The sequence below is a fragment of the Coregonus lavaretus genome, assembly GCF_964263955.1.
Source record: "Coregonus lavaretus genome assembly, chromosome: 16".
Taxonomy (NCBI): domain Eukaryota; kingdom Metazoa; phylum Chordata; class Actinopteri; order Salmoniformes; family Salmonidae; genus Coregonus; species Coregonus lavaretus.
In genome coordinates this window covers 34,243,474-34,315,562 of record NC_140003.1, presented here as the reverse complement: position 1 = coordinate 34,315,562, position 72,089 = coordinate 34,243,474, and the positions used below count along the sequence as shown (strand labels likewise).

General features: G+C 43.5%; 2 protein-coding genes across 2 annotated transcripts; both read right to left on the bottom strand.

The window, feature by feature from the left end:
* Positions 1 to 31,257: 31,257 nt before the first annotated feature.
* Positions 31,258 to 42,058, bottom strand: LOC311143333 (immunoglobulin superfamily member 3-like). Its single transcript, XM_084179174.1, has 10 exons — positions 41,790 to 42,058; positions 38,226 to 38,600; positions 37,604 to 38,020; positions 36,947 to 37,357; positions 35,684 to 36,073; positions 34,334 to 34,708; positions 33,836 to 34,228; positions 32,795 to 33,220; positions 31,822 to 32,250; positions 31,258 to 31,720 (listed from the first exon to the last, which is right to left on the bottom strand). Exons 1-10 carry the CDS (start codon positions 41,851 to 41,853, stop codon positions 31,518 to 31,520), a joined length of 3,483 nt encoding a protein of 1,160 aa, XP_084035300.1. The 5' UTR covers positions 41,854 to 42,058; the 3' UTR covers positions 31,258 to 31,517.
* Positions 42,059 to 48,512: 6,454 nt separating this feature from the next.
* LOC311143488 (T-cell surface antigen CD2-like) lies at positions 48,513 to 50,613 on the bottom strand (the record flags this gene model as incomplete). Its single annotated transcript, XM_084179314.1, is given in 5 exon segments — positions 48,513 to 48,701; positions 48,850 to 48,982; positions 48,985 to 49,091; positions 49,229 to 49,516; positions 50,562 to 50,613. Coding segments are annotated over 5 exon segments (606 nt in total). The 3' UTR covers positions 48,513 to 48,675.
* Positions 50,614 to 72,089: the final 21,476 nt, after the last annotated feature.

Below are 72,089 nucleotides of genomic sequence, written 5' to 3'. Positions count from 1 at the left end.
ACAATACAAGCCTATACACGGAACAAGATCCCACCACCCATGATTGCCAATAGGCTGCCTAAGTATGACCCCCAATCAGAGACAACGAGCGACAGCTGCCTTTGATTGGGAATCACACCCGGCCAAACATAGAACTAACCAACCTAGAATGCAACATAGAAATACTAACATAGAATATCCACACCCTGACTCAACATACAAGAGTCCCATGAGTCAGGGCGTGACACTGTATGTATGAATAGTGTTCAAATAATATTTTTTGTTGTCTCTTGGTGTCTTTCCAATATATGACTATTTTTATTGTTATTTTTTATTTTGAATTTAATGTAATATCTTATGTTGTTTTTGTCTATAACGGTTCTATACTTTGTCATGTATTTGTATGTTTTATGTGGATGCCAGCTAGAGTAGCTGCTGCATGTGCAGTAGCTAATGGGGATCCTAATACAATTAAATTAAATTAACTACGACAAAGGAACCATATGATGTTGGTGAAATGGAATGGCTCATTCTTTAGGTTTAGTCTCAACACGTTCTCTCACACTGTCATGTGAGACATTCTCCTGCACAGCGTGAGCATGTACTCACTCTCCCGTCTCTGCTTCACCAGCTGTTAACCAACAGGCAGCAGAGTTACACTACACCATTAGGCGTACTGTGACAGCTACATTACATCAACAACATACAGGTAAATGCCAAAATAATGGAAACACTTGAGTAAATGAGGGATACAAAGTATATTGAAAGCAGGTGCTTCCACACAGGTGTGGTTCCTGAGTTAATTCATCAATTAACATCCCATCATGCTTAGGGTCATGTATAAAATGTCGTGATTTGTGTATTGCTGAAGAATCAGCAATACACAAATTGGCTTAATTATTTATTTACTAACTAAATAAATATTAACACAATACAAACACACACACACACACACACACACACATAGGTTATTGATTACTAACGTAATACAATGAAAACAGGTCCCTAGTGGACTGGACTAACAATAGCATGAATGCTTGGAAGGGGGAGACAGAGATTCAAACTATCATTGTTACTTTGGAAACTACGCTCACAGAAATACAAATGCTTAGAACCCTAATCACAGCTCATTCGGATTAGAAAGGCAACATGTATTTACGTGTAGCTGTCCTCGATAGTTGAGTTGATGATGTAGGACTCTGGTTTGCCCAGAAGAGATCCCAATGTCCTTGGTAGAGTTTCTGGTCGTAGTGGTGGTTAGAATTTAAACTTCAGCGTACCCTGTAGTTGGTTGAGTTGATCTGTTACAATAGATACTTCAGATGTACCAACGGTTGTCGGAGAGGGATTGTCCTTCCCAACTTGTGTCTTTAGTGAAAGTTCTCTAGACGACTATACATGCCAGCTGCAGACTGATATGATAAGGTCCAGTGCGTGGTCTTCTTCTTCTTGTGTAGAGGTTGAGAGTTTCAGAGTTTCACCATTTCAAACGTATGGACTACCATCTCACGTTTTCTGGTCTAACAATTTTGTAACGTTTCGCTCACGCTTCATGACTGCTGGTCTGTAGCATGTCAACCATTTTTGGAGAAAATGGTTTTGGTGGCAATCTGTCCCTGTAACACAGAGACATTCAGATTGCCACTACCAGGGACCAACAAGGAGTCGTTTGTTTCATTTAGGAAAGGCGAGAGGGATCATAAAACCCCCCACATCAATCAATCCTTTGTTCATAAAAATGACCACGGGAGAGAGAGATAGATATCTGTAGACTGTTGCTTCTCTGTATTCTGATCTTGGGCTTCTCACGTGGGACCATCACATGAGAGTCATGAAACCCTCATAGGATGACAATGTCTTCATCCACAGGGCACGAGTGGTCACTGAATGGTTTGATGAGCATGAAAACGATGTAAACCATATGCCATCTCAGTCACCAGATCTCAAGCCAATTAAACACTTATGAAATATTCAGGAGCGGCACCTGAGACAGCAATTCCCAGCACCATAAACAAAACACCAAATTATAGAATTTCTCCAATAGAGTTCCGGACACTTGTTGAATCTATGCCAAGGTGCATTGAAGCTGTTCTGGCTCGTGGTGGCCGAATGCGCTATAAAGACACTTTATGTTGGTGTTTCCTTTATTTTGGCAGTTACCTGTATATGTTACAGTATGTAATAACATATTAGAGATAAAATATGTAGATGTGTTATGCATGCATGTGCGCACTGAAGTTACCTCTGAAACTATACTATCAATGTTGAACAGTAATACCACAGCTGTAATTGAGATGATATTAGAGCGAGAATAGTCCTAACTGTTAGTGAGACAGCGCTAATATGGTTTTTAAAATAGCTACCACTGCAAGGAGGAAGTTGCTATGGCAGCACGGCAACCACGCTTGACAAAATGTGTATATTTAGAAAGTGTGAACCCAAATAGAAACCAACCATTACAATGTATTCCTGACAGAGAGTATGGGAACGTATTTAGGGATATAATGTGTGTGTATGCACTCTATGTGTCTGAGTTAGTGTGTGTGAGAGACAAATAATGACAGTGTGTGTAGTCTACAGTATATGTATGTGGAACTGTGTGTGAGTGAAAGATAATGACAGGGTGTGTGTGTGTGGGTGTGTGTGTGTGTGTGTGTGTGTGTGTGTCCATGCGTGAGCATCATATCAGGGGCTGGGGTAGTGAGAGATCCAGTGTTTGTCAGCTAATTAGAAACATGTGTTAGTGAGACGGGGGTTTAACGAGCAAGCGTCTCACACACACACATACATACACTCACACTGCGAGGATGATGGGAGTTGATGACTGTGGAGGAGCGTCTGTCTGGCAGAGCTGCATGGTGACAGAGAGGAGGGGTGACAGCAGCTAAACTATGCTAATGAAGACATCAGCTCACTACCTGAGTCTCGGGCAGCTGCCAAAACTCACACGTTACAGAAGAAGGCCGAGACACACACAGAGAACATAATGTCTGCTGCTTGGAGAGGGAGGTTGAGATAGTGTCGGAGTGAGAGGGCTTCAAGACTGTGTCTCTCAGCCAGGTACATGTGTGGAGGCAGAGTGGGAGGAAAATGACAGCCTCTCTCTTTGTGTGATGGTTTGATCTCATTTCATTTGTTTCTTGGCTTGTAGTTTTATTCGTTTACCGCGGGAGGTGACTTGAGGTCGCAGCAGTCAAGCACAGTGAGCCATTGAAAATCTGAAGAAGAAAAGTTCATTGCACATTTCACTCATCACTGCTGAAGTAAAGTTTTCTATCCATCATCAGTTATTATGGTAATTCTGAGGGCTCGTGGATACAGGAGGGAAAAAAGCATCACATTTCCTCTCTCTAGAATTTCTCGCAGGGCTAAAATGTGATGGTGTTGACTCACAAAGTCAGAAGCTCATGTGGCGAAACATGTTTTACAGAGATGCTTACTTTTCCTCACATGAAGAGAGAGTGGGGGGAGAAGGTGGACATACAAACTGACATGTAAAAGAAAGACCCACACAGAGAAACACACACATAGAAGAGAAGGTTGACATAGAGATAAAGTTGTACATAAAGAGAATAGACAACAATCAGGGAAAAACAAGCATACTAACATACAGATACTGACTGTAGAGAGATGGCAGGAGACGACACAGACAGATAGAGATGAATATGAGGAGGAGCACAGATAAAAGAACACAGATACACACAGACATGCTGTACACAAACATGTAGAAAGACACAGACAGGCATTGTGAGAAGTGGCTTGCTGTTTTTACCCATCCGCAATAAGAAAATAATGCACTATAGACATTAGACAGCACTGCCATTCTCTCGCCTCGCCTCGCCTCGCCTCGCCTCGCCTCGCCTCGCCTCGCCTCTCCTCTCCTCTCCTCTCCTCTCCTCTCCTCTCCTCTCCTCTCCTCTCCTCTCCTCTCCTCTCCTCTCCTCTCCTCTCCTCTCCTCTCCTCTCCTCTCCTCTCCTCTCCTCTCCTCTCCTCTTCTTCCCTCTCCTCGCCTCTCCTATCCTCTCTCTTCTTCCCTCTCCTCGCCTCGCCTCTTCTCTCTCTTGTTCCCTCGTCTCTCCTCTCCTCTCTCTTCTTCCCTCTCCTCGCCTCACCTCTCCTCGCCTCGCCTCTCCTCTCCTCTCTCTTCTTCACTCTCTCACAAAAGGTGAACAGCAGCAACAGGGTGCAGTGTGGGTAATGACACATCGACTGTGATATTTCTCTCCTCTCTGTCTGTCCCCTTCTTCTCTCGCAGGAGAATAAAACTTTAGGGCCAAACTGATGGACTGTCAGATGTGAGTTTAGTCTGTAAGAGGTGTTGGATGATGCATTGATAAATTAGGGTCCCCCAAAAGGTTTGGGCTGTATTGGCACTTGTGTTGGGAGATAAAACTGACTGAGCTAATGTTTTTGGGTCTGGATGACATTTTCCCTTCCTCTGATCCCGGAGCTAAGAGGTAGATGGAAGCCTAGTCAAAGCCAATATTGGATACGCCAAACAGCGTGCAAACAAACAGAACCAGCTTAACTGCTGCTCTCTCATTGCCATCAGAGTTCAGTCTGGAATCACCACATAGTTCTGCCAAACAGAAAATCCAGCAGTCCAACTGCCAAAAGTTAGAGCTGGTTGCAGAGTTGTGTTGCCTTGGCGATGTTTGTGTCACCCCGTTCCCCAGCGAGTTGTCATCTGTTCCCCATCATGAGAGGCACGTCTTAGTCCCAGTGCATTAGTAGCGTATGTCGCCTCGTCAGTTATTCATAAAGATGTAGAATCTTATTTTGATCATCCTGTTGCATGAGAACTTTCCTGCGATTAAGTGTATTTGCTGTATAAAAAGGCTTCTGAAGTTTGTCATTTTCATTTGGAAATTTCAGACTTGATTTTCCCTTACAAAAAAATTATTAACCCCTACAAAAATGTCCATTCATTTTAATCCACATAATAATTTTAATTTCCAGTTGCTGCAGGATTCTTTTCATGCAGTTGCAAACTGGCTCAAATTAAGATCCTACATCTGTACTGGTTGCATGTCGCTGTCTCTAGTATTTGTTTGATAGGGACGCCCAATAATTTATTAAAGAGACACTAAATAATTCTGCAGGGAACGATGACAGTTATGATAGTGTGTGTGTGTGTGTGTGTGTGTGTGTGTGTGTGTGTGTGTGTGTGTGTGTGTAAGTGTGGGCTCCCAGAGTGCTCTCTAACAGTCACATACAAGCATCAACAGCATGATGTTTATGCTGTTAAGCCTGTGAGACCAGACTGTGTTTGTCCTTAAAATCTAGATTCTGTGTCGTGTGTATGCAGAACGGGGACAGCAATAGACTTACTTATTTAGCAAAGTGGCCCGTGGAGAATAGAATAGAAAACACAAAAAGAAAAACCATTAGAAATGTGGACACTGTACTGCAAAGGGGGCTAACATTACTTACAGATATACAGTATGAATACATGAACACACCAAAACATGTCACCTGTCCAATGACTGGACAAAAGGAGGATTATAGAAGAGGATAAAGCAGAAGAGATTGTATCACTAGAGAGAAGTAGGAATGGGTGAGGGTTCACATCCATCTTCCTCGTGTTTGTGAAAAGAGAGAGCACAGCTTATCAAGTTTATCTGGTTTGAGACGTATTGTTTTATTCATGCAACTCCTGGCACAAACTAAATTGCATACTGCATGTACGATAAAGATCACAAGTCTAATTCTATTCCCACGCATGCAGCAATACAGGGCTTTATGAAATCCATATTCGTGTTTCTCTCTCAGTGGCAACGGACAGCGTCTTTCAAAAATTATTACAGAAGTGGCATCAACAAAAACCCAGCTCATGCACACGCACTCATGCAGGATGGCAGGATGGCAGGCAGGATGGCAGGCAGGCAGGATGGCAGGCAGGCAGGATGGCAGGCAGGATGGCAGGCAGGCAGGATTGCAGTCGGGCAGGATGACAGGCAAGCAGGCACACAAAAGCTAGCCTTCAGGCAGTGATGCAACAGCAAGGATGAGGAACTGAATACGTCTATTCACAAACAGTGGGTTGCCACAGACAGGAAATACTATACATTTACTATATTTTACTCTGACAGGTGTACGTTAATGAGTCAGTACCAGCTGACTTCAGGATTTAATACAATAGCCCTTCGCTACATTCGACTTGCCCTACTAAAATAGAATATTTAGCCCCATTGATGGACAGAGTTCCTAAGAGCTCCCTTGTCAGTGAAGAGAAAAGACTATTACTCCACATTGCACCATTTAGGATGTTTTTGTTTTGGGCTTTTCAGCTTTCTCTAGCAGCAGGCAGTGTCTCGGGGGATCAACGTCAGGACTGAGAGAGAGAGAGAGACAGACAGACTGTACAGTCCTGAGTGTAGGCTGTGTGTTAGAAAGATGGATTCCAGAAAGTAAAAGAGGGGGATGGAGAAAAAGTAATGAGAGAGAGAAGCTGAGCGAGAGACGGAGAGAGGCAGGGAATCACGGAAAATAAACAGGCTATAGATCAATAACAGTCGCTCAAACCTAACTCCTAGATTTAATGCTACACGCTACTCAAACTACTACTAATTGGTGTTGCTTGAAAGTGTGTGTGTGTATGTGTGTATCACAGAGTGAGAGGTTGATGCTCATATGCTCATAATTTCCTTTCCAAATGTAGGATTTTAATAGTGTGTTAAAACACTGCTTACACAGACAGAAGACCCAGACAGCCAGGCAGAAAGACCCCCCACCACACACATACACACCACAGTAACGCCACCTCTTAACTAGGCTACTATGTGTATGTGTAACTCTGTAACTGACAGTAGGGGTGTGTGGGTAAAATCACTGGGGAAGCCAAGCCAGAAAAAAAAGCCATATTACAACCTATGTGTTGTGATAATTGCATTGTTTGCTCTATAACCTGTGAGTTCATATGCCTTGTGACTGTGATATATAGGCCTAAGGCCGACACAATAAGAAGACACAGTTGCAGAATAAATTCAACCACACATTTGTTTCATCACAAAACCAGAGAGCAACCTCTGTCCGGTGAAGTCCACAAAGCATATTGCATGTAACAAACAGTTACATGACCTACAGCATGGTCAAGCACGTTCATGTTTCCGAACTTTTCAGACCACGAAACAACTATTGATTTAGAACCATGGATAATTACTGCAAGTCGCAGAGAAAACAGACAGGAGCTGCCTCCACTATTCCAGCACCATTTCAACTTCAACATTTCAACATCCTCAAATCGCCTATGCTTAGTTTAATACAATGACAACTAAAGGATACCAAAAACAATTTAGTCCAATCAATGTAAGCTAAATATGATGTGGCTGTCCATGGTACTGATTTATGTAGCTGCGTTTATCTAGCTACGTATTGAACTTCCATCCTCTCAGGCCAGGGGCACAATGTATGAATTTATGGTTGGATCAGAATCACCACTATAATCACTGGCCAGTACAGAGAATTATGTAAAACCACAAGTACAAATCTCCATCCATGGCTAATTTAGGAAAGGGACCATTTTAGCTAGCTAGCTTGTCACCGGAGGACAACAACAACACAATGAGATGCAACAATTAAAGTTTTTTTCTGTCAATGACGGTTGGTGTTTGATGTGATGTGATTGGTGTGAAGCCAAATCCAAACTGGCTACCCTTGACACTTTTTTTTGGACCATTCACTGTTGAGCTCACTCAGTTTAGATCAATGCTGATTGGCTATAAAAAAAAAAATATGATCAAGGGAGGCTAAAGCTGGTTTCTCTTGCATTCAATGCTACGGGCGGCAACAATATCATATTCTTTTTGTCTTTTTGACCAGACAGCATAGATGGGCTACACATACAGAGACAGAGGGACGCTGTTTCGCTCGGATGCTTTCTCCAGTGAAATACATTCAGCCTCTTGTGAATTGAAGGAAAATTAAGAATTATTTGTCCTTTTTTTCTTGTAATTCTTTTTGGGGAAGCCTGGCTTCCCTTGGCATCTATTAATACACGTCATTGGTCACTGAGTGTGTAGGCTAATTGGCAGGTTGAGAGGTTGAGAGGCCCATTACATCCAGGCGGAGCAGTCGGCGGTGCTTGTGGAAGCCGCTCAGCCGAGGTGGAGAAAATAGGACTCTGCTTTGTTTTTCAAGCTGCGCCGTTGTTGTTGACCAATCACAGTAGATAACGTACCCTGCGTGGTGATACGTCAGCACGTGGTACGTCCAACAGCAGGACCAGCTAACTTGCCCACTCTAGCTAGCTAGCTAGCTAACACTGTCAGTTTACACAGTCAAGTTTAACAATAACATTGTTTTCTAATCTATTTTTGGATTGATAATTTCTGTTGCATGTAAATACGTGCATGTAAATGCAGTGTTGATTAAATTGAGGCGTTTTGTATTTTTCCTCGAGTTGATGTAGGCTAGTATTGCTTTGGCCTGTTATGTTTTTATGTCAACCAAGTGTATTATTTTTGCAAGCTAATTATTTTTTCATATTTTTTCAATATTTGTATATTATGTAAATACAACTGGATCCAATTTTCATCATCACCTGCACTGTTAAATAAAAACAACCCATTTGCATGTGATCTACTGATTAATCTCCTCTATCTTCCACACAGGAGCAAAGGAAGAGAGTTTGATCAGACCTGACACTCAGTGAGTGAAGAGGGAGCAGAGGATTCTGGATAAACAAACACACAAACACACACATACACACACAATGACACGCAATTGACTGACGAACTCAGAAAAATGGTCTGTGCATTGTTTGCACAGTCAGCGCTGCCATAGCAACGCGAGTGGGCAGAAGTGTTGAAAGGGAGAGTTAGGAGTGCTTTTCTTTTGAAGAATCTCCCCTTGGTATTCTACTGCACTGTGGACTGATGGGGGGATTTAACAACATCCAGACACACACATACATACATTTACATTTACATTTTAGTCATTTAGCAGACGCTCTTATCCAGAGCGACTTACAGGAGCAATTAGGGTTAAGTGCCTTGCTCAAGGGCACATTTACGTCATTTCGCAGACGCTCTTAACCAGAGCGACCTACAAATTGGTGCATTCACCCTATAGCCAGTGGGATAACCACTTTACATTTTATTTATTTATTTATTTATTTATTTATTTTTGGGGGGGGGGGGGGGGGGGGTAGAAGGATTACTTTATCCTATCCCAGGTATTCCTTAAAGAGGTGGGGTTTCAAATGTCTCCGGAAGGTGGTGAGTGACTCCGCTGTCCTGGCGTCGTGAGGGAGCTTGTTCCACCATTGGGGTGCCAGAGCAGCGAACAGTTTTGACTGGGCTGAGCGGGAACTATGCTTCCGCAGAGGAAGGGGAGCCAGCAGGCCAGAGGTGGATGAACGCAATGCCCTCGTTTGGGTGTAGGGACTGATCAGAGCCCGAAGGTACGGAGGTGCCGTTCCCCTCACTGCTCCATAGGCAAGCACCATGGTCTTGTAACGGATGCGAGCTTCAACTGGAAGCCAGTGGAGTGTGCGGAGGAGGGGGGTGACGTGAGAGAACTTGGGAAGGTTGAACACCAGACGGGCTGCGGCATTCTGGATGAGTTGTAGGGGTTTAATGGCACAGGCAGGGAGGCCAGCCAACAGCGAGTTGCAGTAATCCAGACGGGAGATGACAAGTGCCTGGATTAGGACCTGTGCCGCTTCCTGTGTAAGGCAGGGTCGTACTCTCCGAATGTTGTAGAGCATGAACCTGCAGGAGCGGGTCACCGCCTTGATGTTAGCGGAGAACGGCAGGGTGTTGTCCAGGGTCACGCCAAGGCTCTTCGCACTCTGGGAGGAGGACACAACGGAGTTGTCAACCGTGATGGCGAGATCATTGAACGGGCAGTCCTTCCCCGGGAGGAAGAGCAGCTCCGTCTTGCCAGGGTTCAGCTTGAGGTGGTGATCCGTCATCCATACTGATATGTCTGCCAGACATGCAGAGATGCGATTCGCCACCTGGTTATCAGAAGGGGGAAAGGAGAAGATTAGTTGTGTATCGTCAGCGTAGCAATGATAGGAGAGGCCATGTGAGGATATGACAGAGCCAAGTGACTTGGTGTATAGGGAGAAAAGGAGAGGGCCTAGAACTGAGCCCTGGGGGACACCAGTGGTGAGAGCACGTGGTGCGGAGACAGCTTCTCGCCACGCCACTTGGTAGGAGCGACCGGTCAGGTAGGACGCAATCCAGGAGTGAGCCGCGCCGGAGATGCCCAGCTCGGAGAGGGTGGAGAGGAGGATCTGATGGTTCACAGTATCAAAGGCAGCAGACAGGTCTAGAAGGACAAGAGCAGAGGAGAGAGAGTTAGCTTTAGCAGTGCGGAGAGCCTCCGTGACACAGAGAAGAGCAGTCTCAGTTGAATGACCAGTCCTGAAACCTGACTGGTTTGGATCAAGAAGGTCATTCTGAGAGAGATAGCAAGAGAGTTGGCTAAAGACGGCACGCTCAATAGTTTTGGAAAGAAAAGAAAGAAGGGATACTGGTCTGTAGTTGTTGACATCAGTGGGATCGAGTGTTGGTTTTTTGAGAAGGGGTGCAACTCTCGCTCTCTTGAAGACGGAAGGGACATGGCCAGCGGTCAAGGATGAGTTGATCAGCGAGGTGAGGTAGGGGAGAAGGTCACCGGAGATGGTCTGGAGAAGAGAGGAGGGGATGGGGTCAAGCGGGCAGGTTGTTGGGCGGCCTGCAGTCACAAGTCGCAGGATTTTATCTGGAGAGAGAGGGGAGAAAGAAGTCAAAGCATAGGGTAGGGCAGTGTGAGTAGGACCAGCAGTGTCATTAGACTTAACAAACGAGGATCGGATGTCGTCAACCTTCTTTTCAAAGTGGTTGACGAAGTCATCCACAGAGAGAGAGGAGGGGGGGGGGGGAGGATTCAGCAGGGAGGAAAATGTGGCAAAGAGCTTCCTAGGGTTAGAGGCAGATGCTTGGAATTTAGAGTGGTAGAAAGTGGCCTTAGCAGCAGAAACAGTTGAAGAAAATGTAGAGAGGAGGGAGTGAAAAGATGCCAGGTCGGCAGGGAGTTTAGTTTTCTTCCATTTCCGCTCCGCTGCCCGGAGCTCTGTTCTGTGAGCTCGCAATGAGTCATCAAGCCACGGAGCTGGAGGGGAGGACCGAGCCGGCCGGGAGGATAGGGGACACAGAGAGTCAAAGGATGCAGAAAGGGAGGAGAGGAGGGTTGAGGAGGCAGAATCAGGAGATTGGAGGGAGAAGGATTGAGCAGAGGGAAGAGATGATAGGATGGAAGAGGAGAGAGTAGTGGGAGAGAGAGAGCGAAGGTTGCGGCGGCGCATTACCATCTGTGTAGGGGCAGAGTGAGTAGTGTTGGAGGAGAGCGAGAGAGAAAAGGAAACAAAGTAGTGGTCGGAGACATGGAGGGGAGTTGCAGTGAGATTAGTAGAAGAGCAGCATCTAGTAAAGATGAGGTCAAGCGTATTGCCTGCCTTGTGAGTAGGGGGGGACGGTGAGAGGGTGAGGTCAAAAGAGGAGAGGAGTGGAAAGAAGGAGGCAGAGAGAAATGAGTCAAATGTGGACGTAGGGAGGTTGAAATCCCCCAAAACGGTGAGGGGTGAGCCATCCTCAGGAAAGGAACTTATCAAGGCGTCAAGCTCATTGATGAACTCTCCAAGGGAACCTGGAGGGCGATAGATGACAAGGATATTAAGCTTAAATGGGCTAGTGACTGTGACAGCATGGAATTCAAATGAGGAGATAGACAGATGGGTTAGGGGAAAAATTGAGAATGTCCACTTGGGAGAGATGAGGATTCCTGTGCCACCACCCCTCTGACCAGATGCTCTCGGGGTATGCGAGAACACATGGTCAGACGAGGAGAGAGCAGTAGGAGTAGCATTTTTTCAGTGGTAATCCATGTTTCCGTCAGCGCCAGGAAGTCGAGGGACTGGAGGTTAGCATAGGCTGGGATGAAGTCAGCTTTGTTGGCAGCAGAACGGCAGTTCCAGAGGCTGCCTGAGACCTGGAACTCCAGGTGTGGGGTGCGTGCAGGGACCACCAGGTTAGAGAGGCAGCAGCCACGCGGTGTGAGGCGTTTGTGTAGCCTGTGCAGAGAGGAGAGAACAGGGATAGGCAGAGGCATAGTTGACAGGCTGTAGCAAATGGCTACAATAATGCAGAGGAGATCGGAATGAAATGAACTAAACATCTGGGAGAGGAGAGAGCAGGGCCTCCCTCACCAAAACTTCCACCTCAGAAACTATAATTGTTTCACTGAACCACCCGAACAAAAACTCTCCCAACTTCCACCTTTAGAAATCAGGATTGTTGTGAACCACAGCGGTTCAATGTTTCAAGGAATGGACTCAACCCACTTTATTCAGCTAGCTAACTATGACACCATAGCTAACTAGCATGCTAGCATCCAATAACACACAGTTTAGCACCAACACTTGGTCACAACAAACCACCAATAGTGTGTTAACACACTAAACGGATAATTTGTGTCCGTGTCTAGTTCCTTTCATAACGCAGCAATAATTAAACGTTGGCTAGCTAGCACAAATATATTGTATTTAGCTGCCACAGTACAGCACACAATGGCTACTGTGTTGACTCTGTTCGAAAAACGGCTAGCTAGCTAGCTTCGTGCTACACCCGGCACCGCCGAAAACAATGCTAACCTACAGTAACTACCCACAACAGCCCACGATGCCTAACTATGACACCATAGCTAACTAGCATGCTAGCATCCAATAACACACAGTTTAGCACCAATACTTGGTTACAACAAACTACCAATAGTGTGTTAACACACTAAACAGATAATTCGTGTCCGCTAGCAATGGCTACTGTGTTGACTTTGTTTGAAGAACGGCTAGCTAGCTAGCTTCGTGCTACACCCGGCACCGCCAATAGTGTGTTAACACACTAAACAGATAATTCGTGTCCGTGTCTAGTTCCTTTCATAACGCAGCAATAATTAAACGTTGGCTAGCTAGCACAAATATATTGTATTTAGCTGCCACAGTACAGCACACAATGGCTACTGTGTTGACTCTGTTCGAAAAACGGCTAGCTAGCTAGCTTCGTGCTACACCCGGCACCGCCGAAAAACAATGCTAACCTACAATAACTACCCACAACAGCCCACGATGCCTAACTATGACGCCATAGCTAACTAGCATGCTAGCATCCAATAACACACAGTTTAGCACCAATACTTGGTTACAACAAACTACCAATAGTGTGTTAACACACTAAACAGATAATTCGTGTCCGTGTCTAGTTCCTTTCATAACGCAGCAAAAATTAAACGTTGGCTAGCTAGCACATTAACATTGGAAACAACTCTCCACCGTTGCTAAACGTTACCAGTAGCTACCCGCTAGCTAGCTAGCCTCGTGCTTCGCCGGGCTCCGCCGTAAACAATACTTACCTACAATAATTACCTACGGAAACCTACAATAACTACCTAAATAACTACCTAAATAAACTACCTACAATACCTAACTACAACTACCTACCTACGATCTAAATACATGGTTTAAGCTTTACTCAACACCATATAAGAAGCCAAGCTTACCTCCTGCTAGAGAAAACACAACCTCTCCCGACCACACCGACCAGAGGGACCATACTGCAGAGCCAGAACATGTATCTGTAGGTTGAAGGTTGTGTGTTCTATTTAAGCAATAAGGCCAGAGGAGGTGTGCTATATGGCCAATATAACACGGCTAAGGGCTGTTCTTAAGCAAATCAAAATCCGATCAGAATTTATTGGTTAGCAGATGTTATTGCGAGTGTAGCGAAATGCTTGTGCTTCTAGTTCCAACAGTGCAGCAATATCTAGCAAGTAATATCTAACAGTTCCACAACAAAAACCTAATACACACAATCTAAATAAATAAATGGAATAATAATATACAAATATATGGATGAGCAATGTCATTATCAGAGTGGCATAGGCTTAGATGCAATAGATAGTATAGAATACAGTATATACATACAGTGGGGAAAAAAAGTATTTAGTCAGCCACCAATTGTGCAAGTTCTCCCACTTAAAAAGATGAGAGAGGCCTGTAATTTTCATCATAGGTACACGTCAACTATGAAAGAAAAAATGAGAAAAAAAATTCCAGAAAATCACATTATAGGATTTTTTATGAATTTATTTGCAAATTATGGTGGAAAATAAGTATTTGGTCAATAACAAAAGTTTTGTCAATACTTTGTTATATACCCTTTGTTGGCAATGACACAGGTCAAACGTTTTCTGGAAGTCTTCACAAGGTTTTCACACACTGTTGCTGGTATTTTGGCCCATTCCTCCATGCAGATCTCCTCTAGAGCAGTGATATTTTGGGGCTGTCGCTGGGCAACACGGACTTTCAACACCCTCCAAAGATTTTCTATGGGGTTGAGATCTGGAGACTGGCTAGGCCACTCCAGGACCTTGAAATGCTTCTTACGAAGCCACTCCTTCGTTGCCCGGGCGGTGTGTTTGGGATCATTGTCATGCTGAAAGACCCAGCCACGTTTCATCTTCAATGCCCTTGCTGATGGAAGGAGGTTTTCACTCAAAATCTCACGATACATGGCCCCATTCATTCTTTCCTTTACACGGATCAGTCGTCCTGGTCCCTTTGCAGAAAAACAGCCCCAAAGCATGATGTTTCCACCCCCATGCTTCACAGTAGGTATGGTGTTCTTTGGATGCAACTCAGCATTCTTTGTCCTCCAAACACGACGAGTTGAGTTTTTACCAAAAAGTTATATTTTGGTTTCATCTGACCATATGACATTCTCCCAATCCTCTTCTGGATCATCCAAATGCACTCTAGCAAACTTCAGACGGGCCTGGACATGTACTGGCTTAAGCAGGGGGACACGTCTGGCACTGCAGGATTTGAGTCCCTGGCGGCGTAGTGTGTTACTGATGGTAGGCTTTGTTACTTTGGTCCCAGCTCTCTGCAGGTCATTCACTAGGTCCCCCCGTGTGGTTCTGGGATTTTTGCTCACCGTTCTTGTGATCTATTTGACCCCACGGGGTGAGATCTTGCGTGGAGCCCCAGATCGAGGGAGATTATCAGTGGTCTTGTATGTCTTCCATTTCCTAATAATTGCTCCCACAGTTGATTTCTTCAAACCAAGCTGCTTACCTATTGCAGATTCAGTCTTCCCAGCCTGGTGCAGATCTACAATTTTGTTTCTGGTGTCCTTTGACAGCTCTTTGGTCTTGGCCATAGTGGAGTTTGGAGTGTGACTGTTTGAGGTTGTGGACAGGTGTCTTTTATACTGATAACAAGTTCAAACAAGTGCCATTAATACAGGTAACGAGTGGAGGACAGAGGAGCCTCTTAAAGAAGAAGTTACAGGTCTGTGATAGCCAGAAATCTTGCTTGTTTGTAGGTGACCAAATACTTATTTTCCACCATCATTTGCAAATAAATTCATTAAAAATCCTACAATGTGATTTTCTGGATTTTTTCTCTCTCAATTTGTCTGTCATAGTTGACATGTACCTATGATGAAAATTACAGGCCTCTCTCATCTTTTTAAGTGGGAGAACTTGCACAATTGGTGGCTGACTAAATACTTTTTTTCCCCACTGTATGAGATGAGTAATGCAAGATATGTAAACATTATTAAAGTGGCATTATTAAAGTGACTGGTGTTCCATTTATTAAAGTGGCCAGTGATTTTCAAGTCTGTATGTAGGCAGCATCCTCTCTGTGCTAGAGATGGCTGTTTAACAGTCTGATGGCCTTGAGATAGAAGCTGTTTTTCAGTCTCTCGGTCCCAGCTTTGATGCACCTGTACTGACCTCGCCTTCTGGATGATAGCGGGGTGAACAGGCAGTGGCTCGGGTGGTAGTTGTCCTTGATTATCTTTTTGGCCTTCCTGTGACATCGGCTGCTGTAGGTGTCCTGGAGGGCAGGTAGTTTGCCCCCGGTGATGCGTTGCGCAGACCGCACTAACCTCTGGAGAGCCCTGCGGTTGTGGGAGGTACTTATCTTGCAGAGGAACTTAAAACTTTCCACCTTCTCCACTGCTGTCCCGTCGATGTGGATAGGGGGAGTGCCTGGACGACACAATGCGGAGTGCCTGGACACAGCCCTTAGCCCTGGTATATTGGCCATATATCACAAACCCCTGAGGTGCCTTATTGCTATTATAAACTGGTTACCAACGTAATTAGAGCAGTAAAAATACATGTTTTGTCAAACACCTGGTACACGGTCTGATATATCACGGCTGTCAGCCAATCAGCATTCAGGGCTCGAACAACCCAGTTTATAACGTACATTCTCACCTCTCAACACTTGGTCCTCTGTAGCTCAGCTGGTAGAGCACGGCGCTTGTAACGCTAAGGTAGTGGGTTCGATCCCCGGGACCACCCATACACAAAAAAAAAAAATGTATGCACGCATGACTGTAAGTCGCTTTGGATAAAAGCGTCTGCTAAATGGCATATTATTATTATTATTATAACACTTGACAAGTATTCACAGCTTCTTATCATACATTTCTACTCTACATTGTCACATCTTTTCATAGGCTGTACACAGCTTTTTACCGTACCGTTTCCCCTTACACTCTCACCCCTTTTTTTTTTACAGGCTGTCCACAGCTGGTACACCCTCAGTTGATTTGCCAGGAACATCTCCTGTAATGTAGGAACCTGGTGTCCGAGTCCTTTTACTCAAAGGTGCGAGAGCAGTAAGTGATGGAGTCTATTCTCTCCCAAACTCCCCCACAGATGGGCTGTGTTAAACATTGATAGGCTGAATGCAGAGAGGAGAAAGAGAGAGAAAGACATAGAGAGAGATGAAGGTAGAAAGGAGTGAGAGCAGTCCCATGCTGATACTCTTCCTCTGTAGGTAATGTTCTGTACTGCTGGTATTCCACTGTGCAGGAGCAACATCTGCTAGAAGACTCAGGACTCTCAGAAACACACACAGCATCCCTCTCGGGGTAGTACATGCAATACCACAAACAATGTGTTGACAGCTCTTAGGTATAGTGCAGAATATTATTAAGATGCTCCTAATAATTTATTATTAAGTGATTGGTTTATTCACATATTAATCATAATAGTAGAATAGTGTTACTATTACAAACTACATTTATTATAAATGAATATAAAGACTGATTACACTAAAGCAACTATCTGAGCCACTGCACACAGTTTCCACTAGAGTGAGCTGTTTCACTGAGATCCAGTGTATACATAACCAGCCAGCCATAACCACAACTTTTGTCATGCCTCACATACATGCACAGCCCACTTCCCAATGGTGAGAGAGATGGAACATTCACTGATGAAAAGCTTGCAATAACGTATATTTGGTAATACACTACCGTGTGCGTGTGTGAATGTTTCCGTTCTCTTCATAGTGTGACTGCTGTGACCTACATAGATGACAGTCAGACTGCAGGACCAGAGATGACTAGGCCTTTCAGAGCTCAGCAGAACTCAGCAGGAACACAGATACTTCCTCTTTACAGGGTAGAGACGTACTTACTTCATGACAAGGAGAGAGGTGTTACAGTGGGGGAAAAAAGTATTTAGTCAGCCACCAATTGTGCAAGTTCTCCCACTTAAAAAGATGAGAGAGGCCTGTAATTTTCATCATAGGTACATGTCAACTATGACAGACAAAATGAGAAAATAAATTCCAGAAAATCACATTGTAGGATTTTTTATGAATTTATTTGCAAATTATGGTGGAAAATAAGTATTTGGTCAATAACAAAAGTTTCTCAATACTTTGTTATATACCCCTTGTTGGCAATGACACAGGTCAAACGTTTTCTGTAAGTCTTCACAAGGTTTTCACACACTGTTGCTGGTATTTTGGCCCATTCCTCCATGCAGATCTCCTCTAGAGCAGTGATGTTTTGGGGCTGTCGCTGGGCAACACAGACTTTCAACTCCCTCCAAAGATTTTCTATGGGGTTGAGATCTGGAGACTGGCTAGGCCACTCCAGGACCTTGAAATGCTTCTTACGAAGCCACTCCTTCGTTGCCCGGGAGGTGTGTTTGGGATCATTGTCATGCTAAAAGACCCAGCCACGTTTCATCTTCAATGCCCTTGCTGATGGAAGGAGGTTTTCACTCAAAATCTCACGATACATGGCCCCATTCATTCTTTCCTTTACACGGATCAGTCGTCCTGGTCCCTTTGCAGAAAAACAGCCCCAATGCATGAAGTTTCCACCCCCATGCTTCACAGTAGGTATGGTGTTCTTTGGATGCAACTCAGCATTCTTTGTCCTCCAAACACGATGAGTAGAGTTTTTACCAAAAAGTTATATTTTGGTTTCATCTGACCATATGACATTCTCCCAATCCTCTTCTGGATCATCCAAATGCACTCTAGCAAACTTCAGACGGGCCTGGACATGTACTGGCTTAAGCAGGGGGACACGTCTGGCAATGCAGGATTTGAGTCCCTGGCGGAGTAGTGTGTTACTGATGGTAGGCTTTGTTACTTTGGTCCCAGCTCTCTGCAGGTCATTCACTAGGTCCCCCCGTGTGGTTCTGGGATTTTTGTTCACCGTTCTTGTGATCATTTTGACCCCACGAGGTGAGATCTTGCGTGGAGCCCCAGATCGAGGGAGATTATCAGTGGTCTTGTATGTCTTCCATTTCCTAATAATTGCTCCCACAGTTGATTTCTTCAAACCAAGCTGCTTACCTATTGTAGATTCAGTCTTCCCAGCCTGGTGCAGGTCTACAATTTTGTTTCTGGTGTCCTTTGACAGCTCTTTGGTCTTGTCCATAGTGGATTTTGGAGTGTGACTGTTTGAGGTTGTGGACAGGTGTCTTTTATACTGATAACAAGTTCAAACAGGTGCCATTAATACAGGTAACGAGTGGAGGACAGAGGAGCCTCTTAAAGAAGAAGTTACAGGTCTGTGAGAGCCAGAAATCTTGCTTGTTTGTAGGTGACCAAATACTTATTTTCCACCATAATTTGCAAATAAATTCATTAAAAATCCTACAATGTGATTTTCTGGAATTTTTTTTCTCAATTTGTCTGTCATAGTTGACGTGTACCTATGATGAAAATGACAGGCCTCTCTCATCTTTTTAAGTGGGAGAACTTGCACAATTGATGGCTGACTAAATAGTTTTTTTCCCCACTGTATAACCCACCACACGAGACAGGGGGATGGAGAAAAAGTACTGAGAGACAGAAGCTGAGCGAGAGACGGAGAGCCCCACACTGACAGAGTTAGAAAACCGAGAAGGTCAATCATGTCACAATGCTTTCTTCAAACTACTGTATATTTATTACAAACCAGATAATGCACCAGCAACTTTACAAATGAAACATGTCTGAGAACAATATTCTATTAATACATCTTAGTCTTCTGGACCTAATCTGTCCAGATAAAATGTTTGTGATATCATGAAGTCTTTCTCAGAGTTCTTTCAGAAGTGCTTCAAACAAGAAATAAAACTGATTCATTCTTGAGGCAAAATGTTGCAAATGAGTACAGAACATGGCATAATATCTTTCAACAATTCATAAATATAATATTTGTGAAAAACTCATTCATACAAACGATGATCAGACATGAATCAAGGTTTCAGCGCATCTGCTAGTCAGCGAGTCTAGAGCTTTGAGTCATCAGAGAAAACTAACGTAAAACTACATTTAAAAAAGGCTCAAAGTTAAAGCAGTGCTAATGTACACTACCGGTCAAAAGTTTTAGAACACCTACTCATTCAAGGGTTTTTCTTTATTTTTACTATTTTCTACATTGTAGAAAAATAGTGAAGACATCAAAACTATGAAATAACACATATGGAATCATGTAGTAACCAAAAAAGTGTTAAACAAATCAAAATATATTTTTTATTTGAGATTCTTCAAATAGCCACCCTTTGCCTTGATGACAGCTTTGCACACTCTTGGCATTCTCTCAACCAGCTTCACCTGGAATACTTTTCCAACAGTCCTGAAGGAGTTCCCACATATGTTGAGCACTTGTTGGCTGCTTTTCCTTCACTCTGCCGTCCGACTCATCCCAAACCATCTCAATTTGGTTGAGGTCGGGGGATTGTGGAGGCCAGGTCATCTGATGCAGCACTCCATCACTCTCCTTCTTTGTAAAATAGCCCTTACACAGCCTGAAGGTGTGTGGGGTCATTGTCCTGTTGAAAAACAAATGATAGTCCCACTGAGCCCAAACCAGATGGGATGGCGTATCGCTGCAGAATGCTGTGGTAGCCATACTGGTAAATCACAGAGAGTGTCACCAACAAAGCACCCCCACACCATAACACCTCCTCCTCCATGCTTTACGGTGCAAAATACACATGCGGAGATCATCTGTTCACCCACACCGCGTCTCACAAAGACACAGCGGTTGTGTTAAGTGAATTATTTATCAAACTATTTTAGTGTCTCTGTGCGTCTCCCAAAAGGTTGTAAGTCTTTTGGGATTTAAGTAACGGCCAGAGTCCCGGTCTGCATGGTCAGAGATATTTATTCATTGAGAATTCTGCCATCACAATTTCAGAGTCCATCTTTTATACTCATACGTCATACAAAAAGAAATCCCTTCCCTCTGTAGGCGGGCTGTAGTTTTCCACTCTAAAACTGCTCTACTGACCTTCAGTTCACACACACACACATATACACACATGCATACACACATACATACACACACACACACACATATCCTACTCCCTGCTTTACTCAGTTATTGCCGTTCTCACAATATTCTGCACCATGTTTTCATAACAGTTTCTCCCCTCCCTAAATTGGGAGGCCTCTTTATCTTAGTTTCTCAGTTGTCTTTGTTGTCTGGCCTGACTCTTACTCACATTGCTAAATAGTGGCTCAATGCCATAGCCTTTACTGGTCCTACACTCACACATTATACACAGTTTCAGGGTGTAATAATTAGTCATTAATAATTAATCTATCAATTCCACCCTTTGACTAAATATTACACACATACAAAATATATGTTGTTATAGAAATGAATCACACTCATTGAAGTATATAAGTTGGTTTGCATATTAAAACATTACAGGTTCATCAGGGTTACCCCATGATTAAAAGCATAACGTTACTTTTTAGCAATGGTAACTAGTACATCATACTTAAAACGAGACTTTAATACACAAAAGATCATTACAATAACTTTTAAACTAGAGATTTATAGTTCTAGGAAAACATCCAGTCTCAAATTATCTGGATCGTCGTCGTCCTCCACCAAGCCTGGTAGGTCATATCCTTCAGTCGGAGTCCGGGATTGGGCCGTATCTCACCATCTGTTGGGAAACCGCCTTGCTCACCAACCCTCAGACACAGGGAATAAGACAACATCCACAAAGAACAAGTATACCCATAGAAGCTATAACTTCACCCAGAATAGTTACAACAATAGTTTTCCATTTACCAAATATGTTATCAAACTAACCGTTTAGGGAGCTATCAATACCAGAGTTCTCAGCCAGTTCGTTCGCCAGCGTGGTGAGTCCCTGAAGCGCTTTGGTCACGGACCCGTCCGGTGCTGTATTGTTTGGGGATGAAAGTACAGCACATAGATCCAAACAGAACACAAACCCCGTCCCGCTCAGCCAAAAGCATATCTAAAGCTATTCTATTCTGCCATGTCATTAAGCTAGTTGCCGCTGTCTGCTCAGCTAATCCCTTTATTGCATCACAAGTGTGGTTTATAAATCTTTGCTGGTTATAGTAAACATAATTCATCCAATCTACGTTTTTATTAATTGTTGACCACCAGAAAATACTTGATTCAAACACAGCTGCGATCTGATTCCTAGCTTTGAATTGTTCTGGAACCCCTCAAGGTACTCCTATCCCATCAATATATATATCCTTTCATCAAAGGATCCCGGGAGGAGGTTCTACTTTCTACGTGACAACTCACCAGTCTCTGACACGTTTGATTGTTTGCGTATGTAGGTGAGTTCACAATCAGTTATCACCACACAACCATCAGATGTCAGCACGGGCCTGGTTTTGGTTCCTAAAATCCTCTGGCTGCAACAAAGAGGAGAGATTAGTCATGGTCTCTTTAGGTGTGACATTCTCTGTGTGGGAGCAGGAGCTAAGATGCCCTACCCTGTATCCTATCCTTACTAGTCCTAGAAAAACAATAATAAGAATCCCCTGTGACTTCAAACTGAGGCAACCCAGGTCGGGATGACTTTGTTATCGGGGGATACAGATAATGCAAGTTACTACAAGACTCTTTCACCACATTCCCAGGTGGCTTGCATGGAACCTGACAGAGAGTTAAAGCCTGTCAAGGGGAACGGAGTAGTTGTTAACCTTGGTTTGGCTGTCCTACAGGCATAACAGTCCTCTTTAGACCGTATACTGAATCCATTCCAACCACAGGTTAAAATCTATTTACTCCGTCTCCATCTGTACTACTTCCTTCAGGTCTATAGTTTGCACTGTCTCACTACCTCCCTCAGAGAGGTTTACTCTATAGGGTGCCCCAGTTGAAGAAGATATCTCACTTGTCAGGTCTGTAATCTGTTTTAGCATAATTCAGACTTTCAGACAGTACCTACCCTCATATGGGTCGCACTGCCATTTCTGATAATTCCCTACTTTCACAATACTACACCTGTCCCTAAACTGTGTATGGAGATTGACATATCCCCCCCCCGCTTGGTATAAGCAACTACATAGTCCCAGGATGTACATGGTGACATACATATGGTGATGTCCTTCCCTAAAGTCCCTAGTATTTCCCCTTTCCCTACGTCTAGCTGTCTCCTATGCCTTTTCAACTTGTGTTAGGTTAACTACCACTTCTGGCTGAAACAGGAGGGTCCGTGTGTGTTAGGAATATGGCCCCCACAATCAGACAGCTACCTACCGTCGGGAGACCTGTGAATCCCCACCCTCGCCCTGAGAACATGTCAGATGCCAGAGGCCAACCCATTGCTTTACCTTCTTCATTCACCTTCCCATTCACAGGTCTCCTTCCCATTCACACAGGGATGATCAGACAGGGTAAGGGAATCTTCGTTAAGGAGCCAACCCCCGAGCCCTAGTGGTGATCGGATCTTTCTCCTAACTCTGTGTTTGTTCGTCAGGTGTAGCTGGTTTTACCTTTTTACAGTGTGTGACATGCACCCAGATGGATCTCTCAGCTATTCTGCTGGCAAAGGCAGTACTTGGTAGGGCCCTTCCCGCCAGGCCTGCTTCAGTCTCCTGGTTAGATAGAGTGGGTCACCTTCTCCTTTAATTCACCTGTGGGGGCACAAAACCTCTGACATACAGGTGTGGTTAATAAACGACCTTCTCACGTGTTGGTCTTCCAAACACTTTCTCAAAGGGGGATAACCCATCTTTATCTGGGGTTACTCTAACGTTACTCTAACGTGTTCCCTCATAGCCTGGTTCCTCTCTAGGTTTCTTCCTAGGTTTTGCCTTTCTAGGGAGTTTTTCCTAGCCACCGTGCTTCTACACCTGCATTACTAGCTGTTTGGGGTTTTAGGCTGGGTTTCTGTACAGCACTTCGAGATATTAGCTGATGTAAGAAGGGCTATATAAAATAAAATTGATTGATTGATTGATTGATTCTGCTAGGGTGCTCTCTAGTTCTATGTCTGCCTGTCTGGTCCTGCCAACTGTGGCATTCTGTAAGGTCTTCCAAACACTTTCTCAAAGGGGGATAACCCATCTTTATCTGGGGTTACTCTAAATTTCTTCCCTTCACTCCGTGATAACTCTATAAAATCCATTTCCAATTGCTGGAAAGGGTACTTAGCCGGAGGATACTCACCCTGAGGTGCCCTTTGTCTGCCCTGGTGATTATTTTGAGCACAGATAACACATCTTTTTTTTTTTTTTATAATTAGTAATCCCATGTGCAACAAAGTGTTGTCTAATCTGTTCTACCATCCATCCCTCCTTTTGACACATGTCACTGCCCATGTGTCAATATTATCACCTACCTAACAATCACTTAGGTAATATTGGTAATTTATCATCCAATTGCAATCCCTTATTTTTATTTATTGGTAAAATAAACTATCTTAAAGTCCTCCTCTCATGCCTTTAGAATTTACCAGTGTGGATGATTAATTAACACCAGAAAGTTAAAACAGAGTTCAGAGGCAATTGAAATTCCATCCCATAGTATACCAAACATTACCATTATTCTAAATATTTAATAAATGTTACTTATCCCAAGTGTTCATTAATCCTCATGACATTCATTCTCATAAGAAATCATAAATACCCCAAACTTAGCCAAAACCTAAAAAACTCCATAAAATTCACTGTGTGCTCCTCTAAGACCTATCACCCTTGACCTGCTGAAAACCCCCCAAAATTGAAACAACAAGGCTTTATAAACATCATACTAGGTGTGTTGTTTTTTATTTGAAAACCCCAATTAAAAAACAACAACCAAACAGCCAGGTCATGAGGACTCCTGATTTCTCTCTTCCCCTTCTGCCTACAGTTTCTTAACTGGTGCCCTTTCCTTGCACAGTAACTACACGGTTCCTCACATTCTCTAGCAAAATGTCCCGTTTTGTCACAATTGTAACACTTCCACTCACTCCTGTCTCCACTATTACCATTTCCTTCTTGTCTGTCTTTGCTACCGTAACCTCTCTTCTCTCCTAGGTATTGACTAATAGTCTCACTGTCTCTAATTCAACACAAAACCCCATCATCCAATGTACTCCCAGCAGAACTGAAAAAAACAAAACAGACTGTGATTTCCAGGACACTGCACCTTTGTTTCTGGCCTCACTATCTCCCCGGGAATTGGCCCTCCCTCAAGGTCCCTCCCAATCTGCTCTTGGTAAACTGCAAACCTTTTATTGCTTCTGGTTTCATAGGGTATTGCTTCTGATATGGCCTATGATTAGATTTGGGTATCACCTGTACTGGAATTACCCCTTTTATTAATCCTACGTCTGCTGGACCCCGGGACCACAAATGCTCTGGAACTTCTTTTAAATCTGACTCCTGTTGTTCTGTCAACAGGTATTCCTCTCCTCAGCATCTGCTATTCTCATCTAAATGTACTATCTGTGGATGGGCTGTGTTGATCGCCACTCACAATATTTACCCAATCAGTGATCCTCTTACCCTTGGATACCCACTGGCCCATGTCTTTCCAGTACTCTGCTGGCTCCCTTGCTAGGGACACATGTGGGCTCCATCTTTCCCTGAACTTTGGGGCCCTAGTTCCACCTCCACTGCTGCGTGGGTGTTGTCATAGTGAAACCATTTCAAGGCTATAGTCCTTTCTGTGGTTTTAAATAATGCTTCCTCATAGATTGCATCTGGACCTGGGTGTTTGCTATACCAGAGAGTACAGTGTAGGTCATCGGGGGACATTTTAGTGGGGCCTGGTACTACATCATCAGCAAGTTCCATCAAGGTTCGGGGAATATCAATTATTCCCCCCCTTAACAAATCTTGCCTACACCAATAACATGGCTCCTCTTCCCCACAGACCACCATATTGTCTCTGACTATGTGTACTTTCATTCCCCTCTCAGCGGAAATGACAGCCACATTCAATTTAGTCATTACATCACGTCCTAGTAAATTTACCCGACACAGCTTAGATATCAGGATGGGTATGGTTGCCTCTCATCCTGATTGGTCATGTTTTAGGGTTATTGGGGCTGATAACCTTTCAATAAATTGATGACCAGAGGCAGATCGCACTATGATTTTCTCCCCATCAATCCTGACTCCATCTGGCTTGTCTGTTGCACAGGTTGCTGTCCTGCAGGCTCCCGTATCACAAAGGAATTTAATTTTCATACCCATTACTGTCAATGTCAAATAAGGTTTCTGTTCCTGTTGAAGTGCTAAGTCAATAGTAGCCAATTCAAACACCTCACAATTTGGATCAAAAGGTTCCTTAGTCTTCCCCCCACTAGAGTCTACTATTTCTCCCTCAAGGACTAGTCATGCCTTATCTTCCTCTTCCTCACGCTCAAAGCTGGGGGATGGACTTCTCTCTCCCTCTCTTCTCTCTTTTCTCTCTTTTCTCTCCTGTCTGACTTTCTCTGCCCTTGTCTGGTACTCCTCTACCTCTGGCTCTTCCTCACCTTCATCTTCCCTTCCTCCTCCAGCCCCTTCTTCCTCATAGGGAGGTGGGGCCGGTTGGGGGCAACATTATTCCCCTGCACTCTCCTTCTCCTCCCTACGTATTCATCATCTGGATTTTCTCTCCATGCCAGGTCTACCAAGTTTGGATATAACCTTTCTGCCCTCTGCTCTGGGGGAGGCACGGAGACCTCAACCTTCACTTCTCTTTCCCTCTCACTCACTTCTCTTTTCTTCCTGCCTTATCTCCTCTCTCTCCTAAGTTTCTAGTTCTACCCGCCATCTCTCCCAGAGTGGCAATTAGTTACTCTGCATCTTCCTCTTCTTTCTTGGCTCTGTCCTGTCTGTTATTCTGCTCATGATGGATTGCATGTCTCTCTGAGGCTATTACACAATTCAGTTATTTTCCCAACATACTCTCCGTAATCGGCCCATGGCAAAAGTGTCCTCTGGGCATCCCCTGAAACCCACTGCCCTCTAACGGCAGCCCAAACCTTACTATTCCTGTTTTGGGGTGGGTCATTCCTTCTACCGCTCTGTCCACGTCCTCTGTGTTCATGGCCTGTCTGCTAAATGGCATATTATTATTATTACTGTATACATCTAAGGTTGCTGGGGCCCCTTTCATTCCCCGCCAATAGATTAGGTAAGGCTATCAGTGGGTACTGGCCCCCTCCTACTCTCTCTCTCTCTCTCACTGCTTATTTCTCCTTTACACACCTTATGTATCTGTTTAAGCATGGATTCGAGTTTATCTGCGTCTAGACGTCCCTCAAAACCATACCTCTCCCTCCACCTGGTTACATAATGGAGATTTCTTCTATCCCTGGATTCCATTTTAATTACATCAAGTATTTCTCGTCCCCAGTAAATTCTGGGACCTCTTGTGAGGATTTGCCCCCCCATGGTTGGTACTGTTAAAAATCCCTTAGCCACCTCTTCTATATAACAAGTCAATTTAACAAGTAATTCAAAATAGCTTCACACAACAACACCTTGAATCACCCCTTCCTGTATATGTAATCTTGACTAGTCCCCCAGAATTATCTCATACTTTTACAGAGGGATTGATCCCCACAATGTAATCTTGATAATTCCTGACAGTCTCATACAACAGGAATGGGTTCTCCCTCCTCTATACAACCACCTCTCCCTGTATATGTAGTCTTGACTAGTCCCCCAGAATTATCTCATACTTTTACAGAGGGATTGATCCCCACAATGTAATCTTGATAATTCCTGACAGTCTCATACAACAGGAATGGGTTCTCCCTCCTCTATACAACCACCTGGAATTATTCATAGATGTGACTTCTGAGTAAACATTAGGTCTCACACGTATACAACCTTACATGATTATTGGTGTTATATTGGTAACATGGAGTTTATAAGGCTCCAGAACGGATAGAGTTTACAGCAAAATCTACAGTTGTTTGTGACTTTTGACTTTACTAATATTCTATTTCTCACACATGCTATTTTAATTCCTTCTGGTGTACTTTTTGTATTTGTTTAACCCGGATTATTTGTTGACTGTTCAATAATCTCTTACAGGTTCCATCCCATAGGTGTACTTTTAATAGTTCCTTCTATTTCAACACCGGGTAGTTTCTTTTGGTAATGGCCTATTACCGTGAATCATTACGGACCCACCACCAGGTTGACCAGTCCCCCAGAATTATCTCCTACTCTACGGAGGAGTCTATCCTCACAATGTAATCTTGATAATTCCTGACAGTCAACCCCACATTTCACTTAAAATGGCTACGCATTGATCAATTTGCTACTTTTCAATATTTTAGCAAGTTCTCAAATCAATTTCACCAAGTTAATGAATAAAGACTACTGACCTTATCCTTGCAGCCGAGATTCAATGTAGGTTTGGATTCCGTCACCGTCTCTGTCATTAATCAGGTGTCCTCTGGCCTGTTTTAACCCTTAATGTCAAAGGGCAGGACTTTCTATTTACGAATGTATCATTCGCCCGTCGACGGTTTTCAGAGTTACCTGGAATGACAGAAACAGGGTATTGGAGTCCGGCTCAGAAGGACCAAGCTGTTAAGTGAATTATTTATCAAACTATTTTAGTGTCTCTGTGCGTCTCCCAAAAGGTTGTAAGTCTTTTGGGATTTAAGTAACGGCCAGAGTCCCGGTCTGCATGGTCAGAGATATTTATTCATTGAGAATTCTGCCATCACAATTTCAGAGTCCATCTTTTATACTCATACGTCATACAAAAAGAAATCCCTTCCCTCTGTAGGCGGGCTGTAGTTTTCCACTCTAAAACTGCTCTACTGACCTTCAGTTCACACACACACACACATATACACACATGCATACACACATACATACACACACACACACACATATCCTACTCCCTGCTTTACTCAGTTATTGCCGTTCTCACAATATTCTGCACCATGTTTTCATAACAGTTTCTCCCCTCCCTAAATTGGGAGGCCTCTTTATCTTAGTTTCTCAGTTGTCTTTGTTGTCTGGCCTGACTCTTACTCACATTGCTAAATAGTGGCTCAATGCCATAGCCTTTACTGGTCCTACACTCACACATTATACACAGTTTCAGGGTGTAATAATTAGTCATTAATAATTAATCTATCAGGTTGGAACCAAAAATCTCAAATTTGGACAAATTTCCACCTGTCTAATGTCCATTGCTCGTGTTTCTTGGCCCAAGCAAGTCTCTTCTTCTTTATAGTGTCCTTTAGTAGTGGTTTCTTTGCAGCAATTCGACCATGAAGGCCTGATTCACACAGTCTCCTCTGAACAGTTGATGTTGAGATGTGTCTGTTACTTGAACTCTGTGAAGCATTTATTTGGGCTGCAATTTCTGAGGCTGGTAACTCTATAATGAGATCCAGTGTATACATAACCAGCCAGCCATAACCACAACTTTTGTCATGCCTCACATACATGCACAGCCCACTTCCCAATGGTGAGAGAGATGGAACATTCACTGATGAAAAGCTTGCAATAACGTATATTTGGTAATAAACTACCGTGTGCGTGTGTGAATGTTTCCGTTCTCTTCATAGTGTGACTGCTGTGACCTACATAGATGACAGTCAGACTGCAGGACCAGAGATGACTAGGCCTTTCAGAGCTCAGCAGAACTCAGCAGGAACACAGATACTTCCTCTTTACAGGGTAGAGACGTACTTACTTCATGACAAGGAGAGAGGTGTTATAACCCACCACACGAGACAGGGGGATGGAGAAAAAGTAATGAGAGACAGAAGCTGAGCGAGAGACGGAGAGCCCCACACTGACAGAGTTAGAAAACCGAGAAGGTCAATCATGTCACAATGCTTTCTTCAAACTACTGTATATTTATTACAAACCAGATAATGCACCAGCAACTTTACAAATGAAACATGTCTGAGAACAATATTCTATTAATACATCTTAGTCTTCTGGACCTAATCTGTCCAGATAAAATGTTTGTGATATCATGAAGTCTTTCTCAGAGTTCTTTCAGAAGTGCTTCAAACAAGTTAAGAAATAAAACTGATTCATTCTTGAGGCAAAATGTTGCAAATGAGTACAGAACATGGCATAATATCTTTCAACAATTCATAAATATAATATTTGTGAAAACCTCATTCATACAATCGATGATCAGACATGAATCAAGGTTTCAGCGCATCTGCTAGTCAGTGAGTCTAGAGCTTTGAGTCATCAGAGAAAACTAACGTAAAACGACATAAAAAAAAGTCTCAAAGTTAAAGCAGTGCTAATGTACACTACCGGTCAAAAGTTTTAGAACACCTACTCATTCAAGGGTTTTTCTTTATTTTTTACTATTTTCTACATTGTAGAAAAATAGTGAAGACATCAAAACTATGAAATAACACATATGGAATCATGTAGTAACCAAAAAAGTGTTAAACAAATCAAAATATATTTTATATTTGAGATTCTTCAAATAGCCACCCTTTGCCTTGATGACAGCTTTGCACACTCTTGGCATTCTCTCAACCAGCTTCACCTGGAATACTTTACCAACAGTCCTGAAGGAGTTCCCACATATGTTGAGCACTTGTTGGCTGCTTTTCCTTCACTCTTCCGTCCGACTCATCCCAAACCATCTCAATTTGGTTGAGGTCGGGGGATTGTGGAGGCCAGGTCATCTGATGCAGCACTCCATCACTCTCCTTCTTTGTAAAATAGCCCTTACACAGCCTGAAGGTGTGTGGGGTCATTGTCCTGTTGAAAAACAAATGATAGTCCCACTGAGCCCAAACCAGATGGGATGGCGTATCGCTGCAGAATGCTGTGGTAGCCATACTGGTAAATCATAGAGAGTGTCACCAACAAAGCACCCCCACACCATAACACCTCCTCCTCCATGTTTTACGGTGCAAAATACACATGTGGAGATCATCTGTTCACCCACACCGCGTCTCACAAAGACACAGCGGTTGGAACCAAAAATCTCAAATTTGGACAAATTTCCACCGGTCTAATGTCCATTACTCGTGTTTCTTGGCCCAAGCAAGTCTCTTCTTCTTATTAGTGTCCTTTAGTAGTGGTTTCTTTGCAGCAATTCGACCATGAAGGCCTGATTCACACAGTCTCCTCTGAACAGTTGATGTTGAGATGTGTCTGTTACTTGAACTCTGTGAAGCATTTATTTGGGCTGCAATTTCTGAGGCTGGTAACTCTATAATGAATTTATCCTCTGCAGCAGAGGTAACTCTGGGTCTTCCATTCCTGTGGCGGTCCTCATGAGAGCTAGTTTCATCATAGCGCTTGATGGTTTTTGCGACTGTACGTAAAGAAACTTTCAAAGTTCTTGAAATGTTCCGTATTGACTGACCTTCATGTCTTAAAGTAATGATGGACTGTCGTTTCTCTTTGCTTATTTGAGCTGTTCTTTCCATAATATGGACTTGATCTTTTACCAAATAGGGCTATCTTCTGTATACCTCCCCCCTACCTTGTCACAACACAACTGATTGGCTCAAACGCATTAAGAAGGAAAGAAATTCCACAAATTAACTTTTAAGAAGGCACACCTGTTAATTGAAATGCATTCCCCATGACTACCTCATGAAGCTGGTTGAGAGAATGCTCTCTGCAAAGCTGTCATCAAAGCAAAGGGTGGCTATTTAAAGAATCTCAAATATAAATTTGTTTAACACTTTTTTGGTTACTACATGGTTCCATGTGTGTTATTTCATAGTTTTGATGTCTTCACTATTATTCTACAATGTATTATTGTTTAAACAAGTAAAAAGCATGCTTGGAACCAAAAATCAATAACATGAACATTTTAAAAAGCGCTCATTCTGCCCTCTCCCTCTATCTCCTTTCCTGTTCTCTCACTTATCCCCCCTTCCCACTCTTATCATCCCTCTCCATCCCACATCCTTTCCTTTTCTCCCTTCATGTCTTCTCCTCACTTATGTACTCTTCCTCCTATCTACTCATCCTCTCTCTGTTTCCCTTCTCTCCTCTCCTCTGTGCTCAGTCTTCTGGGCGTGGCTTCAGTGGGTTTTCCTCCGCCCACAGAGAGTCTGCCTGTTTCTTGTTTCCCGCTAAGCTCCGCCGCATCAGCTTGATTGACAGCACCATGACGAGAATCGCCAGGATACAGACAAGAGGGAGGAAGATGCCTAGAACTGATCCAGGGGCGCATCCTAGATCAGACAGCAACTCAGACTCATCTTCTGGGGAAGGAGAGAACAGAAGAAGGTGAAATAGAACACGTTTTGATTCAGTTGTATTTGTACAGTCTGACATCATGGACTCATAAATGATGACATCATACCTATTGGTCCTCGTACAGTGAGGTTGGTTGTTCCTGATTGCTCGGTGGCACTAAATTCCCAGTTGCCGTCATGATTGAGCTTGTACTGGTCCACTTGGCACTGGTAGACTCCACTGTCACCCTGAAGAGCTCTCTGCAGACCCAGCAGAAAGGTACCATGAGTGGGTCTGGAGAATATCAGCCTCCCCTTCTGGTCCTGTAGCCCCTGGTTGTCCTGGTTCTCAGGGTACATCAGGACACCATCACGGCCCAGAATCACCAGGGGAACCCTGGGAGAGGAGGAAGAGCCACGCCTCATGTAGAACCAGGTGAGGGCGTAGAGAGAGACGGGGTCAGAAGCACCAGAGGTCAAAGTGCAAGTCAGCTCCACCCCCTCCCCTTGTCTGACCTCCATCTCCAGATCTGTCTTGTTAACACTGAGGTCACTCACTGAGAGAGAGAGAGAGAGAGAGAGAGAGAGAGAGAGAGAGAGAGAGAGAGAGAGAGAGAGAGAGAGAGAGAGAGAGAGAGAGAGAGAGAGAGAGAGAGAGAGAGAGAGAGAGAGAGAGAGAGAGAGCAACTCAAGTCAGAGAAACTGCAAATCAGCACAACAAGATACTCTATAGATGTGATATACATTGCAGATTCATGTCCTTCTGCCGATGCAGCGTTGACTTGCCTTGTTATCAGGATAACTCGGTGTTGACTAGATGGGAAAAAGCTTTTGTCAGATTTGACTTTTTGTAGCAGGTTAGGAGAACATACACAGCAGGTTAGGAGAATTAACGTAGCAGATTAGGAGAACTGGGTTAGGGTTAGGAAAAGGGTTAGGGTTAGCTAGAATGTAAAATAAAATCTAGTTTGATGTCAATTTGACAAAAGCTGTAATCCTTCTAGCCATGACCGAATAACTCACCTGTCTCTAGTAGGCGGAGTTCCATGGCTGCAGAAGAGGGCGGGAGCTTGTACCATCGACCATAATCATCATACTTACCTATTGGTTTTACAGTGAGGTCAGCTGTGCCTGATTGGTCTGAAGCGGTCTGTTCCCAGTTGCCGTCATGACTGAGCTTGTACTGGTCCACTTGGCACTGGTAGACTCCACTGTCACCCTGAAGAGCTCTCTGCAGACCCAGCAGAAAGGTACCATGAGTGGGTCTGGAGAATATCAGCCTCCCCTTCTGGTCCTGTAGCCCCTGGTTGTCCTGGTTCTCAGGGTACATCAGGACACCATCACGGCCCAGAATCACCAGGGGAACCCTGGGAGAGGAGGAAGAGCCACGCCTCATGTAGAACCAGGTGAGGGCGTAGAGAGAGGCGGGGTCAGAAGCACCAGAGGTCAAAGTGCAAGTCAGCTCCACCCCCGCCCCCTGTCTGACCTCCATCTCCAGATCTGTTTTGTTAACACTGAGGTTACTCACTGAGAGAGAGAGAGAGAGAGAGAGAGAGAGAGAGAGAGAGAGAGAGAGAGAGAGAGAGAGAGAGAGAGAGAGAGAGAGAGAGAGAGAGAGAGAGAGAGAGAGAGAGATAAGGGGGGGGCGGGGGGAGAAAGAAATGGAGGAGGAGAGAGAAAGCAGGAAGAAGGAGAGGGAGAGAGAGAAAGAAAGGGAGGAGAGGGAGAGAGAGAAAGAAAGGGAAGAGAGGGAGCGAGAGAAAGAAAGGGAGAAGGAGAGAGAAAGCAGGGAGAAGGAGAGGGAGAGAGAGAAATAAATGGAGATGGAGAGGGAGAGAGATAAAGAAAGGGAGAAGGAGAGGGAGAGAGAGAAAGAAAGGGAGAAGGAGAGGGAGAGAGAGAAAGAAAGGGAGAAGGAGAGGGAGAGAAAGAAAGAAAGGGAGAAGGAGAGGGAGAGAAAGAAAGAAAGGGAGAAGGAGAGGGAGAGAGAGAAAGAAAGGGAGAAGGAGAGAGAAAGCAGGGAAAGGGCGAGTAAACAATCATTCAGTAAAAAAGTTCTGACAAACAGCCCAATTCAGCAAACTGTACAAATCAATACAGTTCAGGTCCATATCTTAACTTGCAGTAATCTGAGTAACTCACCTGTCTCTTGTAGGCGGAGTTCCATGGCTGCAGAAGAGGGCGGGAGCTTGTACCATTGGCCGTGAGGATCCTGTAGCCACTCCTCCACCACGCAGTAGTACGTCCCATTGTCCCAGCTACGGGCCTGTCGAATGGTCAGCTCGAAGCTCCGCCCCTCACGTCTTCTCATGCTGATTCGCTGTTGTGTGTCTAATCCCACCCCTAGCGTTACCACAGCATCACGGTCTGAGCTGAGGACTGTCTTATTCCCCTCCCCGTTCTTCTGGGCCAACCAGCTGACAGCGAAGCGGGATGAGTTAGAGGTTGCTTTGGCAACGGAGCATTCCATCTGTATGTCTGTGTTGACACTCTGATCCAGACGGGAGGAGCTAGAGGACAAGGTGAGTACACTCTCTGGAAGAGGGAGAGAGAGAAAGACAGAGAAATAAAGAAAATGTGATGGAGGCTGAGACCCAAACTCTAACCCCAGGTTGACCTGTAGCCTTTGACCTGACCTACCTGGAGTCTGGACCAGCACACCCAGCGGGTTGGAGTTCTGCAGCTTCCTGTGTCTCCCTTGCAGAAACGCTGAGATCCCACACTGGTAGCGCCCCGCCTCCCTGTGGCTCGCTTTGATGATACGGAGGTAGTAACGAACATCCCTATTCCCGGTGGTCGCCCTCAACTGGTAGTTACTCTGGTCGCCACGCCACGTGATGTCACCAGTGTACGACAGGGTCAGGATGTTGTCCGGGGCAGACGGCCCCTCACGCTGCAGACTCCACGTTACAGTAACCGGGAGGGAGGGCCCTCGAACCCGACACACCAGCTCCACCTCACCCCCCTCTGTCACCTGGACACCACGACTACTCAGGTCCACCTTCAGCAGAGACTCTGCAAGCCAAGGACAATGATGAGATATCACTGATGACAACTATCAGGCCTCTTAGGGCCAAACTCTACCAATGACTGTGAGGATAAGGAGAACATGGTCATCTGCAAAAATATTTTATCTATCTATCTGACGTGAGAGATCAGTGGTCAAGCATTAAGTTATTGATCTCTACATAGATAATGTGGGAGCTGAAAGCCTACCTCATGCTACTTGCTCAGTTGATATTTACCAAAACTGTCTCCAATTTTCTGTTATGTTTGTCCTCCAGGGTGACTTCCACTTCGAATCTCTCCCTCTCCCTTTCCCATAGCCACATGAAGTAGTTTGTGGGTGGGGGTGCTGCAATATTTAGTTTTGCCCTCACTACAGACGGTTATATCGGTCCACTAATACAGGATTCGTAAAGGCCCAGTGCACTACTTTTTTATTATGATTTTTCAGGGGGTGCTGCAGCACCCTCACGTCCCATCGCTCTCTCTCTCTCTCTCATTTTTTTTACCCCCCTTTTTTTCCCTCAATTTGGTGATATCCAATTGGTAGTTACAGTCTTGTCCCATCGCTGCAACTCCCATACGGACTCGAGAGAGGCGAAGGTCGAGAGCGATGCGTCCTCTGAAACACGACCCTGCCAAGCCGCACTGCTTCTTGACACACTGCTCGCTTAACCCGGAAGCCAGCCGCACAAATGTGTTGGCGGAAACACTGTACAACTGGCGACTGAAGTCATCGTGCATGCACCCGGCCCGCCACAAGGACTCGCTAGAGCACGATGAGACAAGGACATCCCGACCGGCCAAACCCTCCCCTAACCCGGACGACGCTGGGCCAATTGTGCGCCGCCTCATGGGTCTCCCGGTCGTGGCCGGCTGCAACACAACCTGGGATCGAACCCGGGTTTGTAGTGATGCCTTTAGCACTGCGATGCAGTACCTTAGACCGCTGCACCACTCGGGAGGCCCAAGAAATGCTCTTACCCACGGGATGGACCTCTACGCTGCAGTTCTGTGTTTGGCTGTGGGTTTTCTTGGCGTTGCCATTGGCTTCCGTGGTCCACTCAGAGACGGTGCACTGATAGGCTCCTGCATCAGAGGGCGTGACCTCACCCAGCTCCAGGGTGAATGTGTCTGCTGTGGGACGGAGTGTACGAAGATTCCGCTTCCCAAACTCTGGCCCCGGTTCTAGCACACCCACCCGGCTCAGGCTGATAACATCACTGAAGGGGCCGGTTGCCATTGAGGCTGATCTGTGTTGCCAGGTGATGGAGAGCTGACCGTTGACTCTGCTCACTCTACAGGTGAGTTGTAGCGTGTCCCCTTCGTCAACACTCACCTGTTGGCTCCCCATGGCAACAGCCAAATCACTTTCTGAGAACAGACAAAAAGAAGGTGCTGAGTGTGTGATGAGTGTTTGTATTGTACATATGTAATAACTGTGTTCAGAGCAAGGTCAATGCACAAACTGAACTTATTGAGGATCTGTTGTTGCTTGATGTAGCAGCCATATGGAAAGCTGATGAAATACCTACAGTATTGTTCTGACTCTGACTCAGTGCTTGATGACTCATCTTGATGACCCAGCTGCTCTTTCTTCATCTGACTATGTTTTCTCTCATAGTCCAGGAGTCTGGTCTTCGCGGTGGTGGCACGGGTCTACTAATTTCTCCTAAGCTGAGATTTTCTATTTTCTCCCTCTCTCACCTGTCCATCTCCTCATTTGAATTCCATGCTGTCACTGTCACTTGTCCACTCAAGTTTAACATTATTGTCAGCTATCGCCCACCAGGTGCCCTTGGAGAGTTCCTCAATGAGCTTGACACCTTGATAAGCTCATTTCCTGATGATGACTCAGCGCTCTTTGTACTTGAACTCACAAGGCAGGCAATAAATAATTATAAAAATAATAATATGCCATTTAGCAAACGCTTTTATCCAAAGTGACTTACAGTCATGTGTGCATACATTTTTACGTATGGGTGGTCCCGTGGATCGAACCCACTACCCTGGCGTTACAAGCGCCATGCTCTACCAATTGAGCTACAGAGGACCACAAGCTTGACCTCATCTTTCCTAGAGGGTTTTACTAATTTTACTGCAACCCCCTCCAGGTCTCTGATCACAGAGCATCTGCTAAATGACTCAAATGTAAATGTAAAAATGTAGCTCTGACTTGGATTGGCTTCTTACTTGCTTACACACCTGTAGCTTTGCATCTGATTTGCTCGGTGTCAGATCACTCACCTGTAGCTGTGATGGTGATAGTCTCGGTGGTGGACTCCTGGCTGGATCCCTGTGTGAAGACCCCATTCCCATCCCTCTCCTGTGGCCAGGCCCTGCAGTGGTACGCTCCCTGGTCCTGGGTTCTGACAGGCCGCAGGGTGAGCAGGTGTGTCTTCTCCCCCGTCCGCACAGCTCTCAGCTCACCCCCTCTCTCTCGCCCACTGTACTCCGGCCCCACAGACAGGACCCCCGTGGGCCCAATCTGGGCCAGCTCCTGGTTGTCCTTGACCCAGGCCACTGAGAAGAACCGACCCACCGGGCCCTTTGCGTCCACAATGCACTGCAAGGATAGCTCCTCCCCCTCCTGGAGCTGTGTTTTGTGCACAGTCATACTCACCACCATAGAACCAGAGCCCTGGTCTGGAGCCACCACTGAGAGAGAGACAGGAAATCACTCACAATTATCTCTTAGACAGACGGGAAACTCATCACTCATAATCAACTAATCTCAGCATTTACTTATAGGAAGTAAGACAAAAGAGTGAATGGGCATAAGTCCTCTTAAGCCATAAATCCTCTTAACCAAGAACAAACACCCAAGTCATTGATGGATGTGTAAACACAATCTGGGCTAAGGCTAAGGATGGGAAGCAAAAAAAACACTGAGGTGTTTCTCACCTATGGCTTTGACCTCCAATGTGGTTGCCTGTGCGTCTTTTTGGGCGATTGGGTACCAGCTCCGGTCTGGGTCTTGGATCCACTCCTGGGCCTGGCAGTAGATCCTCCCCGCATCGGACAGCTCAATCCTGGCCATCTTCAGCCTGTAGGTGGCCTCCTCCAGCTTGTCCAGAACAATGAGCCCTGCCTGGTACCGACCCTCAAACCCCTGACCCGGACTCACCGTCAAATCACGGTCCAGAGAGATGATGGGGCGGGGCGAGGCCTCCCCGTCTCCATGGTGATACCAGGTGATGGACAGGTGGGTGTGCTGGAAGGTGTTGCTGGAGGCGAGACATTGCAGGGTTAGGTCGTCACCCTCTGATAGGCTAAAGGAGACGGGGCCAGTGGAGGAGGTGGTAAGGGTGTCCTTGATCACTATGGAAACAGGATTTGAGGGACGGACATCAACACTACAGTATGGTTCTGGTTGACTGATACAGTATATCTGGTAGACAAATCACTATGTAATAAGTCCAGAGTTAGTTCAAATAATGGCTTGTTAATGATAAAGATACAGCAGCCACAGAAGGCATCGTCATTTAGGCAAAATTAAATGAATAAGTAAGAAAAAAAACATTACCCTTCAATGTGATCTTTGCATTGTACGTCCCGTCATATATGGCTTCTGAGTTTGGGGTGTAGCACTCGTACTCGCCCTCGTCCCCCTCCTCCAGACTCTTCACGTGGAAGAGGACCGAGGTCACTGAAAGGCGCTCCAGAGAGATGCCACTTTCCCTGACGCGGGTACCGTACACCGCCATGGCATAACTTTTGTCATCTGTGCTGATGATCCGGATCTCAAGGGTGGGTTTGTTTGGCTTGTAGATGGAGAATCTGAAGTCCTGATGGGCCAACGGGTTAGAGAAGCCACTCACGTTGCAGGATATGGAGATAGGGTAGCCAATCACACGATACAGAGGGCCAGACTGCACCTCTACAAGCACCCTGGCCCCGCCTAGATGGAGAACATAAGTAAATACAGGAAGATTATATTCTCAGACAAACTTAAAGACAAGTACAGTGAGGGAAAAAAGTATTTGATCCCCTGCTGATTTTGTACGTTTGCCCACTGACAAAGAAATGATCAGTCTATAATTAAGGGTAGGTTTATTTGAACAGTGAGAGACACAATAACAACAAACAAATCCAGAAAAACGCATGTCAAAAATGTTATAAATTGATTTGCATTTTAATGAGGGAAATAAGTATTTGACCCCCTCTCAATCAGAAAGATTTCTGGCTCCCAGGTGTCTTTTATACAGGTAACGAGCTGAGATTAGGAGCACACTCTTAAAGGGAGTGCTCCTAATCTCAGTTTGTTACCTGTATAAAAGACACCTGTCCACAGAAGCAATCAATCAATCAGATTCCTAACTGTCCACCATGGCCAAGACCAAAGAGATCTCCAAGGATGTCAGGGACAAGATTGTAGACCTACACAAGGCTGGAATGGGCTACAAGACTATCGCCAAGCAGCTTGGTGAGAAGGTGACAACAGTTGGTGCGATTATTCGCAAATGGAAGAAACACAAAATAACTGTCAATCTCCCTCGGCCTGGGGCTCCATGCAAGATCTCACCTCGTGGAGTTGCAATGATCATGAGGACGTTGAGGAATCAGCCCAGAACTACAGGGGAGGATCTTGTCAAAGATCACCAAGAAAACTATTGGTAACACACTACGTCGTGAAGGACTGAAATCCTGCAGTGCCCGCAAGGTCCCCCTGCTCAAGAAAGCACAAATACAGGCCCGTCTGAAGTTTGCCAATGAACATCTGAATGATTCGGAGGAGAACTGGGTGAAAGTGTTGTGGTCAGATGAGACCAAAACCAGCTCTTTGGCATCAACTCAACTCGTCGTGTTTGGAGGAGGAGGAATGCTGCCTATGACCCCAAGAACACCATCCCCACCGTCAAACATGGAGGTGGAAACATTATTTTTTGTGGGTGTTTTTTTGCTATGGGGACAGGACAACTTCACCGCATCAAAGGGACGATGGACGGGGCCATGTACAGTCAAATCTTGGGTGAGAACCTCCTTCCCTCAGCCAGGGCATTGAAAATGGGTTGTGGATGGGTATTCCAGCATGACAATGACCCAAAACACACGGCCAAGGCAACAAAGGAGTGGCTCAAGAAGAAGCACATTAAGGTCCTGGAGTGGCCTAGCCAGTCTCCAGACCTTAATCCCATAGAAAATCTGTGGAGGGAGCTGAAGGTTCGAGTTGCCAAACGTCAGCCTCGAAACCTTAATCACCAACGAACTATCATGGTCCAAACACACCAAGACAGTCGTGAAGAGGGCACGACAAAGCCTATTCCCCCTCAGGAGACTGAAAAGATTTGGCATGGGTCCTCAGATCCTCAAAAAATTCTACAGCTGCACCATCGAGAACATCCTGACTGGTTGCATCACCGCCTGGTATGGCAACTGCTTGGCCTCCGACCGCAAGGCACTACAGAGGGTAGTGCGTACGGCCCAGTACATCACTGGGGCCAAGCTTCCTGCCATCCAGGACCTCTATACCAGGCGGTGTCAGAGGAAGGCCCTCAAAATTGTCAAAGACTCCAGCCACCCTAGTCATAGACTGTTCTCTCTGCTACCACACGGCAAGCGGTACCGGAGTGCCAAGTCTAGGTCCAAAAGACTTCTCAACAGCTTCTACCCCCAAGCCATAAGACTCCTGAACAGCTAATCATGGCTACCCGGACTATTTGCACTGCCCCCCCACCCCATCCTTTTTACGCTGCTGCTACTCTGTTAATTATTTATGCATAGTCACTTTAACTCTACCCACATGTACATATTACCTCAACTAGCCGGTGCCCCCGCACATTGACTCTGCAACGGTACCCCCCTGTATATATAGGCTCCCTATTTTATTTTACTTCTGCTCTTTTTTTTCTCAACACTTTTTTTGTTGTTGTTTTATTTTTACTTTTTTTGTTAAAAATAAATGCACTGTTGGTTAAGGGCTGTAAGTAAGCATTTCACTGTGATGTCTGCACCTGTTGTATTCGGCGCATGTGACCAATAAAATTTGATTTTATTTTATTTTATTTTATTTGACTTGGAGAAGATCTGCAAAGAGGAGTGGGACAAAATCCCTCCTGAGATGTGTGCAAACCTGGTGGCCAACTACAATAAATGTCTGACCTCTGTGATTGCCAACAAGGGTTTTGCCACCAAGTACTAAGTCATGTTTTGCAGAGGGGTCAAATACTTATTTCCCTCATTAAAATGCAAATCAATTTATAACATTTTTGACATGCGTTTTTCTGGATTTTTTTGTTGTTATTCTGTCTCACACTGTTCAAATAAACCTACCATTAAAATTATAGATTGCTCATGTCTTTGTCAGTGGGCAAACGTACAAAATCAGCAGGGGATCAAATACTTTTTTCCCCTCACTGTATATCTAGCTTCAAATATGACTTCTCTTTTTTAGAATGATTGCAGTCTGCACTCTCCGCCTCTCATCAAAAAACTATGAATACTGCATTCATATCGCAACTGTTATGTCACAATTGTAATGGTTTGAGAACAGACACAGCTCCATCTCTTAGACTAAAACCTGCTGTGGGGGAGGTTTGATTGTGCTTCTAATCAAAATATGTAACTGGGCCTGGCTCCTGCTGTTATATTGCAATCTGGCAGAAATAATTTTCCAGCGTCAGGGTTTGTGTTAGTTTAATTGTTTTCATAGCGCCTGTTTGATCAAATTAAAAACATTATGTGACTCATTCCAAGTAGACATTGTCTGTTTCGCCAACGATATTTCATTCCAATTCACCAATAGCCCAACTACGTAGAGAGGAGCTTTTATAAACACTGATATAGAACTGTGGCCATTTCAACAGTCCACCCGTCATCTGACGAAATGACACTAAAATGCAACTCAATACTTTGTACTTTGCTGATAATTAACAGGTCAAAGAGAACCAAGAATCTGCACAACCTTTTGTTCCTTTATGCAGATAATTTTTTCACCCAGCAAATTAATACAGGAAACTGTATCAAATTTTACATATAACATTAGAATGTTCTTAAATGTGTGTGGTATTCTTCTTCATTTTGCCAACCAACAGGTACCCCCATGGGTAGGACTGGAGGTGTGTGTGTGGTGACCTGAAGATGCTCTTACCCCATTGGATGAGTCCACTCAGGAGGAACAGGATATTGGACATGTATGGCTGGAGACACCCCATCCTGCCCCTAACTGACCAACACGCTAAGCCAAACTGCACACCAAACACACAGCTGTATCAACTACACACCAGTTTCAGTTATCTGCTCTCAGACACCTCCGGCTTACACAGTCTGTCTGTCAGTCTGTCTATGGTAATATTTGGGGTGTTATGATATTTCCTTTAATTCTTCCTGCAGACAGACTGAGAGGAAGCGAGAGCTGTGGTTTCCTGTCGACTGAAACAAACCCAACACAGTGTGTCTGTGTGTGTGTGTGCGTGTGTGTGTTTGCATATGTGCGCGTTTGTGTGTATGTGTACAAGTTGTGCGTGTATGTGTGCCTTCTGATTCTCATCACGAAGTCTCCGAATAATTTGACATTACAGAGAAGTACAGTGGGGAAAAAAAGTATTTAGTCAGCCACCAATTGTGCAAGTTCTCCCACTTAAAAAGATGAGAGAGGCCTGTAATTTTCATCATAGGTACACGTCAACTATGACAGACAAAATGAGAGAAAGAAAATCACATTGTAGGATTTTTTATGAATTTATTTGCAAATTATGGTGGAAAATAAGTATTTGGTCAATAACAAAAGTTTCTCAATACTTTGTTATATACCCTTTGTTGGCAATGACACAGGTCAAACGTTTTCTGTAAGTCTTCACAAGGTTTTCACACACTGTTGCTGGTATTTTGGCCCATTCCTCCATGCAGATCTCCTCTAGAGCAGTGATGTTTTGGGGCTGTCGCTGGGCAACACAGACTTTCAACTCCCTCCAAAGATTTTCTATGGGGTTGAGATCTGGAGACTGGCTAGGCCACTCCAGGACCTTGAAATGCTTCTTACGAAGCCACTCCTTCGTTGCCCGGGCGGTGTGTTTGGGATCATTGTCATGCTGAAAGACCCAGCCACGTTTCATCTTCAATGCCCTTGCTGATGGAAGGAGGTTTTCACTCAAAATCTCACGATACATGGCCCCATTCATTCTTTCCTTTACACGGATCAGTCGTCCTGGTCCCTTTGCAGAAAAACAGCCCCAAAGCATGATGTTTCCACCCCCATGCTTCACAGTAGGCATGGTGTTCTTTGAATGCAACTCAGCATTCTTTGTCCTCCAAACACGACGAGTTGAGTTTTTACCAAAAAGTTCTATTTTGGTTTCATCTGACCATATGACATTCTCCCAATCCTCTTCTGGATCATCCAAATGCACTCTAGCAAACTTCAGACGGGCCTGGACATGTACTGGCTTAAGCAGGGGGACACGTCTGGCACTGCAGGATTTGAGTCCCTGGCGGCGTAGTGTGTTACTGATTGTAGGCTTTGTTACTTTGGTCCCAGCTCTCTGCAGGTCATTCACTAGGTCCCCCCGTGTGGTTCTGGGATTTTTGCTCACCGTTCTTGTGATCATTTTGACCCCACGGGGTGAGATCTTGCGTGGAGCCCCAGATCGAGGGAGATTATCAGTGGTCTTGTATGTCTTCCATTTCCTAATAATTGCTCCCACAGTTGATTTCTTCAAACCAAGCTGCTTACCTATTGCAGATTCAGTCTTCCCAGCCTGGTGCAGGTCTACAATTTTGTTTCTGGTGTCCTTTGACAGCTCTTTGGTCTTGGCCATAGTGGAGTTTGGAGTGTGACTGTTTGAGGTTGTGGACAGGTGTCTTTTATACTGATAACAAGTTCAAACAGGTGCCATTAATACATGTAACGAGTGGAGGACAGAGGAGCCTCTTAAAGAAGAAGTTACAGGTCTGTGAGAGCCAGAAATCTTGCTTGTTTGTAGGTGACCAAATACTTATTTTCCACCATAATTTGCAAATAAATTCATTAAAAATCCTACAATGTGATTTACTGGATTTTATTTTCTCTATTTGTCTGTCATAGTTGACGTGTACCTATGATGAAAATTACAGGCCTCTCTCATCTTTTTAAGTGGGAGAACTTGCACAATTGGTGGCTGACTAAATACTTGTTTCCCCCACTGTATCTACTCTCACTACACCAGCCTGAGTGATTGTCTTGTGTGTTTGTGTGTTTGTGTGTTTGTGTGTGTGCACGCGTGCCTGCTTGCGTGCACATGTGTGTGTACAGTAACAGTCCTTCTGTGTTTCCCCTCTTCCCAGGCGGTGCCATGGATGCCCTGTACTGCTACTCTCCCCAGTCAGACAGCTGGTCTATGGTGACCCAGCTGGGCGAAAGGGCGAGCTGCGCCATTGCCGCCTGCAACAACAAACTCTTTATCACCGGTGGCCGTGATGACAAGAACCAGGTAATCTCCACAGTGATGTGCTGGGACCCCGCCACAATCATGATGACTGAGGAGTGTGTGTTACCACTCGGAGTGTCTCACCACGGCAGCGCCACACTCCACAAGTCCAACACACACATACACAGGATAGCACCTGTAGCCGAGCTGGGACTGTGTGTTTGAGAATGAATGTGTGGAGAAAGAGATTGGGGGGTGGGGAGCTGGGACTGTGTGTGGGTGTCAGCTTTTTTACTTGAATGCACTTGTTGTCGCCCTGGAGGTCTCACACCCTACCCACAGGTCACATATCCTACCCACAGGTCACACCCCCTACCCACAGGTCTCACACCCTACCTACAGGTCTCACCTCCTACCCACACCCTACCTACAGGTCTCACCTCCTACTCACCTCGTACCCACAGGTGAGACTTCATTTTATCATAGCAGGCAGTTTTATTACTCATCACTACACTCTTTTCCAAAAGGTTGGCTGGACCTCTTTAAAGTCACGTAGATCACATCACTACACTCTTTTTGTTTACAAAGCCCTGCTCCATAAGCTTCCGACTTACCTAACATCACTGTTAAGATTTAAAATGGCAAGTTATCAAACTCGTTCACAGGGTTGGTTAACTTTGGAGACTCCTTTGGTGTCTACAGATTTAGGTAAATCGGCCTTTAATTTCCTTGCACCCTATGTTTGGAAAAATCTCCAAAAGACGTTTCAATTGGATGGTTTGAAGTCCCTACGCGCTTAGAAAAAAGGGTTCCAAAAGGGTTCTTTGGCTGTCCCCATAAGAGAACCCTATATGGTTCCAGGTAGAACCCTCTGTGGAAAGGGTTCTATATGGAACACAAATGGGATCTTCAAAGGGTTCTCCTATGGGGACAGCCGAATAACCCTTTTAGGTTCTAGATAGCACCTTTTTTTCTAAGAGTGTAGGGCAATTCAAACAGCTGACATAGGATTTTTATAATAAAGAATGTGTTTGTTTTAATTGACTGTGTTTTGCATCTTAATGTGTATTTAATGTGTATATATTTATGTTTATCTATACTTGCCTGTTGTATGTGCTTGTTTTTGTATTGTGCGGGGCTCATTTGTAAAAGAGACTTTAGTCTCAATGTGACTTCCCTGTTGAAAATATATTAAATATATAATTAAATATTACACCCTACCCACAGGTCTCACACCCACATTCACCCAATTATACCCTCTGTCATTCACAGAGGATTATTATGGTTTCATAACCACCTTGAAACTATGCACTTTTCTTTCTTTCTGTGTCTGTGTCTGTGTCTGTGTCTGTCTCTGTCTCTGTGTCTGTGTCTGTCTCTGTGTCTGTGTCTGTGTCTGTCTCTGTCTCTGTCTCTGTCTCTGTGTCTGTCTCTGTGTCTGTCTCTGTGTCTGTCTCTGTGTCTGTGTCTGTCTCTGTGTCTGTCTCTGTGTCTGTCTCTGTGTCTGTCTCTGTCTCTGTGTCTGTCTCTGTCTCTGTCTCTGTGTCTGTCTCTGTCTCTGTCTCTGTCTCTGTGTCTGTCTCTGTCTCTGTCTCTGTCTCTGTCTCTGTCTCTGTCTCTGTGTCTGTCTCTGTGTCTGTCTCTGTCTCTGTGTCTGTCTCTGTCTCTGTCTCTGTCTCTGTGTCTGTGTCTGTGTCTGTCTCTGTCTCTGTCTCTGTCTCTGTCTCTGTCTCTGTCTCTGTCTCTGTGTCTGTGTCTGTGTCTGTCTCTGTGTCTGTGTCTGTGTCTGTGTCTGTCTCTGTCTCTGTCTCTGTCTCTGTCTCTGTCTCTGTCTCTGTCTCTTGTTGGGATCTATTTTCTTATAATTAGATGTGATGCCTAGCTTAAAAATAATACATTAATGATTAAACATAATAGGTTTGTGCTGTACTGATATAGATTGTTTAACATAACAAGCTGTGACTAATGTGAGGAACCGTTAGGGAGGAGGCTGAGATAGACTTGTGACACACACACACACACACTGCCTCTTTGTTAAACCGCTCAAGGACATGTGTACTGCAACAATGAAGAAGAGGAAACTATGTCTGAGGGTTGCTGACTCTCGAGACAAGTAAAAAAAAAAAACTAATGCCCGGCAACAGTGAAGCGCCAAGAGGCTGGGACCAGCCTGAGCGGCAACGATAGGTTGAGTAAGTCTAAACCACGCTCAGCCTCTACTCTGATAGGCCTGCCTGGAGCAGGAACTATCTCTGTCAGAGTATCAAAATAAGAACTTTGGGTTGGGACAGTTAGTTCTTTGTTTTGCCCTGCGAGGTGTTACAGTGAACCCGTATATACGAAGATTGCATTTACCATTTATTCGCTTGATTAATTATATTAATAAAAAAGCTGAGAATATATTCAGTGACTTAGTGTTAAATTCTGTTCTGATACCAGATTCGAATTACGCAACTTAACAGTCTCTCTCAAACACACACACACACACACATACACTTATGTATCTCTCTGCACTGCAGAGCATGCAGATTATTTGTCTTGCATGTGTGGTATAGAGATCTATACACCCATGATAACTCAGCCTGTTGAGTGCGCTGGAGGGGCAGGATGTGGTGTGTTTCTGAGAGACAGGCTGAGCCTCAGTGGCCAGCTGGTAGAGCACGGCGCTTGTAACGCCAAGGTAGTGGGTTCGATCCCCGGGACCACCCATACACAAAAATGTATGCACGCATGACTGTAAGTCGCTTTGGATAAAAGCGTCTGCTAAATGGCATATTATTATTATTATTATTATTATTATTCAGTTAGAACAGGAGGACCCCAGGCACAACCATACAGGACAAACCACATAGCTACACAATACACAGACTATAACACACAATATATGTATTAACTACATTACCTATAGGAACACATCAGATGAACAAGCACTATATGTTTCAAAATATCAAAGATATGTATACCTCTTCATCTCATCTGAAAAATATCTACAAATATAGCTCCCTGATTATGATGCTATAGATGTCAAATGTCATGATAGCGACTTCTGATGTAGTACTAGTAAAGTCAGGTTAGTGTTACTTTATGAGCAAAGAATATAGATCTGACAGATACCACTTTTGTGACTACAGGGGTAGTTAGGGTTAAGAAGAATTCACACATGCTTGCACACAAACACACATGTCTAATTCCTGTGGTTTCATGGTCCTGTCACCTGGGCATTGGTATGAGCTGAATCTGAGCATCATCTGGTGCTTGCTGTGGAGGCCTGGGTCAAACCTGAGGTCCGAAGTTTGGTGTGGCCTGAGACGCAGCTCTGTTCTGGGGCCGGGGTCGGCTTTGGGCCCTTTGTTGGTGGTGGAGGGATGCTTGGCGTGTGGGCTGGGTGAGGGGGGCCAGTCTCATCTCCTCCTCCTCTACAGGGGGACATGAGAGAAGAGAAGACATCTGGGTAAATCAGGGGCAAGGATTCATGGGTAATGGAGTTAAATGTTGGTATATTGTGAGTAGCCTTGTGTTTTATCATAGTTTCATCATAATGTAGATAACGTGTGTGTTTTATCATAGTACTGTTTCATCATAATGTAGATAACGTGTGTGTTTTATCATAGTACTGTTTCATCATAATGTAGATAACGTGTGTGTTTTATCATAGTACTGTTTCATCATAATGTAGATAACGTGTGTGTTTTATCATAGTACTGTTTCATCATAATGTAGATAACGTGTGTGTTTTATCATAGTACTGTTTCATCATAATGTAGATAACGTGTGTGTTTTATCATAGTACTGTTTCATCATAATGTAGATAACGTGTGTGTTTTATCATAGTACTGTTTCATCATAATGTAGATAACGTGTGTGTTTTATCATAGTACTGTTTCATCATAATGTAGATAACGTGTGTGTTTTATCATAGTACTGTTTCATCATAATGTAGATAACGTGTGTGTTTTATCATAGTACTGTTTCATCATAATGTAGATAACGTGTGTGTTTTATCATAGTACTGTTTCATCATAATGTAGATAACGTGTTTGTTTTATCATAGTACTGTTTCATCATAATGTAGATAACGTGTGTGTTTTATCATAGTACTGTTTCATCATAATGTAGATAACATGTGTGGTTTTGGTCATGTGTGTTCAGTACCTTCTAGGCGACTCCTGTAGACCCACACCAAGGTGATGATGGTGATGATGAGGAGCGGACCACCTCCGCCAGACAGAATCAACACTATCTGCCATAGCTCCATCCCAAACAAGAGCACTGCAGAGGAATCATCATCCATCATCATCATTATAATCATCATCACCATCATCAGATATGTTCATTAAACGTAGTATGTTCCACACACCTGTACATTCAGGGTAAACATCGTCACTCTTCTCCTCACTGGCTTTAATACTCGCTGTACATGCATAACGGTCTTCAGGTTTGAGCGTTGCCTTGGTTACGGTCAAAGTTGCATCTGTCTGTCATTTTTTAAACATTTTTTGTCATTATGCAGACGCTCTTATCCAGAGCGACTTACAGTTAGTCTGTCCTGGCAGTTTGTTTCCGTTACGACTCCACGTCATGTTCACATTCACAGGGTTTCCCCCGTCACACCTCAGCATGACAGATGTTCCATTACAGGTGTGGTTTAGACACAGCCACTGGGAACACAAAACACACACACGTAAAGAGCACATACAGTATCTGCACTAACACTGGCTGTGAGTGTGTGAGTGTGTGTGTGCGTGCGTGTTTCACACACACACACTTGTGTAAACAGGTTTTTTAAACGTAGTATGTTCCACACACCTGTACATTCAGGGTAAACATCGTCACTCTTCTCCTCACTGGCTTTAATACTCGCTGTACATGCATAACGATCTTCAGGTTTGAGTGTTGCCTTGGTTACGGTCAGAGTAGCGTCTGTCCTGGCAGTATGTTTCCATTATGTTGCCACACTACGTTCACAACCACAGGGTTCCCCACGTCACACCGCAGCATGACAGATGTTCCATTACAGTTGTGTGTCAGATGGGGTTTAGACACAGGCGCTGAGAACACAAAATACACACACTGTAAAGTGCATGTATTTTCCCTAACACTGAGTGAGTGAGTTGAGTGTGTGTGTGTGTGTGTGCGTGCACACTGTATGTGTGTTTTCTATACTGTTTGTGTGTTCTTTACTTACCGAAAACACACAGCCGAGTTACGGTAGACTTCATGTTTTTTCCCAGGTTGTCGTAGATGGTAGCCTGATACGTCCCAGTATTATCCAGCTGTAGGTTCTCCAGTAACAGAGAACCATTCTTTGTGGTCTGGTATTTCTGCCCAGTATCCTTCTTGTTGTCGTAAACGATCTTAGAGTCATGGGTCCACCGTAAGTGGAATGACTGTTCAAGCAACTCCAGGCCCGGGTAGTCATGGTCAATCACCTTGGTCTTCCCGACAGCAGCGTACACACACTCCTCGTCAGCACCTAAACATACAGTGAAATGTACATTTACCATCAGCTACCGCTGGAGATTACTGTTAGTGTCAAATAACCATTAAGCACAACAGGATAAGTTATACTTAAATAACTAAAATAATTACAATTGTAAAAAAATACTGTAGGCCTACATTCTAAATAATAGAACAAATAGAAACATATGCACATCCAATCAGGTGTAGGACAGAAGAACGTATCAAAGAAAAAATTAATGTCCGCAACTCTGGTATGCTTCCATGGGGATTTAATCAGATGCACAACAAGGACAACGTTTCATTCCGAGTTGGATCTTCGTCAGGTCATACATACTAAAAACATTACATAAGTATGAATGTTATTAAAACATATTTATTACAACCCAGAATATATGATATGGCGAAACGAACTTGAGCTCGTTTTGCATTGATGATGATTGAGAGGGGTGTCAGTAAGACTAATCTCACAAAGCACCTCACATCTCTTCTATCTAGGTCAGGCGTTGGAGGAGAGATCAACAACTGTAGTTTCAATGGAAACAAGTCTATGACATCAAATCAGTAAAATGGTTATTTCAAATATTTTGTTGACAATTTCTTTGAGATGTAGGCTAGCTGAAAACGATGAAATAAAGACGTTCACACTTGGGTTCTGGTTTTCTCTACAGTGTTTAATGGATCCCTGTGAGCGAAAATAAGAGCATTTGTGTGCTGTTTTTTCGAAAGATTTAATAATATGCCATTTAGCAGACGCTTTTATCCAAAGCGACTTACAGTCATGTGTGCATACATTTTTACGTATGGGTGGTCCCGGGGATCGAACCCACTACCCTGGAGTTACAAGCGCCATGCTCTACCAATTGAGCTACAGAGGACCAATGATGATTTATTTGATTTTGATATGCATATTCAAACATAAAATATTGTGCAGTAATCTTAGTTTTACCCAACATCACCCAGACTAACCGCTAAACCATAAAGACAGACAGAATTAGATCAACTTAATCTTTAACACACAACAATAAAGATAAAAACTAAAAGGTTAAGTTCTAACTGACCTGCGAACCCCAGAGAGAGGAGGATAAGAGATATCAGCACCACCACAGTCATTCTGAAGGAGTGATTACACCTGCTACAGACTGGGTCTGTGTGTGTTAGCACTCTGTTCATCATTGTTCAGAGCAAGGGGACATCCTGTGTGTGTGTGTGTGTGTGTGTGTGTCTTGATCATGGCCTACACTTTTAGAACAAAGGGTGATGTCCCCATAGGAGAACCCTAGGAAGACACCTTTTTGGTTCCAGGTAGAACCCTTTTAGTTCCGTATAACCCTTTTGAGTTCCATGAAGAGCCATTTCCACAGAGGGTTCTACATGGAACCAAAAAGGGTTCTCCTATTGGGACAGTCAAAGATCCCTTCTGGAACCCTTTTTTTCCAAGTGATGGATCGAAATGTACATACTGGGTACCTGGAGGAAAATGGGGGAGGGTCATGCTTTTTCAATTTCAGTCAAAGGGATAATTTACTCGTTTTAAACTCTAGTCCAGGGGAGGGTCATGTAATTTCTAATTGATGACATTTCTATATTTCTCAGTGATTTAGAATTACACTGAACAAAAACATAAACGCAACATGCAACAATTTCAAAGATTTTACTGAGTTACAGTTCATATGAGCCCTTGCGACGAAAACACATACAATGGGGAAAAAAAGTATTTAGTCAGCCACCAATTGTGCAAGTTCTCCCACTTAAAAAATGAGAGAGGCCTGTAATTTTCATCATAGGTACACGTCAACTATGACAGACAAATTGAGAATTATTTTTCCAGAAAATCACATTGTAGGATTTTTAATGAATTTATTTGCAAATTATATAGTGGAAAATAAGTATTTGGTCACCTACAAACAAGCAAGATTTCTGGCTCTCACAGACCTGTAACTTCTTCTTTAAGAGGCTCCTCTGTCCTCCACTCGTTACCTGTATTAATGGCTCCTGTTTGAACTTGTTATCAGTATAAAAGACACCTGTCCACAACCTCAAACAGTCACACTCCAAACTCCACTATGGCCAAGACCAAACAGCTGTCAAAGGACACCAGAAACAAAATTGTAGACCTGCACCAGGCTGGGAAGACTGAATCTGCAATAGGTAAGCAGCTTGGTTTGAAGAAATCAACTGTGGGAGCAATTATTAGGAAATGGAAGACATACAAGACCACTTATAATCTCCCTCGATCTTGGGCTCCACGCAAGATCTCACCCCGTGGGGTCAAAATGATCACAAGAACGGTGAGCAAAAATCCCAGAACCACACGGGGGGACCTAGTGAATGACCTGCAGAGAGCTGGGACCAAAGTAACAAAGCCTACCATCAGTAACACACTACGCCACCAGGGACTCAAATCCTGCAGTGCCAGACGTGTCCCCCTGCTTAAGCCAGTACATGTCCAGGCCCGTCTGAAGTTTGCTAGAGTGCATTTGGATGATCCAGAAGAGGATTGGGAGAATGTCATATGGTCAGATGAAACCAAAATAGAACTTTTTGGTAAAAACTCAACTCGTCGTGTTTGGAGGACAAAGAATGCTGAGTTGCATGCAAAGAACACCATACCTACTGTGAAGCATGGGGCTGGAAACATCATGCTTTGGGGCTGTTTTTCTGCAAAGGGACCAGGACGACTGATCCGTGTAAAGGAAAGAATGAATGGGGCCATGTATCGTGAGATTTTGAGTGAAAACCTCCTTCCATCAGCAAGGGCATTGAAGATGAAACGTGGCTGGGTCTTTCAGGATGACAATGATCCCAAACACACCGCCCGGGCAACTAAGGAGTGGCTTCGTAAGAAGCATTTCAAGGTCCTGGAGTGGCCTAGCCAGTCTCCAGATCTCAACCCCATAGAAAATCTTTGGAGGGAGTTGAAAGTCTGTGTTGCCCAGCGACAGCCCCAAAACATCACTGCTCTAGAGGAGCTCTGCATGGAGGAATGGGCCAAAATACCAGCAACAGTGTGTGAAAACCTTGTGAAGACTTACAGAAAACGTTTGACCTGTGTCATTGCCAACAAAGGGTATATAACAAAGTATTGAGAAACTTTTGTTATTGACCAAATACTTATTTTCCACCATAATTTGCAAATAAATTCATAAAAAATCCTACAATGTGATTTTCTGGATTTAATTTTCTCATTTTGTCTGTCATAGTTGACGTCTACCTATGATGAAAATTACAGGCCTCTCTCATCTTTTTAAGTGGGAGAACTTGCACAATTGGTGGCTGACTAAATGCTTTTTTCCCCCACTGTATATGTGACATTTTTGAAAAAAATGAAGTAAACATCAGACATCATTATTTGATATCCTCTCTGTCAAATTAGGTGGTTTTGTGAGACTTTCATGCAATAATGAGCCAGTATTTTACATTTTAAAATAGGGTCATGCGTAAAAAAACGTTTATGTACACAACTAAGAATGGACGGACAAGCAATTTCATTTCATGGAAGGACAGGCAACGAAAGACAGAGGGCTGCGTGGAAACCGTATTAATCGTAAGGGACAAGAAAAAACAGAGAAAACATGTCCAAACAAAGGTATGTGGAAGAAACGTATATCAACCAAACTAACAACGTTTTGTTGTTATATGTTGGCTCGCTTGTGTAACTAGCCTGAGCTAAACATATCAGCTAATATGGTGTGTGACCATTCCTCATGTAGTGTAACCTAGACCGGGATATTCAAGCAGATTGTCTATCATCATTGTTACTGTTAGTTATGGGTTAATGGACCTGTATAGATGTTACATTGTTCTAGCTTATTTTTCTTTCTTATTATTAAAGTATTATTTATGCTAGGCTAGTTAGGGACATGAAGAGCTACTTCATACATTCAATAAGATGGGTGTAGAGAATTATACAGGCATCAGTTTATTTTTGTAGCTTAATGAGATATTAGTACCTGACTAGTACCTGAACCCGGGTCTCTGAGGCTGTCAAAAGTGGGATGGCGCCCTGATGAGAACATCATCAAAACTGTTAAGGCTATTGGTGTAATGTGTTGATTGACAAACACAGGGACTGAGATCCTGGTCAGGCAGAAATGATAAAATGTTGCAAACCTGGAGAATGTGTATCTGTGTAGTCTCAGCCCAGGAATGAGCAGGTGGATTATAATAATAATAATATGGGGAGACAGTAGGGAGAGCTGGATGTGGCTCTTCTGTCTACATTGGGTCCTCTGTATTTCATTCCTATTCAGATTAATGTAAGTTAATGTATGTGCTTTCAGTGGCCTGACTGCATACACACTGGGCAGAAATATATTCACAATGGGGTACTGGCTACTCGACCAGCTGAATTACACATTACCTCACTGATGTGGCCAAACTCTCAGGTACTTTACAAAAAATCTCTCTCTCTCTCTCGCTGTCTGTCCGTCTTTTAGAGGGGCTCCCTAACCCCAGCACACTGCTTTATACCAAAAGTGATGTTAGTGTATTTGGTTGAAAAACGAATTATAATTGTAAATATTGTTTCTGCCGTCCTTTATAATTTCAGCTGATGATCCTTGGAACATACACACCAGGCAGAGCCACAGCCAGTATGCGGGATGGAAGTCCTGGTCTGTCTGTAAGCTGAAGCATGGCGCTAGACCTCTAGCTCCCTAATTCTCAACCCACTACTTCCAGTAAAGAAAGAAAGATACAGCGGTCTGATGACCATGCTGGACTACCTGCCAGCTGCTGCATGTAGTCACTAGTATGTGAAGCTTCCCCAGAGGAATAGGCAAGCCAAAGTGGAAGAATCTTGTGTGTGTTACTTATTACAGTGAGTGTTTAGCCAACCTTCATGTAACATCCCTTTGCCATATCAGAGGTCCACATTCATTCCAAATCTGTTGCATTCATTGGTGTAGGCAAACATGCCTTTCAAGCCCTCAACTTGTCGTTCTTTGACAAGACTAAGTCTTGTTCAATGTATGAGTTTTGTTACCTCTTACTCTAAATTACGTGGTCATATGGGTGAAAAGTGTTGTCTGCCCTGTCACACTCCTTTCTGTTTGTTTTGAGCGGAACTCATTGATTGCAGAAGTGGGAACCACCTGTTTGTATTGGGTATATATTTTATATTATTTGTATTGCCTGGCAGGTTGGCGTTCCTTTTATAAGAGGACAGCCAGCGTGAGCCTCTCCCTGCCACCTCTTGCATCCTAGGATGACTAGCCAGATGAACCATAGCCCTTGCACCTGACTTTCTGTAGTCTTCACCCAGACACCTAGCCACTGACTCAGCGAGCCAGCATTGGCAGACGCATATGAGAAGCAGATGTGATTAAAGACCACATACCCTTCACAAGGACCAACACCAGACAAACTGCCAGCTCGACTGAACCCGTCAAGTCCTCTGCATTGGTGAGTCTGTGCAAACTGTGTGCGTGATTGAAACGTGGAGGGTGGAGGTTGAAACCGTGATTCATCCCTCAAGAGCACACTTCTCCAGCGTGCCAGTGGCTATCGAAGGTGAGCATTTGCCCACTGAAGTCGGTTACGACGCCGAACTGAAGTCAAGACCTTGTTGAGGACGACGAGTACACAGATGAGCTTCCCTGAGACGGTTTCTGACAGTTGGTGCAGAAATTCTTCGCTTGTGCAAATCCACAGTTTCATCAGCTGTCCGGGTGGCTCGTCACAGACCATCCCGCAGGTGAAGAAGCCAGAATTGAAGGTCCTGAGCTGGCGTGGTTACATGTGGTCTGTGGTTATAAAACCGGTTGGATGTACTGCCAATTTATCTAAAACGACGTTGGAGGCGGCTTATGGTAGAGAATTTAACATTCAATTCTCTGGCAACAGCTCTGGTGGACATTCCTGCAGTCAGCATGCAAATTGCACTCTCCCTCAAAACTTGAAACATCTGTGGCATTGTGTTGTGTGACAAAACTGCACATTTTAGAGTGGCCTTTTATTGTCCCCAAAACAAGGTGCATGATCATGCTGTTTAATCAGTTTCTTGATATGCCACACCTGACAGGTGGATGAATTATCTTGGCAAAGGAGAAATGCTCACTGACAGGGATGTAAACAAATTTGTGCACACATTTTTAGAGAAATAAGGTTTTTGTGCAAATGGAAAAATTGCTGGGATCTTTTATTTCAGCTCATGAAACATGGGACCAACACTTTACATGCTGTGTTTATATTTTTGTTCAGTGTAGTTTCCTATTAGGCTATATATCGATGTGTGCCCGATGCCGCCCCGCATCTCTCATTCTCCGCTGGGCGTGCAATATCAAGGCTATTTAGTGTGGTCTCAATCAATTGATCTGGCTATGAAGTGCATGCTCGGAGAAGCACAGAGCAGTTATATTTCTAAAATAGCTGCTGGGATGATCCGGCTATGAAGTGCATGCTTGGAGAAGCACAGAGCAAAGTTAAATGCAACACAATCTCACACTCTATTCGGGCAAATATGTACAAAAAATATTGCAGCAGATTCCGTGCGTTTTGTGTAGCTTAATTCATAGGAAAATACACAATTTTTTGTGTGACTTCATTCATAGGAAAATACATTTTTGGGGGGTACACTTCCGAATAATCTTTTGAAAGTTATTGGAGCAATGCATGATGGGCAATGTTGTTCTACACTGCCATTTTTTGTGTCCATCATTTATTTACATAGAAAACAAACGTTTTTTAATAATGAATTATGTTGGCTTACACTTATGGCACTTCCAAGGCCGTTTTATGATAATTATTAAGGTCGTGTCAATCATGTTATATACTTAGGCTATTGTAACATAGCATATGCCTGCATTGTAGCCCTACTGCCTCTGCCCAGAGGCCTAGGCTTTCATGGCAAGGCTGTTAGAGCTCACTTTGCCACCGTATGAGCCACGGTTAGAGTCCCTGTTGCAGCTTTCACTTTCTTCCGCTACATTGGTGGCAGCGTTAGGATCACGTCCAGCTCACATCTAGTGATGTGATCTGGTGGTGGGAAGCATTTTCACCACGTGTTTAAACTCGGCCTACTATAAACCACGCCAGCTTGTAGTCCTAAAACCCCAAAGTTTGTTACCTCTAGTTCTTCTGCCATTCCTATGGCTAAAATTAAAATGGGGAAGAATAGGGTTTTGGGATAAACGGCGAAAATAAGGTCTGAGGTTATTAACACAGGCTTAGGAGGTCTTATACGTTTTGTTTTATGGGATAATATCAGTCAGTTAACATGACCTTTATGAATGATGAAGTCTTTATGGGCTTCATGTGATTTTTTTATTACATAAATGCTTCAAAATTCACAAAACGTTATGTTAGTTGATGAAGATTATCTCATAGAGAAAAAATATATAAGATCTCCTAAGCCTGTGTTTAGCACACACCTTAATTTCTTTGTTTATCCAAAAACTCTATTCATTTTCCCATAGAGGTTTTGTCCAATGAACCATGGCGGAGTTAGTGCCTACAGAAAGACACCATTGCTATTGCTCTCTGTGTCCATTTTTAATGGTGATGGCTCGAAGGCATCCAGCTTTTGTCAAATGAATGTCAGGTTTTACGTTTCGTTGCAGGTTAGAAGAATTTACACAGCAGATTAGGATAATTAACGTAGCAGGTTAAGAGAATTAGGTTAAGGTAATGAAAAGGGTTAGTTTGACAAATTGTAGGTCCCTTCCTTCTAGCCATGTGAATATGTAATGGATCTGGCAACAAGAAGAAGAAGAAGAAGAAGAAGAAGAAGAAGAAGAAGAAGAAGAAGAAGAAGAAGAAGAAGAAGAAGAAGAAGAAGAAGAAGAAGAAGAAGAAGAAGAAGAAGAAGAAGAAGAAGAAGAAGAAGAAGAAGAAGAAGAAGAAGAAGAAGAAGAAGAAGAAGAAGAAGAAGAAGAAGAAGAAGAAGAAGAAGAAGAAGAAGAAGAAGAAGAAGAAGAAGAAGAAGAAGAAGAAGAAGAAGAAGAAGAAGAAGACGTCTGAAGTCAGCAACTCTACTCTAATTGGTCCTAACAATTTCTTTACGTTTTTTCTAGAGGCATGTGACACACCGCAAGAATACATAATGGATGAGAATGGACCATCAATAAATGGGTAAGATAGCCAGCTAGTTAGTTGGTTTGCAACACATCATATTTCTAGTGTTGCGAAGTAAAGAAATCCAAGCTCAATGTGATGCTTACGATTTCACAAAACGGTCAGCTAACGTTTGCTTGGTTGGCTAACAAATAACTTTAGGGTTAGCTAAAGTGTTTAACAGGGGAACGAGTTAGTAGTGGTTTTATATTATATTTACCTGCACGTATACTTAGCTAGCTAGCTACCTCACTGTATCTGTATTGTAGAGAGAAGAAGTGTCTTGCAAAGTCAAAGTCAGAGCTCCAGCAAGCATTTTAAGACATACATCCAGTGTACCAGCAATGTAAAAGTACCAAAACAACATATCACACACAGGACATTTCCTTAATCCCACCTGGCCTATCAGAGGTCAATATGGAGTTACCAGCATATTGCTTACACCTATCCAATACTTCCAGATCCACACAAGTTCCCAGGGGTTGATTTGGGTTTGTGGGATTATTGCCAATGGACCAAGACCCTGGACTCTGAGCCCAGGTCCAGATCAAGACTGCATTTATGGGCGTTTGAGTAGTCTTAAGGCCAACACCATAATAACAAGAGTCTATCTCTGCTATAAAGTATAGTAGGCCTTCTTATACTATGGTTAGTAGGGATCTGGCATTCTTGACCTGTCATTTCATGTAGGGCATTGGTCAGCGACACTGTTCCTGGAGAGCCACAGGGTGTGCAGGCTTTTGTCCCAGCTAACACTCTGGAGAGCTTGACCTCAAGCCTGCTTTCCCCATGGCTCTACAGGACTATGGTTGAATAGTGTGTACCGTCCTACGTATATGCTGAGAGCTGTTGCAGGTAGGCATGCTATATAATGAATATAAAACATAACTACAGGTATAAGGCTACTTACTATAGTCAGGGTTGGATAATGACCACAGGTCATAAGTTACCTTGGCTTTAAGGGAAGGACAATATCTGCACTTGCAATGTCATCGTAAGGTATGACTGATTCCTCAGTGTGTGTGATAGCATTAATAACTATTAAAACCTGAAATGTTAAATTGTATATATGTTGCATGATGTATCTGATCATTTACATTTGTATCTAATAATATTTCCCTCTCTATGAAGCAATTCAGGAGCCAAGTAGAGAGGAGGCTTGTCAAGAGGAGGCACGTAAGAGTAAAGATGTACAGTATGTTAAGCTAAGTATGTTAAGTACAATATCACCATTCTGAAATGGCGTCAGCGTCTCTGTACGCAATAGGATCTCCACTTCAAATTCAAAGCACACTGCACAACATGGCCTGATAGTAGCCTTCACACTGGGCGATTTCATAAGCCGATTGTTTACACTCGAGCCCCTGCCTTCCTTCTCTACCTAAATTCTGTATACGATAGCTAAAAAGACATTGGGAGAAGTTAAAGGCCATTATCGTAACGTTGTTGACCCTCGCATACTGTGAGCAAGGGAGCCTTGACCGCCTCAAATGGCATCCTGATGACAAGCAATCTAGAAAACGTATGGGTATGCTGTGGCTTGGGGCAAATTACAGTCACATATATATTAGACATGACTAGTTCTTTGTCCTAATTTTTTAAATATTACACATTCAAATGAATTTAATTAATTCACATGGCTGAATACAATTGAAGTCTGAATTGCATTTTTTTTTAAACATACATGCAACATACATTTAGGGAACTATTGTTGTTTGGAGTTGGTCGGCAGGTAGCTTAGTGGTTAAGAGCGTTGTGCCAGTAATCGAAAGGTTGCTTGTTCTAATCCCTGAGCCGACTAGGTGAAAAGTCTGTCGATGTGCCCTTGAGCAAGGCACTTAACCCTAATTGCTCCTGTAAGTCGCTCTGGATAAGAGCGTCTGCTAAATGACTAAAATGTAAAAATATAAGTCGCTGTTTATGTAGGGCAGGGGTAGGCAACCCTGGTCCTGTTTTTGACGACCTGGAAGACCAGATGTGTTGATTTTAGGCAATCACTGAACTGATCAATTAGCTCAGTTGGTCAGGTGTGGTGTGTAGTTGTAACAAAATTCTGCAGTACCTGTGGCACTCCAGGAACAGGGTTGTCTATCCCTGATGTAGGGGATGGATGATCTTTGAGATTGTTCAGTTCTTGCTTTGACAGGTGTGTTTTTCCTCCAGAGGTTGTGATAAGAGGTTCCTGTTGTCAGACTGAAGGAGATGATGGACAGAGGTTGAGGGTTGAGTGTGCTGATCTGTATCATGGCCCAAGGATATTCCAACATGCTCGCTTCTGTATTCACTGTGCAGTCATGGTTGAGGTGAGATAGGAGTGCCATGCCGGGGCGCCGTACTGTAGTACAGGCCTACAGTTGGTCCCCAGGCCGGGTCTGTTGACGCTGAAACACTAGAGGCGGTGCAGCACAAGTATATATACAGTATATATATTATGCCATTTAGCTAACTCTTTTATCCGAAGCATCTGTGCATACATTTTCCGTATGGGTGGCCCCAGTGGGAATCAAACCCACAATCCTGGCATTGAATGCGCCGTGCTCTACCAACTGAGCAACAGAGAACCACAAAGAGCTTCTGGTTCCCATTTTTCACCAAGGACTCCACCTGCTGGTCCACCTAGACATCCTGGCTCCAGGGTCCCAGCAGTTAAATATCAGATGTTGTTTGCAGAGTGTGTCCATTTAGGTACAGGGCTTCCAAAGGGGGTGGGTTGATTGTAAATCAAACATGCATGACTTTGCACTTGTTTGGGTTGAACTGCACATCTGTTCTATAACATGTTGAAGGCTGAAGAGCTGCCCCACCCTTATGCATTCTGCAATGTCATCAATGTATATCCACCTGTGATCGAACTTCTGAAGTTTGCTGTCGACGAGGGCCAGGAAGAAGGTCCAAGAAGGGTCTAAAGCCTTGTTCACACTGCAGGCTATAATGCTCAAATCATTCATTTATTTGTATCCGTTTTTGAATACTGACTGTCCAAACAGCAAGTTACAAGTGACCAAATCGTATTTGTCTGTGTTCCGACAGCAGTAATTTCTGACATGGCTACGCTAGTTGTCATAGTAACAATGGGTGTGTGCACCGTGATGTAGGCTGATTGGTGGTGGTGCTCGTGCTTCTTATCACTCAGAAGTTATGTAGCAAGCTAAGGTGACAGCAATGCCTGCAATGGATGTTTCCCAGTTGCTTTGAATGTTCAAAATCATATTGTAAGAACACTTTTAAAGTTTTAAAGGATCATATGATCCAACTTTCAAAACTAGTCCTTTTGGCTAGCCAAGGCAGTCAACTAGCTAGCTAGGTAGCTGTTTAGCGTTCTAGCACACTCACTAATTTGTTTGTAAACAATTAACAAGCTAGTTAGCTACCACATGTTCTTGTCAAACTGTCAGCAGAGTAGCTAGCAAGCAACAAGATGTGCCAAATAAGTCTAAAAACTACTTCAGGGCAAATAAATTAGATTTGACCATTCAGACACAAGTCACATGGCCAGGAATCAGATTTGTATTTCTTAAAATCACTTACGAAGGTGGTTTGAAATGTGGCTTGAAATATCAGATTCCATGTGCTTTTTGGCTGTTCAGACTGCAGGAAAAAGAACACATTGGAATTGGATATGCCACAAAATTGGATTTGAGTCACGTCAAAACTGCTAATGTGAAAACGGCATAATAATAATAATAATAATATGCCATTTAGCAGACGCTTTTATCCAAAGCGACTTACAGTCATGCGTGCATACATTTTTGTGTATGGGTGGTCCCGGGGATCGAACCCACTATCTTGGCATTACAAGCGCCGTGCTCTACCAGCTGAGCTACAGAGGACCATAAGAAGCCACTCCACAGGTCAGCTGTTGCAACTTGCCACAATGAGAGGGTGCCTTAATACCTCACTCTCTGCTTCGTTGGAGGTGAAGCTACAGACCCAGGGGATAAGGGACTCTGACTCCTAGCTGAATCAGGCACTTTGTTACCACTGTATGGTCAACTTTGTTGAAGGCGTTGTCAAAATATTTTGTTATTATAGTGCAGATGGTCTTGCTTGCATCAGTGGATTTTACGTAATGTCTAGGAGGCTGACCAAGGCATCTGTCGTCGACCTGCCCTTCTGCATTCAAACTGTCTTGGGTCAAGCTTGTGGCCGATGTCTTCCATTATCCAATCGGTGGAGTGGGTTAATTCACACTGTTGATAAAATGGGGTAAGGAGACAAACTGATTGAAGCTTAAGTCATGTTGATGTATGATCCGGTCTGTAGCAGCTGAGTTATAAATGTTTTTAAAAACATAGTTTGATTGTGATGTGGGGACACAAAGGATGATGACAGTCCTATAGACTGACTTGAGGAGTTTAGAGTGGTAGATTGGGGTTTCACAATTGAACGTGTCATAAATTAGTGTGTATACAGTTTATTTGGCGTCTGTTGTCAGAAAGTGTAGACTAAATTCCTCGTAGGGTGAACAGTGATGGGTGTAATAAGGAGCTACAGGACCAAATGTAATCACAGTCTGGTCAGGCATAGATAGCGGAAGGTTATGCTAAGACAAACTCAGATTGAGGAATTCATTCAAACAGAGCACACAACACCCATGTGCATAACACTCTTCACCTCTCCACCCTGATAGTTGATGTGTGGTGAACGTTCTGTGACAATCAATCTGGAGAGTGGTGTCTGGAGCCAATGTGGAAAGAATTTCTCTTTAACTTCAAACTTTTTTCTTATTTTTTTTTGCTATAACAAAGCTGGACTGTAGAATGTATTTTTGGATTTCAAGGTCTTTATACTGTAATTGCGAATAAAATGTATCAAATGCATGTGTCAAAAATAAAAGTGTAAAGTTGCTTATGTTTTTCACTTTGGATGTACTGGAGTTAAAAGTATTATCAATGTAATGGATAAGAAATGGAAAAGTAAAAAAATAACAACAAGCATGTTTACCAAAGTAATTTTTTTGCATTGCTAGAATGATTCCATTAATAGGCCTACACTCTTTCACTGAATCAAATATAGAACCACAGGGGCTCTTCTTAACTGAACCTAAATGTGTTCCATATAGAACCCTGTATGGTGCAATTTAGTAATTATTGGCTACTAATAAAAATACTATTTCTAGCTAAGAATATAATATAATAAACATATTTAATAATGGATAAAACAAAGAATACCAGCATAGTATAGAACGTTTTTGATTCACAAAGACTTCTTATCTGCTCATCACCTGGCTAATACCATCTCTATGGTGAAGCATGGTGGTTGTCGCATCATGCTGTGGGGATGTTTTTCAGCAGCAGGGACTAGGAGACTAGTCAGGATCAAGGGAAAGATGAACGGAGCAAAGTACAGAGAGATCCTTAATGAAAACATGCTCCAGAGCGCTCAGGTCCTCAGACTGGGGCGAAGGTTCACCTTCCAACAGGACAATGACCCTGAGCACACAGCCAAGACAACGCAGGAGTGGCTTCGGGACAAGTATCTGAATGTCCTTGAGTGGCCTAGCCAGAGCCCGAACTTGAACCTGATCAAACATCTCTGGAGAGACCTGAAAATAGCTGTGCAGTGACGCTCCCCATCCAACCTGACAGAGCTTGAGAGGATCTGCAGAGAAGATTGGGAGAAACTCCCCAAATACAGGTGTGCCACGCTTGTAGCGTCATACCCAAGAAGACTTGAGGCTGTAATCTCTGCCAAAGGTGCTTCAACAAAGTACTGAGTAAAGGGTCTGAATACTTATGTAAATGTGATATTTCATTTTCTAAATATAAATTTGCAAAGAATTCTAAAAACCTGTTTTTGCATTGTCATTATAGGGTATTGTGTGTAGATTGATGAGGGGAAAAAACTATCCATTTTAGAATAAGGCTGTAACGTAACAAAATGTGGAAAAAGTCAAGGGGTCTGAATACTTTTCGAATGCACTGTAATTGTCTAACCTCATAACCGTGTTGCCCATGGTGGGCACGCCCCCAAAAGGTCAATTTGCTCCAAACTTTGATGGTTTGTAAATCATGAATAGATTGACATATCATAATGTAGCTGCACATGAAGGTTCACTAAGGGACCCTTATTATATAATGTCAGTCACACATTTCAAGTTAGAATATGAATGACTGAAAAACACATTTTAAAAAGTGCACCTCTAAAATGATTTTATTGGGGTTCCAATTAATGTACATACCCTTTTACAAGTCAATTACAGTAAAATTGGCGAAGATATTGATTAAGAAGAAATCGATTAGGCCTATTGGAGGGGGGAAAACTACAAAATGGCGACATATCTGTAGTTCACGTTTCCGGTTTAGGGAACCTAATTTAAGTTATTATTTTTGGATTAATTATTTAATAGAAACCGTGTAATTCAAATAAAAACTGTGTTATTTAAATGAAAGTTAAACGGAGCACCAAGAATCTAAGAAGTGTATAAAAAGTTAATAAATCCGACTGCCTACACGTCACTCAGACACGACGCACCCGGGCGAAAGACCCGGAAAACCACAGTATCAAAACAAAGACCAAACACTGAGACAGCACAGAGATATCTGTTCAAAGTGCCTGTTCAACATTCTCCCTCTTTGATTGTCATAGATGTTTTTTTGGTTACGTGCACAAGTGCCATTTGTTTCCTCTAGTTATAATACAAACAAATGAAAACAGGATCTACTGCTGCTAAGTCACATTAAATGTATGTCATTGGCCTCAACTGACCTGGGCCCTGTTCAGGAGGGGACAACGTTACAGAGCATTCATATGAAAATGTTTTATCTAGAGGGAATCGTGTCAGGTTCACTTATTGCATAGGATTATTATAATAATACTAAGATTTCCAAGTTTGCAGCATAACTGACTAGACCTATGTATTCTTCTTTCAATATGAGGTTATGGGTTATTTTGAGGTCTGAATAATCAAATATTCAATAATCCTGTGTCAATACTTTCAATGATGAAGTGTGAGTGATTTCTAAAGGTAGGCAAAGTTATTTTCAACTAACCTGTTTCATCTCCAGCAGATGGTGGGGAGACACTGGGTGTGTTCCTCTGCCCAGGTGTTGCTGACCCCTGCCAGATCTTACAACACTTGGATATGTATTTTACATATCAGCTCACCACATCATGTTATAGCAATCTGTCAGTCGACGACACAGTCGATGACGTGGCACGCAACCATTGGTTGACACATGCAACGTATGATGCCGGGTTCAGAACAACTGGGAACTCGTAAATCTCAGACTTCAGTGCATTCAAGACAACTGGGAACTCTGAAAGAAAACTAGCTTCGAGTGGGAAAGTCATTTCGAACGGTCATCCAATTTGGAATTCTAAGTTCCAGTTGCTGGAAAGCACCATGAGCAGGGGAACGCGACCACTGTGTCATCAGGTGCACCTACCTTTAACAGTGAACTGTGCAGATGGATCTGTTTACCCTCTTTGATCCCATAGAAAGACAAACAACAGACACCCCCGAATAGTGTACAATAATTAACTTGAAAGAAATCTGTGAATGGACACAGTTAAATGTTTTTTTGAAGGAATCTCAGTGTAACATCATGATTAATGTGTTGGATCGCAGCTAACTTCTCTGCATTATTCTTTTGCCACACTGTCATCAGATCTTTGAGGATGAATTATTGATCATCAGTATTTGGCCAAATCATAAAATAAGTTCATTGAACTTATTTACGGCCCTGCAACTTTGACATTACATTTACATTACATTTTAGTCATTTAGCAGACGCTCTTATCCAGAGCGACTTACAGGAGCAATTAGGGTTAAGTGCCTTGCTCAAGGGCACATTAACGTCATTTAGCAGACGCTCTTAGCCAGAGCGACTCACAAATTGGTGCGTTCACCCTATAGCCAGTGGGATAACCACTTTACAATTTGGGGCGGGGGGGGGGGGGGGGGGGGGGGTTAGAAGGAATACTTTATCCTATCCCAGGTATTCCTTAAAGAGGTGGGGTTTCAAATGTCTCCGGAAGGTGGTGAGTGACTCCGCTGTCCTGGCGTCGTGAGGGAGCTTGTTCCACCATTGGGGTGCCAGAGCAGCGAACAGTTTTGACTGGGCTGAGCGGGAGCTATGCTTCCGCAGAGGAAGGGGAGCCAGCAGGCCAGAGGTGGATGAACGCAATGCCCTCGTTTGGGTGTAGGGACTGATCAGAGCCTGAAGGTACAGAGGTGCCGTTCCCCTCATCACAGCCTAAATACTGTCCATATGAAGTCAATGAGAATAATCCTTGTCAGGGACAATGTAAGGATATTTAGTTGTATGGTTGTGGCGTAGCTCCATTTACTCCTTTGTACTTCTTTACAAGTACAGCCATATACAAATACATGGTTGGACCGTAGGCCAGACAGTAGGCCGCAGAGACTTTGAATATGTGTGACTTGTGTTCTATCTTTCCATACTGTATGTATTATTTAGTGTATTTGTATGTGGACTTCATGAAATCAATTTCCATATACAAAAGACGTTAGGAATACCTGCTCTTTCCATGACATAGACTGACCTGGTGAAACCAGGTGAAAGTTATGAGCCCTTATTTATGTCACTTGTTAAATCCACAATTAGTGTAGACGAAGGGGAGGAGACAGGTTAAAGAAGGATCTTTAAGCCTTGACACAATTGAGACATGGATTGTGTATGTGTGCCATTCAGAGGGTGAATGGGCAAGACAAGATATTTAAGTGCCTTTGAACGGGGTATGGTAGTAGGTGCCAGGCACACCGGTTTGTGTCAAGAACTGCAACGCTGCTGGGTTTTTCACACTCAACAGTTTCCCGTGTGTATCAAGAATGGTCAGCCACCCAATGGACATCCAGCCAACTTGACACAACTGTGGGAAGCATTGGAGTCAACATGCGCCAGCATCTCTGTGGAATGCTTTCAACACCTTGTAGAGTCCATGCCCTGACAAATTGAGGCTGTTCTGAGGGGAAAAGGAGGTGCAACTCAACATTAACCCTCTGAATGGCACACATACACAATCGATGTCTCTACTGTCTCAAGGCTTAAAAATCCTTCTTTAACCTGTCTCCTCCCCTTCATCTACACTGACTGAAGTGGATTTAACAAGTGACATCAATAAGGGATCATAGCTTTCACTTGGATTCTCCTGGTCAGTCTATGTCATGAAAAGAGCAGGTGTCCTTAATGTTTTGTACACTCAGTGTTTACTCTACCTGATGGATATAAAAGGAATGGAGTGGTGTTAGGAAAATGGTGGAAAATTCCTCGAGACCTTCTTGCCTCAATCCAACACTTTCAAATGCATGAGGGGGAGTGAACAAGTGCACACTTCTGGATGAAGGGTAGAGAATCAGGACATGTATACATTTCATATTCCGGTCACATAATACCTTGCTCCATTTTCTTCTGATACCTCCTCTTTTAGCCCACATAGTTACCGCTCCGCCATTCTCCCTCCTAGTTAACATAATGACAAAGAATATACACTATATCACTTGCTGATATCCTTACATTGAATAATTAAAGGCAGACTTAGTGTTATGAAGTTGCAATGATCGCGATGCAAGACTTTGCACTCACACAGTCACACAAATGATCTGAGCATGTGCACTGGTTCGATTCACGCTGCTACAACGTGGTAGTTACGGGACCAAAACAACGGAGAAGTTAAGCCTTGCGCTACAACGCTCTTAGTTGTAATGAAAATTGACCCACTTCTACTGTTTACTTTGTGCATCTCCATCATCGAGCTGAATCTACCTTTAAAGGCAGAGACAGAGCAACAAAACATTTGCATATTCACATTTAAGTTAAAAACCCTTTAGGATATGTTTAAACTAAAACAAAAGATAACTTCAAACATTTGATTAATATGGCAGTCAGTACGCGTAAGTGTATCATACCTGTTTGATACATGATGTTTCAAAATTGATATCTTCTCCTGAATATTAGGGACAATCGATAGTGACAATAGATAAAGTACTCATGGTTGGCTGAGCAACTAGTTAGGTGTTGAGAATAGAATGCTGGAAAGGATGGCAGCAGCCCAATTCTGATTGTTTCTCACCCCATTGTCTTCTGACAATTGCTACAATTAATCAATAAGGCCCGATGGGGTGTGGTATATGGCCAATATACCACAGCTAAGGGCTGTTATTATGCACGTCGCAACGCGGAGTGCCTGGAAACAGCCCTTAGCCCTGGTATATTGGCCATATATCACAAACCCCCGGTGCCTTATTGCTTTTATAAACTGGTTACCAACGTAATTAGAGCAGTAAAAATACATGTTTTGTCATACCCGTGGTATATGGTCTGATATACCATGGCTGTCAGCCTATCTGCATTCAGGGCTCGAACCACCCAGTTTATTACTTGCTATTAACTATGGAGGGCAGACAAAGGCATCACACTATCTGTTGAAGACAGTGTTCTCCTAGAGTCGAGATCCAACGCAACATTGCACTCTATGCAATGGTTTTTACTACTATTTCACTTCACTAATTCCGTTTTTTTCATTGGTCTGATGATAAACGCAAGAAATGTCCAATTGCTTATGAATATGTTTTGTACAACACCCCTCAAAACAGATGGGAATGCCAGATTGAATTAGTGAAGCGAAACAGTAGTGAAACGTAGTATGATTCAGTTTGAATTTCGAGGCTAGCCTTTTCCCTTACTTATGCACTCATTCACTCCCATTCAATCATTCAAAACCATTAGATTGATGTTATTAGAAAGCTACACTGTAACCTTCACTTGTCAGCCACAGTTGAAACAACCACTATACCGGCCATCAAAAGCAGCACTTCAAAGAAGTAGCAAACCATTTGTACCAATTCAATGATTTTTAAACACAGTGGGAGCTAGAAGGCAGGATAATTGAAAATAGGGGTCTAGAAATAGACCCCCATTAACAAATGACTTTGTTTGGCACTTGAACACAATTTTTTACTTTCAGTCACAAAGTACATAGTGTATTTCTTACTTGGAAGCCCGCAGGTCCTCTCTTGACCTCTCTTCCTCAACCTCCAGTCCTGCCACTGCGATTTCCGCCCCCCTCCTCTCTCTGCTCTCCTCCTGGGCTCTCCACCTCCTCTCACTGCTCTCCTCCTGCCTCCTCTCTCAGCATCTCTCCTGCTGTCTCCTCTCTCAGCATCTCTCCTGCTGTCTCCTCTCTCAACATCTCTCCTGCTGTCTCCTCTCTCAACATCTCTCCTGCTGTCTCCTCTCTCAACATCTCTCCTGCTGTCTCCTCTCTCAGCATCTCTCCTGCTGTCTCCTCTCTCAGCATCTCTCCTGCTGTCTCCTCTCTCAGCATCTCTCCTGCTGTCTCCTCTCTCAGCATCTCTCCTGCTGTCTCCTCTCTCTGCATCTCTCCTGCTGTCTCCTCTCTCAGCATCTCTCCTGCTGTCTCCTCTCTCAGCATCTCTCCTGCTGTCTCCTCTCTCTGCTCACCTCCTGCCTCGTCTCTCTACATTTTTCCTGCCACCTCATCTCTCATCCTCGGAAACAGGGGTCCATCCTGTGGAAACAATATTGATATGTTATGTAATACTGTAGATTTAATAAGTTCACTGTGTAATCTTCAATACTAATTCAATACTTCAGTGGTTACGAACACTGGCCTCCAGGTACCTTTGGGTAGTGTGTATGGAACATGAAGTAGCAATGGTTCATTCTTTAAGTAACTGTATGGATATAAAGCCATCAAGTCCCCATATAATGCAGATTTAAATGAGCATATCACCCCAACACAGTGAAAAACCTGACGCCACTACAGTACTCTCTGACGTTTAATGACTGATGACCACAGTAATAAAGCAACATCTTAACTTGATGCACACATATTTATCTCTCATCTTCCTATCCTGGTTGGAATTACAGCAAGTGTGCATACAGTATACTGGATTTCAGACTATTGCAAGAGTATCAAGAAGATAATGTAGCATTGGTAACTTGTTGGGTGAACTTTCTAATCGTAGGTTACCATTAATGTGAAAAAAATTATTTTTTTGATTTAACCTTTATTTAACTAGGCAAGTCAGTTAAGAACAAATTCTTATTTACAATGACGGCCTACCTTGACTATGATCATGACTTAATGATAGGCAGATATATCTTCATGTAAAACATCTCAATGTGACAATGACATACCTTGGAAGAACATCTCAAAAATAGTATTAATTTAGTCTATTATTGCCTGAACCCCTGTTGTATGGTGTTGTAGAGGCACTCTTACTGTCCCATTGTGTGCATCTGGAAGCGTTGGATAGGTGTAAGCGATATGCTGGTAGCTCCATCTTGACTTCTGACAGGCCAGGTGGGATTAAGGAAATGTCCTGGGTGTGATGTGCTGTTTTTATGTTGTTTTCTCATTGCTGGTACACTGGGTATTTTTGTTTAGCTAGCTAACTATGTCTCAAAACGCTAGCTGGATCTTTAATCTTGACTCTGCAAGACACTGCTTATCTCTGCAATACAGATACAGACAGGTAGCTAAGTACATGTGTACAAAATATATAAAACCACTGCTAACACTCTTTCCCCTGTTAAACACCTTAAATCTGTACTAATGTTACCCATCTAGCTAGCTACTGTATTTGTTGCTAGCTATTACAATTTAGACAACCAAGCTAGCTAGCGTTAGCTGACCGTTTTGTGAACGAATAAACTCGTGAGCATCGCATTCAGCTTTGCTTTTTTTACATCGCAAAACTAGAACTATGTTTTATTGCAAACTGACTAACTAGCTAGTTACAGTATCTAGCTATACTCATTTCTGATGGTCCATTCTCATCTATGACGTTTCCTGGCTGTGTCGCGTAAACAAATCCTTAGGCCCATGAGAGTAGAGTTGCTGACTTCGGACGTAACGTGACCGGATATTCTTCTTCTTTGCGACGTAGCCAGATCCATACAATTTACATTGTAGGTAGCGTTTAAATACCTGGGGTGAAATGTTGTGTGGGTGGATATGATTGATTAAATATGCCACTGATGATGGGTGATTAATTTACTTAAAATATAACACATTTCATCCTCTGAATGGCACACATACACAATCGATGTCTCAATTGTCTCAAGGTTTAAAAATGATTATTTAATCTGTCTCCTCTCCATCTACACTGATTGAAGTGGATTTAACAAGTGAAATCAATAAGGGATCATAGCTTTCACCTGGATTTACCTGGTCAACCCATGTCATGGAAAGACCAGGTGTTCATAAGGTTTTGTACACTTAAGGAAACATACATAATGTCGAAATAAACATGTTTATAGTGATGCATAGAATAAATTAGCCATTTAAATTTCATTGAATACATTATATTTTATTTTATTCCAATTAAATTCAAATTCTACTTCTTGTGGGGTGTGTTCAATTAAAATGCAATAATTTTATTGGAATTAAAGATTAATTCACATTAGTGTGTTCTTCCACACAGACCTATATGTGTCACAAAAACCCAGGCGTCTGGGTGGAGGCAGTAGCCTACAATGCTCACATACCCTGACTGCGTCCCAAATGGCACTCTTTTCCCTAGTGCTCTTCTTTTGACCAGGGCCCACAGGGCTATGTATGGAATAGGGTGTAATTTGGGACACAACCACTGCATTGCCCCTCTCTCAAGAAGCGTACCCGCGCAGCAAACACGCGGCGAGAATGCTTCCCACCACTAGATCCCATCACTAGACGTGAGAGCACTGGACGTGATCCCAACACTGCCACCAATGTAGCGGAAGAAAGTGAAAGCTGCAACAGGGACTCTAACCGTGGCTCATACGGTGGCAAAGTGAGCTCTAACAGCCTTGCCATGAAAGCCTAGGCCTCTGGGCAGAGGCAGTAGGGCTACAATGCAGGCATATGCTATGTTACAATAGCCTAAGTATATAACATGATTGACACGACCTTAATAATCATCATAAAACGGCATTGGAAGTGCCATAAGTGTAAGCCAACATAATTCATTATTTTACATGAACCTGATTAACTGCATTGGAATGGCTTAATTGATCATAGTCCAGACAGACTCATTATAGTTGCAAATACACCCATCTGAGCAGCAAAGACCAGAGTTGCACCAGGGGAATTTAAACCAAACAGATTGTTTTGCAGTACTTTTGTTTCCCCACACTTATTGATGAATTAATTTCCCACCATCATGAAAATGTATCCCCATTCCCCAAACATACACCTTCATCGAAATCAAACAAACACTGACTAATCTGTCTTTTTATTCTGATCTGGCAACCCTCATAAAATCTGACATGGCACCAGTTTCCCAAAGTATTACGCGAAAACAAGCATAGAAAACAGTATTGGCATTAATAAAAAAATAAAAAAATATTATAATTATTTCGTTGACAACATGGTTGATTACCTATATTGGGTTGTTAACACGTTTTTTGTAATGTAAATAAATGATGGATACAAATAAAGGCAGTATAGAACAGCATTGCCCATCATGCATTGCTCCAATAACTTTCAAAAGATGAGTCGGAAGTGTGCCCCCAATAATGTATTTTCCTATGAATGAAGTCACACAAAAATTTGTGTATTTTCAC

Coding starts and splice junctions, on each gene's coding strand:
- LOC311143333 (XM_084179174.1), bottom strand. CDS start 41,853: ATGGGGTGTCTCCAGCCATACATGTCCAATATCCTGTTCCTCCTGAGT. Junction 33,221..33,835: donor ACTCCGCCTACAAGAGACAG/GTGAGTTACTCA, acceptor TCTCTCTCTCAG/TGAGTAACCTCAGTGTTAAC. Junction 31,721..31,821: donor CACTGTACGAGGACCAATAG/GTATGATGTCAT, acceptor CTCCTTCCCCAG/AAGATGAGTCTGAGTTGCTG.